Source organism: Lepus europaeus, chromosome 8 (assembly GCF_033115175.1).
Source record: "Lepus europaeus isolate LE1 chromosome 8, mLepTim1.pri, whole genome shotgun sequence".
In the NCBI taxonomy this organism is placed as follows: domain Eukaryota; kingdom Metazoa; phylum Chordata; class Mammalia; order Lagomorpha; family Leporidae; genus Lepus; species Lepus europaeus.
In genome coordinates, this window is record NC_084834.1 from 77,665,498 (window position 1) to 77,726,445 (window position 60,948).

A 60,948-nucleotide genomic window follows, 5' to 3' on the forward strand; every position below is an offset into this window, starting at 1 on the left:
AAGTCCTGTCTACTCCACTTTCCATCCAGCTCTCTGCTATGGCCTGGGAAAGCAGTGGAAGATGGCCGGAGTCCTTGGGCCCTTGCACCCACATGGGAGACCTAGAAGAGGCTCCTGGCTTCAGATTGGTACAGCTCCTGTTGTTGCAGCCATCTGGGGAGTGAACCAACAAATGGAAGACTTCTTTCTCTGCCTCTGCCTCTCTCTCTCTCTCTCTCTCTCTGTATCTCCTCTTTCAAATAAATGAATAAATAAATATTTTTAAAAATCAAGATATGAATGAAAATATCCCTGCTTTTTGACACTGAAATGTAAATTTCCATTCTGGGGACTCAGGTACGGGAAAAATTATAGTGTTTAAAAAGTGATATTAGGTACTGTGGTCTCAGGTTTGTTCCAGAAATGGCAGAGGATCCAGATTTAGCAGAATCACGGATTCTCTTTGTAACCTGCTCCTTGCCTTTGTGAATTACAGTGTGTACTCTGTGGTGTGGAGATGCAGAGATGGGCAATTTGGAACTGAAACCCACAGCCTTGGTTTCAACAGTGAATTAGACACATAGGCTTCCCTGTTCATAACCATATTTATATGAAGTGTTCAGGGAGAACTGCAGTGTGTGTGCCTCAAATATTAATATACAGCTCCTTCTATTCACACTTCATGCAACCGCTTCACAATCCTACGAGGTTGGTTTATCTGGTGCTATGAACCCTCATTTAATAAATGAAGAAACTGTAGCTCAGAGTTTCACTTACTTCAGGCCATGTAGCTAATGAGTGCCTGTCCAGACTTAATCCCAATTCTTGGCCTCTAGCTCAATTATTTTCTATCACATCACCCTAGAACTCAGTTATTCACAAGTCAGTGAGTTCGTAAAGAAACATCTTTTGGGGCCAGTGCTGTGGCATAGCAGGTAAAGCCACTGCCTGCAGTGCCGGCATCCTATATGGGTGCCATGGCGTTCAAGTCCCGACTGCTCCACTTCTGATCCAGCTCTCTGCTAAGGCCTGGGAAAGCAGTAGAAGATGGCACAAGTCCTTGGGCCCCTGCACCCTCGTGTGAGACACAGAAGAACCCCCTGGCTCCTGGCTTCAGATTGGTGCAGCTCTGGCCGTTGCAGCCAACTGGGGAGTGAACCATTGGATGGAAGACCTCTCTCTGTCTCTCTGCCTCTCCTTCTCTATGTGCTTTCAAATAAATAAATCTTTAAAAATATATTTTAATAAAAAAGACATAGCTTTCCCTAGGAAAAGAGAACCAGGATTCTAATGTAGATTACTTAATATTATTAATATTATTTAATCTGATTATCTGAATTCCACCATTCTCCATCTAGGCTAATATCCTTGGAAATAACTGGGAAATCTGTTCCTCTTTGCTTAAAAATAGAAAAGAAAAGCAAGATGAAGTTGGGAAATGTGAAATTCTTAAGGATGAGACTGTCTAAAATTCTCTACATCAAAAGTCAAGAACAACAACAGTTAATATACATAGTAGTATATTAACAATAGTACTCTATGAGAGGACATAGTAACTAACTGGTCATTGAAAATATTGCCATTAGGAAAAGAGTGTTGATGAAATAATAGTGAGGCCATCCATGTGATTCATATTAGTTCAGCTTAGCATTTTTTTATTGTTGTTGTTAAAAAGACAGAGAGACATAGAGTCAGACAGAGATCTCTCATCCACTGGCTCCCTCACAGTTGGGGCTGTGTCAGGAGGAAACCAGGAGCCTGGAACTCAATCTGGGTGCCCACTGTGGGTGGCAGGGGTCCTACTAGCTGCTGCCACACAGGATGCATGTTAGGAGGAAGCTGGGACCAGGAAAGTCAGGACTTAAACCCAGGCACTCTGATAAGGGATGTGTGGGAATGGCAACCACTCATCTCAACCACTAGGCCAAACACCTGCCCCATTAGTTCATGACAACAGACCACTTATTAAGCGGCTATTACGTATGTCATTGAGCAAAGAGAATCACACAGCTCTGGTGAGGTAAATTACATACGTGTACTACCATGAACACAAATACGGGAAAGAGAAGTCAAGAGTATAAACACATTTGCAGCATGCCTTTTCTAGGGTAGAAAAGCAAGCAGGAAACCATCACGCAACTGTTGTGCAAAGTGGAGAAACTGATATTGTCCTGTTCACTGCAGAAAAAGGAAAACTACTGAGTGGATGGAACCCATCTTGGATTGTAGTTCGGTTGGCTTGGTTGTGTATGCTTTGGGCGGGCTTCTGGTTTGCTGTTTCCACATCAAAGGAATCGAGTGTACAGAACAGGAAGAACAATTGAGTAATAAACATACTTTATTTCTTTGTTCTCCAGTGGCTAGTGCAGAAGATAACAGGAGTCACTGAGTGCTTACTGTGTGTCTACCACATGCTACCCTCTACGGTGTATACCTTCTCCTTTAATCTTGCAACCAGGTTGTGAAAATAGGTGGCATATACCCTTTCCACAGAAGAACCTGAAGCCCCCAAAGCTTGGCCGCCCAGATGACACAGTGAGGAGGCGGCAGAGCGGAATTCACGGCCGCCTGCCCGAATCCAGAATCCATTCGTTCTCCCAAACACGATCCAAAGAGGCAACAGCGATTTCTCTTCAGTTGGGCTTCACCCCAGAGAGAGTATTATCTAAATCGGAGAAGGCATTAATACTGGTTTCTGAGTGAAGCCTCACTGGCGACAAGGTTAACTATTACATTGAGTTTCACAGCTTTTTATCGCCATCCTATCAATTTAGTGGGAAATCTGATGAACTCTTGCTATTGATGACATCACAAGGACTCCTCAGTTCCAAGGAGAATAATGAAAAGATAGACAAGAATTTATATCCCAGAAACAGGAATGTCCTTTGATCCCCCCCCCCCAAAAAAAAGCCCTTTCAAATTGAAACCTGAAGTTAGAATGTATGTTTCAAATACTTCAAGTTGCAACTGTTTAGTTGTTGAACATGTAACATTATATTCCCAAACAGCTGGAGATGTGCACAGGTGTTATTAATCTATTAGTTGGAAGACTAAGTAGCTGGCATTATTATAGCACTGTGTGTACAGTACTATTTTTTAAGCCCACCATTTGCAATTGATTACATGGACCATCTGTAACTGCCTGTGAATCACGTTAGAGTTACCCCACTGACATTTACCGAACATTTGTCACGCAGCGAAATGTTTAGTGTAGAGAAGTTGACACATAATAGCTCTGAGATTTCCCTAAATCAACTCTAGACAGCGGCCTGTGGGTACAACCCACCGACCTGTAGACACCGGAAAAACACGGTTTGACTAAAGAAACACCAGCTCACGCCGAGCTCCCCATGCGTGAACAAAAAGGTCTTTTGTGCCCAGCGAGGGAACTCGGCTCGCCGACTGCTGTCCCAGAACCACCTCGTGTGTGTGTGCGGGGGTGTCTTCATCAAGTGGTGGGGGGAAGAGCAGAGGACTCCGCTGACATTCAAGTGGGATCCGCCGGCGGCGGGGACCCAGCTCAGAGGGAGGAAGCGGCCGAGTCCTGGCCGACCCGGTCGCGCCACCTGTAAGACGAGAGCAGCCGCCAGGGGCTGGGAGCGCGGCAGGCGAACGGGCTGCCCGGGGCCCCGGGAGAAGGCTGCAGGGGAGCCGATTCCGGGCGGCGAGAACCCGAGCGGTGCTGTTAGGGGTGGGGGCCGCGCTAGACCCCGAGGAGCCTTCACGTGGCCTCGGCAATCCCGCTACGGGACCAGCGGGGGGCGCTGTCCCACGCCCCTCCCCTGAGCCTCTCAGCTCCTCCTCCCAGGCACGTGACCGAGCCTGCTGGTTTCTTCGCTCGCGCTGCGCACCTCGTTCTGTTTCTTCCCTCCCGCTGCTGTGCCCTTCTTCTCCCCCGTTCCCATCCCTCCGCCCTCCCCCACCTCCTCCCCACGCGCCAATCGCGGCTCGAGCTCGGAAGCGCCCGCCTCTCCGCCCTGTTCTTCGTTTTCTCATTGGCTGAGGCCTCAAGGACGCGTCCCGAGGGCGGGCGGCAGCCATTGGTGGGATGAGCGATCCGAGTTCCCGGATGAGGGAACATTCTGCAGTATAAAGGCAGCGGGGAAGGCGGGAGACAGCGCAGTTTGAATCGCGGTGCGGCGGAGGAGTAGGTGGTGGGATCTCGCTGTGTGTCAGACTAGCCCTTTCTCTGCCTTGCTTGTTTGAGCTTCCGCAGAATTCGAAATGGTAAAGTTCGCAGGGGCGCTCGGTAACTCCGCGGGATTTTGCCGGCGGGAGAGAAACCCGCTACCCACGGGGATGAGGGTGAAGTGGCGACGGTTGGGGACGCGCGGAGACGGGATTTACACGAGCGGGGGGGAGGTGGCGAGTCGGCTGCGAGCGGAGCAGCCTCGGCTGTCGCGGCGGGCGGCGACGGTTGGGTGGCGCGCGCGGCGCCTCTGGGGGCCGGCGGGCGGAGGCGCGCGGCCGCGGCGGGCGCGCGGCGGGGCCGGCGGGCGGGGTCGCCCCTGCGGCGCGTGGCGGGCCGGAGACCCCGGCGGGGCGCGGGGACGCGCCGCGGTGGGGGAGGGGCGCGCCGCCCGGGTAATTCTATATTCTCCGATCCTCCTCCGCTCGCGGGCGTGTGCGCGCCGCAGGCTGGCGGTAAGGCTGGGAAGGACTCCGGAAAGGCCAAGACAAAGGCGGTTTCCCGCTCGCAGAGAGCCGGCTTGCAGGTCAGTAGTTGTTCGTGCAGTCTGGGGATCGTGGCGTTTTTCTTTGCACAGCCCCCCCCTCCCTTTCTTGTTTATCATCGCCCTGGATGGGCGTTTCGTCTTCGCGTTGGGGATGCGGTGTCGCGACTTGGGGGCTGCCCACACGATAAATAAGGGGGGGGGGGCGGCGGCGATCACGTGTGTGGATGCTAGGGTGCCTGGCTGCACCAGCGTCCGGGCCCCTTGCGTTGGCGCGCGTGCGATCCCGCCAGCCCTGGCTCCCTGTCTTTATGCGTTTCTTGTTTGTGTGTGCTTCAGTTCCCGGTGGGCCGCATTCACCGACACCTGAAATCTAGGACGACCAGCCACGGACGTGTGGGCGCGACTGCCGCCGTGTACAGCGCTGCCATCCTGGAGTACCTCACCGCAGAGGTAACTGAGCGGACGCCTATCACCGAGGCAGGGCCGGGGAGCGGGGGGCGGGGGAGGCGGCCGGAGGGAAGGAGGAAAGTGATGCAAGAAGACTCCAGGCCTGAGACTCGGCGAGAAGCCCGGGAGGACGCTAGAGGGAGCCGGTGTCCAGGAAGGGACCCTCCTGAGCCGGAGTTGGCTGCTCCTGGCAGTGATAATTACGTGTCCCCTGGATAGGGGGGGGAACACCTGGCGGATTCCTGTTCTTAAGCTTTGATTCTGCCCTTGCACCTTGGTCAAAGGCGACTGATGAGCGTCTGCCTTGTAGGTACTTGAACTGGCAGGAAATGCATCAAAAGACTTAAAGGTAAAGCGCATTACCCCTCGTCATTTGCAACTTGCTATTCGTGGAGATGAAGAATTGGACTCGCTCATCAAGGCTACAATTGCTGGTGGTGGTATGTAATAAAGTTGGTTTTCTTCCTGATTCTTCGGAGGACAGAAACCCTTGGCTTCTAACTCCCATTAGATTTTAGTCTAGCAGAGGGCATTTGAGAATGTTTTCATTGATGCAGTATGGCTGGGTCATGAAATTTGGTTTATGTAAACAACTCAATGGGTTTTTGGCATTTTGAGCTTCACGTTTTTTTTGAAAGATCTTGCACACTGAACCATAAAATGCCTTGGTTTCAAAGTACTGTGTGGTTTTGAAAGTACATACATTAAAAGTAGAATTTGTCTGTCACTCTCCTAGGTGTCATTCCACACATCCACAAGTCTCTGATTGGGAAGAAAGGACAACAGAAGACTGTCTAAAGGATGCCTGGATTCCTTGTTATCTCAGGACTCTAAATACTCTAACAACTGTCCAGTGTTGGTGATTCCAGTGGACTGTATCTCTGTGAAAAACACAATTTTGCCTTTTTGTAATTCTATTTGAGCAAGTTGGAAGTTTAATTAGCTTTCCAACCAACCAAATTTCTGCATTCAAGTCTTAACCATATTTAAGTGTTACTGTGGCTTCAAAGAAGCTATTGATTCTGAAGTAGTGGGTTTTGATTGAGTTGACTGTTTTTAAAAAACTGTTTGGATTTTAATTGTGATGCAGAAGTTATAGTAACAAACATTTGGTTTTGTACAGACATTATTTCCACTTAGGTGGATAAGCTCAATAAAGGTCATCTCCCAAACTAGTTGTGTTTTAAATTTGCTTGCTTGTAATGGAAACTTGTTTTGACTGTGGTCCAGCAGTAACTAAGCACATTTCTTCTGTTGAAATTAAACTGTTAATCTGTAGATCGACAAAGGTCAGATCCCGGGTACAAGGTAGTGTTACAACATAATGTGCTATTAATTTCTCGGAAGTTCTGCAGGAGCTGGAGATGGTTAGGGTTTCCTGGGACCAGGGACCAAGAGAGCTGAGTGTTCACCCTGGCTGTGCTGCAGTGACAGCAATGCTGTGGTACGCGGCCGCCTTGGTGGGCTTGCACCTGCACCGAACGAGCCTGCAGTTTGGATCTGGAAGGTGTCACTGTGCTTTGGGTGCCAGGCACTCTGACATGCGTGGGGATGAACTCTTCCCATTTCATAAAAGAGGATTTCTTTGACAGGTCCCGGTTAAGTAGCTAACATGGCAGAAGGTTGACTCAACGTCAAAATTTACCTTGCAGTGAGACATCCGTTTTTTCTGTCAAGTTCTCCCTTGTGAGGGATTGTGAATAATACCGAGCGTTAAGTGCCCCCCCCCCCCAAGAGGAGACCCACAGGCCACATACTACCCAGTAGTGATGAGAAGGACAAGAAGTCCGTACCTGAGCGAAAGGACTGGTTCCTGCGGGATTATGGCTGCTTTTCACTGACATAATTGGCAAACTTCGACTTCAGCTAGTCTGTGCCCCCGGTTAGGTCGCGAGCCATCTAGGTCAGGAGAATGCAGCAGTGAGGTCGGCCCCGGGGTTGGAGTCAGGGCTCCACGAGTGCCGGAAGCGCCGAGTTTGGGCAGACAGCGCGTCCTCACCTGACCACCGCGTCGCGGGGCCGCGGGGCCGGGGGCGGGGGCGGGGCCGCCGGGGCCTGGGAATTTTCCTGCCGACCCGCGGCCCCCTACCCCATCCCCCGGCCGAGGGCGGGCTGCGGTCGGCGCGAGCCGCGCCGGGAGGTCGGGGGCGCGGCGCTGCCGAGGCGGGCGGGCGGCCGGGTCCCCGCCCCGGCGGAGCCCCTCCCCGCGGCGGCGGCCGGGCTGGTCGGCCCGGGTCCCGCGGGCGCCGCGCACCGACCGCCGGGACGGCCCGCAGCTCGGTCCGGGGCCGGAAAGGATGCGGCTCGCGCCGTAGCGGCCCGCGGGGGGCGGGGAGGCCGCCGTGAGGAGGCGGAGCTCGAGGCCCGCGCGTCCGCCCGGGCCGCCGCCGCCGCCGCGGTCCCCTGCGCTCCTCCCGCCTGCCGCCGCACGCCCCGAGCCGGGCCGGCCTCACCTCCTCCGCGGCGGCGGCTCCCGCCCCTCGTCGCTGCGCTACCGGAGGAAACGGAAGCAGGCGCAAGCCATGGAGGGGAACCGGGATGAGGCAGAGAAATGTGTGGAGATCGCCCGGGAGGCGCTGAATGCCGGCAACCGCGAGAAGGCCCAGCGCTTCCTGCAGAAGGCCGAGAAGCTGTACCCTCTGCCCTCGGCCCGCGGTGAGACCCGGGTGGCCCTGCCCTCCCCAGCGCGGGGGCCGCCGCGCAGCCCGCGCCCGCCGCCCCCGCCGCCCCCGCCGCCGGGCCCCGGAGCCCAGCGTCCCGGCGCACCCGGGGCCCGCCCGCTCGGCCGCGCTGCCCCGGGCTCCCTCTGCACCAGCCTGCCCGCGGGACGCCGGGGCGCGAGCTGTCAGCCTCGGAGGCCCCTGCCGTCCGCGCCCGAGACCCGTCCTGCCTTTCCGGAGCGGGGCTTGACACCCGGACGCCGATGGTGGCCTGGCCCTGCCCCCGCCTCCCCAGCCCCCCGGGCCCCGCCATCCTCACCGCCGAATTAGGCCTAGGCCCCCAATGAAGTGAGAGGGACAGGGAACTCTCCGGCCCACCGCAGGCGCCGCTGTCTCTGGGTTCTCTAGAAAAACTGTTCCCAAAGCCAACCTCTCCGAGGACCTGAGATGACATTGCTTTTCCGTAGGAGGCAGACAGAGGGGTCTTTTACAGGTGGCACGGAGGAGCAGGAGTCAGAATGAGTTGCTAAACGGTGTCTGATTTGATAATTATTGATGCATTAGACGAATTCCCTTGGTGGGGTCCTGGACTTCGCTTAGTTCCGTTCACCTTGTTCATTGCCCTACTTTCTAGGCTTCAGGGTAATAATGGCCAACCTAAGAACACTTACTCAAGTGCCAAGAGTTGTTCCTGGCTTTTTATGTTGACTCCTCAGAACAATCCTATATAGAGGTACAGGATTCACTGGAACAGGTTGACTCTTGTGAGAACAGGGTTTTGGATGAATGAATGAGTGAGTGAATGAATGAATGAAAATATCTGACCTGACGTTACAAAACAGTCAGTGGCACACACAGAATAGAAGCTGAGCTTTCAGCTTCCAAAAGGCCTTGAGCCAGCACGCTCTGCTGCCTTGCCAATGGGATGGTTTCCCTTGAGAGTCAAAGTATTTGCAGGGGTTAATATTACTAATGAGAAGGTGAGACTGCCTGTTACATGTTATTGCAGCTTTCTTATTTTTAGTTGTACTTTGTTGTGGCCTTAGTACTTTTTGCTTGTCTCTCTGCCCTTTGCTTTACATTGTCATTGAGCACAGCTGGACCAGAGAGGACAGGAAAACGAAGTGAAAGTAAAGAGTTAACACATTTTTAAGTTGTGCTTTAAAAAAAAACTCACATTTGTCCTCTTAACCATTTTTAAGAGTACAATTCCGTAATTTTAAGAATATTCACATTGTGCAAGGGATCTTCTGAACTTTTTATCTTACAATATTAAACTCTACCAATGAAACCACTCCTTGTTTGGCTCTTTCCCCAGCCCTGGCAACCACGATTCTTCTTTCTGTTTCTATGAATTGGACTACTTTAGATACCTCGTATAAGTAGAATCATACAATATTTGTCTTTGTGATTTGCTTATTTCACTCAGCATTATATCCCCAAGTTTCATTCATATTAAAGCATGTGATAGCATTTCCTTTTTTAAAAAGCTAAATTATCCGTTGCATACACACCACGTTTTGTTTATTCATCCGCGAATGGGCATTTGGATTCCTTTCACATTTTGACCATTGTGAATTAATGTAGCTATGAACATGGGTGTGCAAAGAGCTTTGTATTTCTTTTGGGATTTTGTATTTTCTTTTGGGATTGTTGGATCATATGGTAATTCTAATTTTAATATTTGAGTAACCACTGTACTGTTTCCCATAGCAGCTACACCATCTTACGTGCCTAAGGGTTACGATTTCTCAACATCCTCATCAGTGATGTTCTTTTTGAGAGGTTTTGATTTGTAGTCGTCCTAGTGGGTGTGAGATGACATCCCTGTGGTTTTGATTCTGCCTCTCTGATGAGTAGTTATGTTTCATACACTTGTCTATTTGTCTGTCATCTTTGGGGAAAGGTTGATTGAAGTCTTTTGTCCATTTTAAACTCCTGTGTTTATCTTTTGTTGTTGAGTTGTAGTTCTTTATATATGCTGGGTATTAATCCCTTAGCAGATAAAATATTTGTAGATGTTTTATTCTGTAGGTTTTCTTCTTACTGTCTTTAATTGTGGCATTCAATGCACAGAACTTTTTAAGTGTGATGATTTGCTGTGTTCCATTTGCCTGTTTTTGTTCCCTTGCCTGTACTTTTAGTCATAGTCAAGAAGTCACTGCCAGGGGTTAATTATTTTTTAATTCCCATTACTGTATGAATCTCATGACTACATGATCCCATCTACTCATTATCCAGCCCTGGAAGGACAGTTTTAACATTAACTGAGTAGACACTGTAGACAGAGTAACTTGGCTTTTGAAGTCTGGCTCTCCACCTAATCTTAATGTAGCCTTCAGCTTTTTATTCCACAAAATGGGAGAAATGTATGGATCTCCTAGATCTCATAGTACTGTTGTGAGTATTAACTGGGTTAATGTATGGAAGTCATACAACAGTAAGCACCCAATTAATTTTGGTATCTGGAGTGTGAGGATCTGAGGATTCTTAAAACCTGCCCAAATTTACATTGTCCTGCAAACAACTTGAATCATTAGCATGACACAGTTGTTGCTGCTGAAAACATGAACACAGGAAAAATAAGATAGAAGAATGAAAGTGGTATCACAAGGCAGTCCGTGATTACCAAGTTACAGATAGGGTGTGACTGAGATATACCATAAAAACCTTAGTTGAGCTGCAGACTTGGTTTTTTACACTTTGTAACCAGGGACAAAGAGGCTTCAAGAAGTTAGTGGGAAATCTGTTTTATTTTTAAATTCGATTTTCCATGAATTTTTTGAAGACCCCTTGTATGTGAAATGAAGGTGTCATCACAGGGTTGATGGGAGCTGAAATAAACTTACATGCAAATACTTACCAAAGTATATTTTACATAGAAAATGCTCAGGAGATGTTTATTGGAATAAATTAAGAATTCCGGGCCGGTGCCGTGGCTTAACAGGCTACTCCTCCACCTTGCGGCGCCGGCATACCGGGTTCTAGTCCCAGTTGGGGCGCCGGATTCTATCCTGGTTGCTCCTCTTCCAGGCCAGCTCTCTGCTATGGCCCGGGAAGGCAGTGGAGGATGGCCCAAGTGCTTGGGCCCTGCACCCACATGGGAGACCAGGAGAAGCACCTGGCTCCTGGCTTCGGATCAGCGAGATGCGCAGCGGCCATTGGAGGGTGAACCAACAGCAAAAAGGAAGACCTTTCTCTCTGTCTCTCTCTCTCTCACTATCCACTCTGCCTGTCAAAAAAAAAAAAAAAAAATTCCGGGGCGGAAAAAATCTGGAACATTTGTATGAGATTCTGTAAAAGATTTAATGTAGAAGGAAATTGCAGCTATTGGTGACAATGAGATTTGAAATTTTTATCTCTGAATTTCACCTAGTCTCAACTATCCCCAATCCGGTGTATCTCAGAAATGTGAATGTTCTCTGGTTGTGCCTGATACTAACATAGGTAAAAGAAAATATTGCAGCTCAGTTTTCACTGTTCTTTTACGGATGGTCCGTGACCCATGATCGGTTGACTTAACCATTTTTCAGCTTTACGGTGACAAGAAACCACTTTTCCTTTCATAGAGATGATACTTTGAATTTTGATCTTTTCCTAAGCTCGCCTCATATACCCTCACCCTCACTCTCCCTGGGTAGCAGCAGCCACAGCTCCCTGTCGGCCATGGGATCATGAGGAGAAACAAGTGGCACTCTGCAACATACTGTATTGCGAGCATTTTCGGGTATATTTGTTTTATGTTTTCCCGTGTCATCATGTCTGCAGAATGCCAATCTGTATCTCCTGTACCCGTGCAGCCATTGTTTTTTTACTTCCGGTATAGTGTTTAGCAAATTACATGAAAGCTTCAATGCTTTATTATAAGACAGACTTTATGTTTGATGATTTTACTTAACGGTAGGCTAAATGTTCCAAGCATTCCAAGGCAGACTAATCTGTGATGTTTAGTCAGTTAAGTGTACTAAATGCATTTTCAACATATGTTGTTTTAATTTAACATGGGTTGTGGGGAATGTAGCCTCATCATAAGAAGCATTTGATGGACAGATGAGACTACATTCTAGCTAAATTCCAGGATTTTTATGTCCTCTTAAAAACTCTTGCCAGGTGAGACGTCTGATTGATAAAACACTTTAGTAAATTGGCAAGATTCTCCTTTAGGAAAACTGCATCTCTAAATGGATCTAAGACATTGTTGCTCTCCATGTTTTTAGTTGAGAATATGATTTTACGTGTTACTTATTGCAGTGGACTTCAAGGTGAATTGTATTTCATACTGTAAGTTTAGATAATATTGATATATAGGATAAAGAGTTACCACATAGGAACTACAAATACTCTGGCAAAACTATGTCAGTAGGTAAAAAGCAAATTACAGTTTAGTTTCTTAAACTTTATATTTATTGAATTACTGATATGTTTTGGACTTTCACAGAGGAATGCAACCTCATGGTTTTAATGCTTTACATCTTTATTTTAAATACAAGTTCTTTAGTGTTGGATAGTAATTGGGGAACAGTTTGAAGTATAGATTTTTATTTTAAGAAAAGCACTTTTATTCTTTTCAAGAACATCTTAACAGCCTGAATCAAAGGAGGGGGCTATAGCTTTAAAAAAAAGGCCATCCTGCATCTCCTTTAATGATTGCATAATATATAATTTGTAGCATCTGTCTGTGTAATAACAAGAGAGTCCTCTTTTAATTATTTCCCCTCATGTGAAAGTGTGTAAGTATTTCTTCCCTTTTTTGCTGTATTATTTTAAAACTTATATTTATTTAAAAATTCAGAGCTCTTTCCCCCTTTGTCTAACTTAAAATGATAAAATTTAAAATTATGATACATCTGGAGAATTATCCAACATATTCCTTTTAGGCTAATTTTGTTCTTTTTATGACTTAATTAAAATTTCGTAATGAGTACAAATTATACATTCAAAACAATTATTTTTATAGCACTGAGTTAAGTCTTATAAAATGATTTTTAAATTTCAGCTCATAGCCAGACTATTTCAGACATTACAGTTTGAAGAATACTGAATTTGGGTGTGAACCTTAATTTAATAGTGTTGTAGTAGTTGGGTACATACCTTAATCTTCTGAGCCTCACCTATAAAGTGGGGCTTTGTTTACTCAATAAATATTTACTTAATACACGTGTCCCTGTGCCAGCAGCATTCTAGGAATGAGAACAATGTCCTTGTCCTCATGTAGCTTCCATTCTAGTGGAATTTAAAGTTTTTGGTAGACACTAGTAATGGTTCAGTCTCTGGCATCTGCCCTCCTTTTCTTTTTTTTTTATTTATTTTTTCTTTTTTTTTTTTATTTTTGACAGGCAGAGTGGACAGTGAAAGAGAGAGAGACAGAGAGAAAGGTCTTCCTTTGCCATTGGTTCACCCTCCAATGGCCGCCACGCTGCGGCCGGCGCACCGCGCTGATCCGAAGCCAGGAGCCAGGTGCTTCTCCTGGTCTCCCATGGGGTGCAGGGCCCAAAGACTTGGGCCATCCTCCACTGCACTCCCTGGCCATAGCAGAGAGCTGGCCTGGAAGAGGGGCAACCGGAACAGAATCTGGCGCCCCGACCGGGACTAGAACCCGGTGTGCCGGTGCCGCTAGGCGGAGGATTAGCCTGTTGAGCCATGGCGCCGGCCTGCCCTCCTTTTCTAAGCCTCAGTTTCCTTGTCTATAATCACAAGATTATCATAAAGATTTTATTATTTTAAGTGCTATTAGAATGTTATGTATTAATATACAGAAAAACTCTCATGGTGCCTTAGAGTTGACACTGTAATATTTGTTTCTTTTCTATCATTTTAATTATATTGAACAGAAAATAATTGCCTTGTCTCATGATTAATTGCAATCTGGATTCACCTGCTCATTCCATTCTTAGTTACCATTTAGTTCTTCTGCCTTTCCATATTTCTTCCTAATAGTCTGTATGAAGTTACTTCAGAAAGTTCATGAGAAAATGGAATTTAAAGATAAATTTATTCCAGTACAAAAAAACTTCTGAATTCCATATATAATTTCTTTTAAAAAATTATTTATTTATTTATTTGAAAGGGTTACACAAAGCGAGAAGGAGAGGCAGAGAGAGAGAGAGAGGTCTTCCTTCTGCTGGTTCACTCACCAGTTGGCTACAATGGCTGGATCTGCACCAATCGGAAGCCAGGAGCGAGGAGCTTCTTCTAGGTCTCCCACGCGGGTACAGGGGCCCAAGGAGTTGGGCCGTATTCTACTGCTTTCCTAGGCCATAGCAGAGACCTGGATTGGAAGTGGAGCAGCCGGGACTTGAACCAGTGTCCATTTGGGATGGCGGCACTGCAGGTGGTGACTTTACCCACTACGCCACAATGCTGGCCTCCAATATGTAATTTTTAATCTTATGCTTTTTCCTTGAAATTTTTTAAAGATTTATTAATTTATTTATTTGAGAGAGAGAGAGTGAGTGAGTGAGTTAGACAGAGGGAGAGACAGAGAGAAAGATATTCCATCCACTGGTTCACTTCCCAAATGGCCGCAACAGCTGGAGCTGAGCCTATCCAAAGCCAGGAGCCAGGAGCTTCTTTCAGGTCTTCCACAGGGCTTCAGGGGCCCAACACTTGGGCCATCTTCACTGCTTTCCCAGGCTATAAGCAGAGAGCTGGATCGGAAGTGGAGCAGCCACAACAGGCACAAACAGGCGCTCATGTGGGATGCTGGTGCCACAGGCGGAGGCTTAGTCCACTACGTCACAGCGCTGGCCCTTCCGTGAACTTTTTGAAGACTCCTGATTTTCAAAAAGTTTTTTCACAAAGACAGACTTTTAATTCCATTTGCCATGAACTTTTTAGAAATATTTATTTATTTATATTCATTTCATTTGAAAGGCAGAGGGAGCAAGAGATCTTCCATTTGCTCGTTCACCTCTCAAATGTCTACAATAGGCAGGGCTGGGCCAGGCTGAAAACAGGAGCCTAGAAGTCAGTATGGATCTTCCACGAGGGTGGCAGAGACGCAAGTACTGACCCTTGCCTGCTGCTCTGAGAGTGGTTAGCAGAAAGCTCGATCAAAGTGGAGGAGCTGGGACTCGAACAAGGCACTTTGATATGGGGCACAGGTTTCTCAAGCTGGGAGACTTAACTGCTGTGCCAAACTCCCACCCTTTCCATGAACATTTTGAAATATCTTCATGTATGACTCTCTTCCCTGAATTAAAAATTCCTTTTAATCTTAATAATCCTTTTTATTCCATAATGCCTAACATTTTTTTGCATGTATTTGTGGAGTGTGTAGGTCTAGATTTGCTAGAATAATACTGGTTTATTTAAATTTATTCCCTTCACTGTGGAGGATATGTTAAATAATAAATGAAAATCTTTTATCTGTAAGGTTTTCTATGTTAACATTCACAAATGAAGCTTTTATATAACCAGACTAAGTGTTCAAAATGTATATATAAGGATTGTCGCTGTAGGAAAAATTGGGAAAGAATATATACCCATTAATGGGAATTGGTTAAATAAATCGCCTTGTGTTTATATGATATACGTCTATTAAAAATGTTGATATGGCCCTAATTTTTAAAGATTTATTCTGTTTATAAAGCAAATTGACAAAGAGAGAGAGACAATGGAGAAAATCTTCCATCTACTAGTTCACTCCTCAAATGGCTAACCAGCAGGAGCTGGGACATGGGGAAGGCAGGAGCGTGGAATTCCATCCGGGTCTCTAATGTGGGTGGCAGGGGCCCAAGTACCTTCTGTTGCTTTCTCAGTGCATTAGTAGGGAGTTGGATTGAAAGTGGAGCAGTTAGAACTTGAACTGGTGCTCCAGTATTGGATACCAGCATCTTAGGCAGCAGCTTAACCCACTGCAACACAGCACTGGTGTCTGGATCTCTATTACTGTTATAAAATGATATTTGTGGCTGGCTTACTAGGCTAATCCTCTGCCTGCGACACCGGCACCCCGGGTTCTAGTCCCAGTTGGAGCGCCAGATTCTGTCACAGTTGCTCCTCTTCCAGTCCAGCTCTCTGCTATGGCCCGGGAGTGCAGTGGAGGATGGCCCAAGTGCTTGGGCCCTGTACCCGCATGAGAGACCAGGAGGAAACACCTGGCTCCTGGCTTTGGATCGGCACAGTGCGCTGGCCGTGACAGCCAACGGGGGATGAACCAACGGAAGGAAGACCTTTCTCTCTGTCTTTCTCTCTCTCTCTCTCTCTCTCTCTCACTGTCTAACTCTGCCTGTCAAAAAAAATTATATTTGCAGCATATCAACAACCGAAGAAAATTAAGGTATAAACATGGAATTATTCTATTTTTTGTTTAAAAATATCCAAAAAGCTAGAAGGTTAGTTAATGAGTCACTGGAGTGAAATGTAGCAAAATGGTGTAGTGATTTTTTTCTTGTGTGAAAATTATAAGTTTTTTTTTTTCTGGTAATTGATTTTTTTTTTTTTTTTTTTTTTTTTGACAGGCAGAGTGGATAGTGAGAGAGAGAGAGACAGAGAGGAAGGTCTTCCTTTTTGCCGCTGGTTCACCCTCCAGTGGCCGCTGCGGCTGGTGCATCTCGCTAATCCGAAGCCAGGAGCCAGGTGCTTCTCCTGGTCTCCCATGGGGTGCAGGGCCCAAGCACTTGGGCCATCCTCCACTGCCTTCCCAGGCCATAGCAGAGAACTGGCCTGGAAGAGGGGCAACCAGGATAGAATCCAGCGCCCCAACCAGGACTAGAACCCAGTGTGCCGGCGCCGCAAAGCGGAGGATTAGCCTGTTAAGCCACGGCGCCGGCCAAGAATTATAAGTTTTTAAAAACTCATGTAAATTACTTTTCTAATCACAAATAAAAAGCTGTGTTCAGTTTGTAAGGAGATAAAAAATCCTCTTTTTCAAAGTTGTTCTAATAGTAGATTAACTGATGATGGATATTATTCTTAATAGCTGTGTGATAGAAACTTATGAAATAAAAACAGATCTGAGTCCTTCATTTTTGGATGATCCACAAACATTTTTAATGGTATATTAACTTTTTTTACTGGCCTTTAATATGGAGTATGCTTGTTATATGTGGATTATGTTCAAACTCCAAACAAAGTAGTATAACTGGAAGGTCAAAAGCACAAAATAAGATTGTGTAGTATTAAAACAAAAGTTTAGGGGCTGATGTTGTAGTATAGCAGGTAAAAGCACTTGTGACACCAGCATTCCATCTGGGCACCAGATAGTGTCTTGACTGCTCCACTTCCAAACTAGCTTCCTGCTAATGGCCTGGGAAAAGCAATGGAGGATGGCCCCAGTGTTTGGGCCCCTGCCACCCATGTGATAGACCTGGAGGAATTCCTAGATTCTGGCTTTGGCCTGGCCCGCCGCTGGCCATTACAATCATCTAGGGAGTGAACCAGTGGATGGAAGATCCCTCTGTCTCTGTCACTCTGACTTTCAAAGTAAGTAAATAAATCTTTAAAAAACCAAAAATCAAAAATTTATATATTCTGACTTATAAGTACTATTGCCCAACTAGTAATACTACACCTTGTTGTAAATGAAATCTTATGTGACAACTAAGACAGTAAATCAAAAATGTCCAGTGTGTCCTTAGTTCTGTCCTGTCAGTATTTGAACTGAATCCTGATATCTTCTCGGGCATTGAATCTTTTTTTTTTTTTTTTTTTTTTTTTGACAGGCAGAGTGAACAGTGAGAGAGAGAGACAGAGAGAAAGGTCTTCCCTTGCCGTTGGTTCACCCTCCAATGGCCGCCGCGGCTGGCGTGCTGCGACCGGCACACCGCGCTGAACCGATGGCAGGAGCCAGGTGCTTCTCCTGGTCTCCCATGGAGTGCAGGACCCAAGTACTTGGGCCATCCTCCACTGCACTCCCTGGCCACAGCAGAGAGCTGGCCTGGAAGAGGGGCAACCGGGACAGAATCCGGCGCCCCGACCGGGACTAGAACCTGGTGTGCCGGTGCCGCAAGGCGGAGAATTAGCCTAGTGAGCCACGGCGCCGGCCTAAATCTTTTGATTATTAATACAGACCCCCTCCCCTTATTCCACTAAAAAACTCTTTATTTGAAAGCGAAAACTCTCCCCCTCTGGTTCACTCCTCAAATGCCCTCAACAGCTGGGACTGAGCTGGGGCCAGAACCCAGTTGCTGCCTCCTAGGGACTGCTGTAGTAGGAAGTTGGAGTCAGGAGTTGTAGGTAGGAATTGAACCCAGGTACTCCAGTGTGGGAGGCTAGTGTCTTAACTGCTAGGCCAAATGCCTGCTGCCTTTCATTCTGTAATTAAGATGAAGAAACTGGGTTTTGAGTCTCAAAAGTAACAGAACTTGTCCAGGTTTTTCTCTATGGAATCAGAATGTTAAGTGAGTTCATGTACACATGCAGCTATTGTTAGGCAGAACCCCTGTGCATAAATTTGTAGAAATTGTAGAAAAGTTTTTAGTATCATACCTGCTGAATATATAAAACTATATGATCCTGTTTTAGGAGCGTCTAATACCCAGCAATTCACTCGAATATGTCCAGAAGAACAGCTGAGAACATGTTTGTGCTAAGAATGAAAGGAAAGTCATAGATAACTTCTAACATGCATAGGGTCTTTGTGGCCACCTGTAAATATTAAATGTATAACTATTTTCATATCTGACTCCATAGTTTTGTAAAAATTGATGTCTTCATTTATTACCTGAACTATTTCTATAAAGGCACACTTCCCACTCACCCATCTGACAGTTCTGCAGCAGTACTGTTCATATAGGAAAAGCATGATAAATGCTTAATTGCTTTTCTGTTATCAAGAAAAGGAGCTGGTTCCCATTCATTCTCTTAAAGCAGTTAATTATTGTTATTCTTTAGATCTTTAATCAGTGGGAGCCCCTTCATATTAATTTCTGAGTCCTAAAGACATCTCCAATAGTCTTTTAAAAAAAAAAGATTTATTTTATTTATTTGAAAGACAGAGTTACAGAGAGAGGTAGAGACAGAGAGAGAGGTCTTCCATCCGCTGGTTCACTCCCCAGTTGGCTGCAATGGCTGGAGCTGCGCCAATCCAAAACCAGTAGTTTCTTCCAGGTCTCCCATGCAAGTGCAGGGACCCACGCACTTGGGCCATCTTCTACTGCTTTCCCAGGCCACAGCAGAGAGCTGGATTGGAGAAGAAGCAGCCAGGACTTGAACCGGCGCCCACATGGGATGCTGGTGCTTCAGGCCGGGGCTTTAACCCACTGCGCCACAGTGCCGGGGGGTGGGGGTGGGGGCATAGTCTTTAATAGTTGCCATATTCTTTGGTGTAAGAGAATGTTTCTGGTTCCTCTTGTACATTTTCTGCACATTAGAATCAACCTTGTCTCTTGTAAATATGTTGTGGGTTTTAGTAAAAGTAGTGTTTTGGCATTGCAATTTGGGCCCTAGGGATGCTGTGGCTATTATACTATTCATTATCTCTAGTCCTTTTCAGTGCACAGAACTAAGGAATATATGTTGTGGTTTTTTTATTAAGGTAAAACAGCATATGGGTTAGTTCCAATTCAAGTTAAACACTAAGGTTTTTACTTAAACTTCCCTAGTTTACATGTCTGTCTCCTCTTTGCCTAAGTAGTAATTTTGGTTCTCAATCATGGGTTATAGATTATTTTTAAAATATTCATTTGAGAGACCAAGGCAGCGCAAAAGAGCTCTTCCTATTTGTTCACTCCCCAGATGCCTGCACCTACCAGGGCTCAGCTAAGGGCCAGAGGCAGAAGCCTAAAACTCAGTCTAGAGCAGGTCTCCCACGTGGGTGGTAGGAACACAACATTTGCACCTTGGCTGCTGCTGACTCTCAGGGTCTGCATTAGCAGGAAGCTGGAGTCAGGAACTGGAGTCAGACACTGAACCCAGGTAGTCTTACGTGGTCAAAGAAACAAGCATCTTTACCTACATCTTAACTGTTAGGCTAAATGCCTACCCCACCTACTTGCTTTAGCTTCATTGTGTACAGAATCATTTCAGTGTTAATATTAGTACTAACCCACCAATATAATTACTGAAGAGTTAGATTTTTCTTTACATACTCTCCCTATTCTCCCATTTTAATTTTCAAAAAAATAATTTTAAGAGGGCCAGTGCTGTGACATAGCAGGTAAAGCTGCCACCCGTTGTCCCGGCATCCCATATGGGCACTGGTTCAAGGCCCAGCTGCTCCACTTCTGATCAAGCTCCCTGCTAATGCATCTGGGAAAGCAGCTGAAAATGGTCCAAGTGCTTGGGCCCCTGTACCCACGTGGGAGACCGGGAAGAAGCTTCTGGCTCCTGGCTTTGGATAGGCCCAGCTCCAACCATTGCAGCCATTTGGGGGAGTAAATCAGCGGATGGAAGATCTCTCTGTCTGCCTCTCTCTCTCTCTCTTTCTCTAACTCTGCCTTTCAAATAAAATAAATCTTTTTTTTAAAGATTGGAAATAATTTACACTTAACAGAAAAATTTCAAGAATAGTATGTACTTATATAAATACAAAATAATACAAACTTGGGGCTGGTGCTGTGGTGCAGTGGGTTAACGCACTGGCCTGGGGCGCCGGCATCCCATGTGGGCGCCAGTTCTGGTACTGGCTGCTCCACTTGCAGTCAACTCTCTGCTGTGGCCTCGGAGAGTAGTGGAGGATGGCCCCGATCCTTGGGCCTCTACACCCATGTGGGCGACCTGGGGGAGGCTTCTGGCTCCTGGCTTCAGAGTGGTGCAACTCCTGCTGTTACGGCCGGTTGGGGAGTGAGCCAGCGAATGGAAGACCTCTCTCTCTCTCTCTTTCTCTCTCTCTCTCTCTCTGGCTCTCCTTCTCTCTCTGTAACTCTGACGTTCAAATAAATAAATAAATCTTAAAAAAAAATACAGACTTAATATAAAGAATAATATGAGTTCCCATATAAATTTCGATGAGGCCTCCTGTTTGTTAAAGTGTTACCTCGCTTGCTTCACCATAGCCTTCCTGTTTCCTTCTGTTATTCCTCTCTGTGTCTCCACACAGACACAGTTTTGTTTTATTGTATTTTATTCTGAACTTCGAATAGTTGTAGACATGATGTCCCACTACCTCTGTAGAGAATTCAGTGTCTGTTTTCTAAGACAAGGATGCTCTCATACGTGACCATAGTAAAACCATCAAATTTATGAAGTTAATGTCTGTACTTCATTAACATCCTGCCAACTTTCTCAGTTATTTCCTTTGTGTCAAAAAAGGCACATGTTGCATCTATTTGGTATAATGTTTTATTCTCTAGATTGATTCCTTCCTTTCTTCCCCTTTTTCTTCCTTCCTTCTTGACTGGCATTTAAAGAAAAATTTATTGAAGAGGCAAAGTAACAGAGCTCACATCTTCTGGTTTACTCCCCAGATGCCTACAATGGCTGGGGCTGAGTTGTGCTGAAGCCGAGAATCAGGTACTCAATCCAGGTCTTCCACGTGGGTAGCTGGGATCCAGACTACTCCAGTCATTAGCTGCTGCCTTTGCAGGGTCTGCCTCTGCAGGAAGTTAGAATTGGTATGCAGAGCTAAGAATCCAATCAAGCCACTCTCATGTGGGATGCCAAATGCCTTCTGATTTTGGCATTTCTGACCAGCTTAAACCAGTCCGTTCCCCTCCTTCCTTCCTAACTTCCTGACTTCCTTCCTTCCTTGCAAACAGGTAACAATGAAATCCCTGAGGCTGCTATGTACAGACAAGATAGGGGGAGCGTTGTTTCCTGATCTCCTCCTCCGTGAGCAGAGTCTGGATGATCTCCTCCTTCTTGCCTGATGGCGTTTTTTGTGGTGCTTGTGTGCTTCCCTGGTCTTAGAACAGTCGACCTCAGCCTGGTCAGCTGGGAGCTTCTTGCTGGCCTTGTCAGCTCTCAGCTTGTAGATGTGTTCCATGAGAATCCACTTGTTTTTGAACACGTTTCCCTTCACCTTCAGGTATGGGCTGTGATACATGTGGTGGTCATTCTTAGTTTAACAGTGTCTTCTGAGCAGTTGGTGCAAAATCTACATACTCCTCAGCCAGATTACCTTCTCTGGCAAGCGCTTACCTTTGCCCATATGCCTGCCCTGCCGGCGTGCCAAGATGTTTGTCCAGCATTGAGCCTGAGAATGGATAGTCACAGTACAACAATTATTTTACAGAATATTTCGCATTTTGAGTTTGGTTAATACTTCTTTGTGTCCATACAAAGCTTTGGCAAAAATACCATATAAATGTTCTTACTATGACATCAGACACATGAAGTTGATTTGGTTCTTACCTGTGACGATGATCACTTAATTAAGTTGGTGATTGCCAGGTTTTTCCACCATAATCTTACTCTTTCCTCTTTGAAATTGATAAATATTGTGTGAGGAAATGCTGTGAAACTGTGCAAATGCCCTTTTCCTTACAAAACCTTCCCTATCTCCTTGTATAGCATCCATTGATGACTTTGCTAATTAGATTATGGAAGGCAGACATTTGGCACAGTGGTTCAAACACTGGTTGGAATGCCTCCATCCTGTGTTGTGGTACATGGGTTTGTGTCCCAGCTCTGCCTCCAAGTACAACTTCATGCTAATGCACACACTGAGAGGCTGCAGATGATGGCTCCAGACACGTGGGAGGCCTGGATTGAGTTTCAGCCTCCTGACTTTGGCCTGGCCTATCCTCAGCTTTTGGCAGTCATTTGGGGAGTGAGCAGTAAATGGAAGACCTCTGTCTGCTCCTGTCTGTCTGCCATTCAAGTAAGCTTAAATAAATAAGGAAATAAAATTTTTTTAAAGACTTATGTATTTATCTGAAAGAGTTACAGAGAAAGGGGGAGAGAGACAGAGACAGAGAGAGATCGATTTTCCATCTGCTGGTTCACTCTCCAGATGGCTGCAATGGCCAGGTCTGGGCCAGGCCAAAGCCAGTAGCCAGAAGCTGCTTCTGGGTCTCCCCACATGGGTGGCAGGACCCAAGCACTTGGGCCATCTTCTGCTGCTTTTCTAGGCTATTACCAGGGAGCTGGATAGGAAACGGAGCAGCTGGGACTCGAACCAGCACCAGGATGCTCATGTTGGGTGGCAGCTTTACCTGCTGTGCCACGATGTCAGCCCCAATAAATTAAACAAATAAACTATTGATGCTTGCCAAATGATGATTTCCTAGTTTTATCATTCCTAATACATTTATTAGTTGCCATTCAACCTTGGTTATCTGTATGGATTCATGAGTTCTATTTAGTCTGTTGTTATGATTTAATTTGGGGCTCAGTTTTAGGCAGTGGGTGTGCTGTGAGCTGGCACAAAAATGTTTTCAGGTTCCCTTTTTTATTTTCCCTGCTTTGGGAATTAGCTGTTTTTCTGTGGACCCCTGATTCCTTTTAATGGGCAAGGGGTATTTACAAAATAATGTGTAGATACTAGATAAGCTCCTTGTTACAGAAGTGTCATTGTTTCTGGTTCTCAGTGGACATATATGTGTATGTGTGTGTGTGTATGTATGTATGTGTGTATATATATATATATATATATGCATGTGTGTATATGGTTTTTTTGTAGGTACACATACATCTGCCCTAATTTGTTAAAGATTATTTATTTGAAAGGCAGGCTGACAGAGATTTTCCCTTCCTTGGTTGATACCCCAAATGGCTACAAGAGCTATAAGTACTTGGGCCATCTATTGCTGCCTTCTCAGGCACATTAACAGGAAGCTGGAGCAGAAGCAGAGCAGCCAGTAGTCAAACTGGCACTTTGATATGGGATGCTGGGATTGTGAGCAGTGTCTTAATCTACTGTACCACAACACCAGCCCCATATACTAACTTAATCTGTATCAATTTTGATATCTGTGAGACACATACAAATATATTCATATATCTCTTTTAAGTACAGTGTCTCAAGGTTCATTCTACACTTCTCCATTTCCATATTTGTAATCCTATTCTCTGACAATGAGACACATGGTTCCCACTTACTTGTTCATTCTTTCCCAAATATAAAGAGTTGCTTTGGCTGGCGCTGCAGTTCACTAGGCTAATCCTCTGCCTTGCGGCGCCGGCACACCGGGTTCTAGTCCCGGTCGGGGCGCCGGATTTTGTCCCGGTTGCCCCTCTTCCAGGCCAGCTCTCTGCTGTGGCCAGAGAGTGCAGTGGAGGATGCCCAAGCGCTTGGGCCCTGCACCCCATGGGAGACCAGGAGAAGCACCTGGCTCCTGGCTTCGGGTCAGCGTGGTGCGCCGGCCGCAGCGCATCAGCCACGGCGGCATTGGAGGGTGAACCAACGGCAAAAGGAAAACCTTTCTCTCTGTCTCTCTCTCTCACTGTTCACTCTGCCTGTAAAGAAAAAAAAAAAAAAAAAGAGTTGCTTTGTTGCTGCAGGCCCTGTCAGGCTCCAATGCATTTGGCCATGACTGCTTTCTTGGTCCCAACAACCATCTTTTGCCTGGGCCTCAGAGTGTCTGCCAGCTCCAGTTGTCAAAAGGAAGAGAAGGGAAAGAAGTCCAGCAATGTTTTATTTTCCCATTAAAGAGAAAGCCAGGGGCTTGCATTGTAGCTTAGTGAGTAAACCACTGCCTGCAACACCAGCATCCCATATTTGTGCTGGTTTGAATCCCGGCTGCTTAACTTTATACCAGCTCCCTGCTGATGGCCTGGGAAAAGTAGTGGAAGATGGCCCAAGCGCTTGGGCCCCTCCCACCCACAAAGGAGACCCAGCTGAAGTTCTTGGCTCAGCCCTGGCCATCCTGGCCACTTGGGGAGTGGACCAGCAGATGAAAGATCCCTCTCTGTAATTCTGACCTTGAAATAAATAAATAAATCTTCAAAAAAGACAAATGAAGCATACGATTTTAAAAGTATTTGAACCATTTCTGCACCCTTAGAACATAACTGTTTAATATTGTATGCTGTCCCTCAGCCATCATTTAGTCTTGGTTCTATTAGTGATTATGCATTTAATGTTATGTATTTAATGTTTACCATTGGTCCTTTTTTAAAAAATTTATTTATTTATTTGAAAGTCAGAGTTACACACAGAGAGAAGGAGAGTAGAGTGACAGAGAGAGGTCTTCCATCCACTGGCTCACTCCCTAATTGGCCACTACGGCCGGAGCTGTGCCTATCTGAAGCCAGGAGCTTCCTCCGGATCTTCCCATGTGGGTGCAGGGGCCCAAGGACTTGGGCCATCTTCTACTGCTTTCCCAGGCCATAGCAGAGAGCTGGATCAAAAGTGGAGCAGCCAGGTCTTGAACCAGTACCCGTATGGAATGCTGGCACTGCAAGCGGCGGCCTTAACCTGCTATGCCACAGTGCCGGCCCCACCATTGGTCCTTAAGTCAGTGTTTGAATGCCTGTAATTATTTTGGATTCCCTTAAGCTTGTTTTCTAGTAGGTTCCCAGGAAGGACTAGTGGGCATTCCCTAAGTTCTAGACTGCTTGATGTTACTTTAGTAGGTACAAAGTTCTTGGCTCACATTTTCTGTTCTTGGGTATCTAAATATGTTAATCCATTGTTTTATGTACTGCTGATGAGCAAAGCCTAATGATTAGGGGCCCATGGCATTGTGCACAGCAGGTTAAGTCATTGCTCCTGATGCTGCATTCCATTTCTGAGCACTGATTCAAGTCCTGGCTGCTGCAAGTCCAACCCAGCTCCCTGCTAATGCACCTGGGAAAGTAGAGGGCCCAAGAACTTTGGCCCTCAGCGAAAGATGGCTCAAGTATTTGTCCTGCTGCTCACATACCTTGCTCTGTGGGAGAACTGCATGGAGTTTGGGCTTCTGGTTGTTGCAGCCATCTAGAGAGTGAATCAATGGATGGTATCTTGTCTCTCTTCTCTCTATCACTCTGCCTTTCAAAATAAATATTTTTTAAAATGTCTGATGACATCTTAATTATCTTTCCTTTGTAAGTTATTTGATCTTTTTAACTAGATGTATTGTAAATTTTACTAGAATGTTTTTGGCTTTGTCTATACTTTGTCAGTTTTCTTAGGTGTGTGATTTGCCTTTTCATTATATAGTTTCAGATATTTTTGTGTATCAGCAGTTTCCTCCAATTATTGTTTTGTTCTATTTGCTTGCTTTATTTTTCTTCTTTAGGATTCCTGTTTTTGGATCTTCTTTAGCTGTCTTTAATATTTACCAATTTTTGTTGAATTTTTTTGTTTTTTCATTTGAAAATTATTCTATTCTTTAGGCATTATGTGTTCTGTTGTGTTTATGTACCCCTTTGATTCTTCTAGGTTAGCTTTTTTAATTGATTTTTTTTCCTTAGACTTAAAATATTTATTTATTTATTTGAAAGTCTGAGAGAGAGAGAATCTTCTGTCCGCTGTTCACTTCCCAGATGGCTGCCATGGCCAGGGCTGGGCCAGGTGGAAGCCAGGAGTCAGGGGCTTTCCAGGTCTCTCATGAGGGTGGCAGGGGCCCAAACACTTGGACCATCTTACGCTGCTTTTCCCAGGCCATTAGCAGGGAGCTGGATCAGAATTCGAGCAGTGGAGACTGGTGCCTATTTGGGATGCCAGTGTTGCAGGCAGCAGCTTGACCCACTATACCACAATGCCAGCCCTTTCTTTTACTTCTTATTCTTTCCTGAATTTTATCACATAAATTGGGGATGGAAAATTCTGTGGTGGTTTTAGATCTGACTTAATGTTGTTCTTTCACTTTATGTGTCATTTCTTAAACTTTCTCAGATTATTGTGAAGGTAGTAGGCTATGGTGTTCATCGGTTTTGTCTTCAACTTTGTGGTGTGCATTCATTGTCTTCAGAGATATATTTTATACTTTCTTTTTTTTTTCTCATACTGACTTTGTGTCAGCTGTGACTGCTGTTGTTTTCTTTTACTCATTTTTACGTGATGTTCAGTTAGTTAGCCTTCCTAAATACACAAGGAGCCGTCTTTTTGTGTATAACATTTAAAAATGTCACCTTGCTGTATGAGAGAGCCTCACTCTTTTCCCACTTTTATATAAAGTTTCTCTTTCTTTCTTTTCTTTTCTTTTCTTTTTTTTTTTTTTTTTTTTTTTTTGGGTCATCCCTGTCTATTTTAGTTGGAGTTCTATTCCCAGTGGTTGCTCCTTTGTGTGGCTTTGTTTACTTTTGAGAGTTTGTTGTAACTGGAGTGTTCTATGCCCTTAGAGGCTTTATTGTGAATGCTTGCACTAATGCACTGTTGTAGTGAGCTAAACCCATTCCTTTTTACACACTGTTTTCAGTTTGGCTTCCTGTGCTGTAGAAAGCGTCTCTGTTGCCTATTTTGGGGTTCTTCTGGTCTGTGGACCAATAAATGCCGTGTCAGTTATCCTCTGTGTATTCCCACATAAATGGTAATACTGCATGGATCCTGCAGCTCTGGGTGGTTTGCCCCCACCTTCTTATAGTTTGGAAATTTGAGAATGAAGTATTCATTTTGCTCTTCTAACTTTATGAGGAAATTTGGAAAGATTTAAAATTTAAGCTGCTTAAACATTGTGAAATATTACCTGCTTAAACCATACTGACTTCCATTGTGATTGTATTAAATACAAACGAAACTGTCCTTAAAAACTTACTATATAATATATATTACTCTTGTTAAAAACTGAACTTCTATCTAATTGAGTGCCTTTTTGTGCTGTCTGCAACTAGATTGTTACAAAAACTAATTTTTTTTTTGTCTTTGATGACCTCCTAAATGCATTAGCCGGGCAACTGATATGGTAGAAAGTTCTATGTAAATAAAATACAAATAGTAAGTATCTTCATGATTGCACATTTACCAGTAGCGCTGCTGGGATTTAAAGGATATACAATGGCTTAATTGAGACCTAATTTACATATCATGCAGTATAAAAGTGTATCATTCATTGGGGTTTAGCATATTCACAGAATTGTGTAACCATCACAGTGATCAACTTTAGAACAATTTTTCACCATAAAGAAAAATAACTGTCCTCATTAACAGTCATTCTTTATTTTCCCCAGTGATACTCTTTCCCCCACCCCTGAGCTTGGCAATGACTAATATATTTTCTGTCTCTGTAGTTTTGCCCATTCTATACAGTTCATATTAATGGAATCATACAGTATGTAATCTATTGTCACTTGCTTTTGTCATTTAGCATATTTATGAGGTCCATTATTGTAGAATATATCAATACTTATTTATTTTTATTTTCAACTAATAGTCCATTGTCTGAATACATCACATTTCATTTACCCTTTCATTAGTTGATGGATGCTTCATTGTTTCTACCTTTTTTTTTTGACATTGTGAATAATTTTTTATGAACATTCACAACCCAGTTTTTGTATAGACGTGTGTTTTTATTTCTTATAGGTATTTCCCAGGAATGGCATTATTGAGTCAAATGATAACTCTATCTTTTTTAAATTATTCATTTAAAGATTTATTTTATTTATTTGAAAAACGGAGTTATAGAGAGAAGTAGAGCCAGCGAGAGAGGTCTTTCATCTACTGGTTCACTACCCAGATGACCGCAATAGCCAGAGCTGAGCTGATCCAAAGCCAGGAGCTTTTTCCAGGTCTCCCACGCGGGAGCAGGAGCCAAAGACTTGGGCCATCCCCTACTGCCTTCCTAGACCATAGCAGAGCTCTGGATCGGAAGTAGAGCAGCTAGGACTCGAACCTGCGCCCATATGGGGTGCAGGCACTGCAGGCCGGGGCTTTAATCTGCTGTGCTGCAGCACCGGCCCCAATAACTATATCTTTAATCTTTTAAAGAACTATCAGGTGATTTCTCAAAGTAGCCTGCACTCTTTTGTATTCTCTGTGTATTAAGGTTCCAATTTCTCTACATCCTTGCCAATACTTGCTGCTGTCCATTTTTATGATTATAGCTATCCTAGTTTGAATTAGTATCTCCTTGTGGTTTGGATTTTCATTTTTCTTTTCCATGTTGGCTAGTGATGTTGAGCAATGTTTTATTATGCTCATTGATCATTTGTTTATCTGTCTGGAGAACCATCTGATTGAATCCTTCATCTTTTTTTTTTTAATTGAGTTTATTATTTACTATTGTAAGAATTCTTTATACATCTTGGATATGTTTACTTTTTTTTTTTTTTTGACAGGCAGAGTGGACAGTGAGAGAGAGGCAGAGAGAAAGGTCTTCCTTTGCCGTTGGTTCACCCTCTGATGGCCGCCGCGGTAGGCGCGCTGCGGTAGGCGCGCTGCGGCCGGCGCACCAAGCCGATCCGATGGCAGGAGCCAGGTGCTTCTCCTGGTCTCCCATGGGGTGCAGGGCCCAAGGACTTGGGCCATCCTCCACTGCACTCTCTGGCCACAGCAGAGAGCTGGCCTGGAAGAGGGGCAACCGGGACAGAATCGGTGCCCCGACCGGGACTAGAACCCAGTGTGCCGGCGCCGCAAGGCGGAGGATTAGCCTAGTGAGCCGCGGTGCCAGCCGGATATGTTTACTTTTAAAAAATTAGTTGTTTATTTTTAAAGCAGAGGGACAGAGTAAGATAGAGATTTTCCATCTGCTGATTCATTCTTCAAATGCCCTCAATAGCCAGGGATGGGCCTGGCTGAAATCAGGGGCTAGGAACTCCACCTGAGTCTCCCTCAGGGCAGCAGAGACCCAGCTTCTCCCGCCATCACCTGCTACCTTACAGGGTGCACATTAGCTGGAAATTGGAATAGGGAGCAAAGCCAGGACTCAAACCCAGCCGCTCTGATACGGGGTGTAGGTATATGAAGTGATGTCTTAACTGCTGTGCCAAACACCTGCTCCTGGAGGTTATTTGTTTTATCAGATGTATGATTTGCAAATATTTTCTCCCATCCTGCGGATTATCTTTTCACTCTATTGAGGGTAGACTTTGAAATATATAAATTTTACATTTTGATAAAGCTTCTCTTTTTTTTTTTTTTTTTTTTTTGGTCACTTGTTTTTTTGTTGTCTTAGTTAGGAATGTTTTAGGGCAGGTGTTTGGTGTTACAGTTAAGACACTGCTCAGGATGCCTACATCCCATATTGGAGTGTTTGTGTTAGAGTCTGGCTCTGCTTCCAATTCCAGCTTCCTGCTAATGTGTACCCTGAAAGGTAGCAGATGATGGTTCAAGTACTAGGATACCTGCCACCCATGTGGGAAACCTAGTTGAGGTTTCAGGCCTCCTTTATCCTGATTCAGTTTCTTTTGTAGTCATCTGGGGACTGATTCAGTGGATTGGAGATCTCTCTCTCCCTCTCCCCCACTCTGCCTTTCAGATGAATAAATAAGTATTTTTTAAAGAGAAAATATTTTGCCTAAAACAAGGTCAGACGATTTACATTTCCCTCTGAGTTTTGTAGGGTTAGCTCTGACATTTAAGTATGAGTTCATTGTTGTGTATGACACAACAAAGGGACGAGATTCATCCTTTTGCATTTGGATATCTAGTGTTAACCCAGAAGTTCTGATAGGTAGTATTTTCATTTCTATTCAGTTCTAAGTAGCTTGTAATTTCTATTATGAATATTTATTTGATATATAAATTCTCTATAGATTTAACTTTTTTTCCCGCCTTTCCAGCTGACTTGTGATTTTCTTAAGTTGCATTTTTGTAGTTGATTTCCCAAATGTGTTTTGCTTACAGGTACCATATGATACTAAGTTTTTTAAATTTGAAGAGGATAACTTTATGGTCTTGTTATAATATGATCAATTGTTATTCTTGGTGGGTCTGTGAAAAATAAATATTAGTTGAGTATAATGTTTTATTTTTATATAAAATTGAGAAATCAGATATTTATACCATCAGTATTTTTTTAAAGAATATTTATTTATGGGCCAGCGCTATGGCACAGTGGGCTAACGCCCTGGCCTAAAGCGCCGGCATCCCATATGGGCGCTGGTTCTGGTCCCAGCTGCTCTACTTCCGATCCAGTTTTCTGCTATGGCCTGGGAAAGCAGTAGAAGATGGCTCAAGTTCAAGCAGTAGAAGATGGGCCCCAGCACCTGTGTGGGAGACCCAGAAGAAGCTCCTGGCTCCTGGCTTCGGATTGGCACAGCTCCGGCCGTTGAGGCCAATTGAGGAGTGAACCATCGGATGGAAGACCTCTCTCTCTCTGCCTCTTCTTTCTCTGTGTAACTCTTTGAAATAAATAAATAAATCTTTTTTAAAAATATTTATTTATTTATTTATTTGAAAGTCAGAGAGGGGAAAGGGGAGAGGAGGAGGGGGCAAGTGAAAGAGAGAATATGAGAGAGATTATCTTCTGTCCACTGGTTTACTCACCAAATGTCCCCAACAGCTGGGGCTGAGCCAGGAGCCAGGAACTCCATGCAAGTCTCCCACTTGGGTGGCAGGAATCTATGTACTTGAGCAGTCATTTTCCACCATCCAGGAGCATTAGAAGGAAGCTGAATCAGAAGTATAGAATAGCTGGGATTCAAACCAGTCAACTCCAGTGTGGGATGTGGGTTTCCCAAGTAGCTTAACCCACTGAGCCACAATGCCTGCCCTGTCATATATATTCCTATTTTTTTTTTGTAATCTACCTTTTATGTATTAGAAGCTCCTACCATGGTGATGAATTTCTCTGTTTATTCTTTTTAGTCCTGTTAATTTTTTTATGTTTAGTTTTAACTGTTATTATGGAAAAGTTTCCAGCATACATAAAAGGAAAGGAAGTGGTATAATTAACCCCTATCACTTACCCATCTGTAACCATTATGGATATATGTGGCCAGTCTTATTTCCTACTTTCTCTCTACCATTGCTCTTGGGCCTTTCCTTGGGAATCCTAGACATAACTATTATTATTTCTGGAGATGCAGTGCAGAACTCAAGTTGGCAATTTTGTTTCCTGATCATTTTGAAGATAATATTCCAATATACTTTGGCTTTTATTGCTGTTCAGAAAATAACAAGGAGTATAATTTTTGTTTCTATGTTGATGATCTCATTCTCTAAAGGCTCTGTTTTTCCTTGGAATCCTACAGTTCTACTATGATGATTTTTTTAAAGTATATCATAATTGTAAGTAATTGAATGATAGTAATTTCAAGTTACTAGATTTAAATTTCTTAACATTTTACTTCTAAATGGCAATTGGTGTTCTGTAAACAGTTAAGTACATACGGGAATTCTTACTATTTAAAAAGATCCTAAGGTAAATCTCTTTAAAGACCAGAAGTGGTAATCTGCTTGCTTTATAACTTTCTTTTCAAGATCTTGTGTGTATGTAAATAAGCAGAGTACACTTTTATCTTTCTGTAGCACTGTTGGAAATAATTATGAAAAATGGAAGCACAGCTGGAAATAGCCCTCATTGCCGAAAACCATCAGGTAGTGGTGATCAGAGCAAGCCTAACTGCACCAAGGACAGCACATCTGGTGGTGGTGAAGGTGGCAAAGGCTACACCAAAGACCAAGTAGATGGAGTTCTCAGGTAGGAATAAATACAGTGTATATCTCAATTATAATTGAGATGAATGTAATTTTTTGAACTAAGAAAGTTTAAATCATAATTTCATAGAAAAATAGATATCTAGGGATTGAACTCTGGGTATATCTAATACTTCGTAATTCTCTATCAATCTATGGAAGAATCCATCTTTTAAAGTCTAAGTCACAAAACTTCTTTCCAAAAATTTTTAAATAAAACATTATTTCGTTCTTTTGATACAATTTACCTTAAGTAGTGATAGTGCAAGAATTATCTTGTTTTCTTTATATATAATTAGGAGAATTTTATGGGAGAAAATTGAGTATAATAACTTTCACTGTTAGGTTTATATTAAGGAGAGGGTTTTTTTCTATTTATATCCTATTTTCAAGGCTATGTCTATATATGCAAACAACATAATTTCCTCTCCTTTGATGTTTTTCTTACTCTGGTTATTCTAATTCTTTTTTTTTTTTTTTAAGATTTCTTTGAAAGTCAGAGTTACACAGAGAGAGAAATAGAGATGGAGAGAGAGGGAGGGAGGGAAGGAGGGCGAGCAAGAGAGAGCGAGCTCCTCCATCCGCTGGTCCACTCCCCAACTGGCCACAGCAGCCAGAGCTGTGCTGATCCGAAGCCAGGAGCTAGGAGCCTCTTCTGGGTCTCCCACGCAGGTGCAGGGGCACAAGGACTTGGCCCATCTTCTTTTTTTTTTTTTTTTTTTTTTTAAGATTTATTTTTTATTTATTTGAAAGACAGAGTTACAGAAAGAGGCAGAGAGAGAGAGAGAAGTCTTCTATCCACTGGTTCACTCCCCAGATGGCCGCAACAGCTGGAGCTGCGCCAATCCAAAGCCAAGAGCCAGGAGCTTCTTCTGGGTCTCCCACATAGGTGCAGGGGCCCAAGGACTTGGGCCATCTTCTGTTGCTTTCCCAGGCCATAGCAGAGAGCTGGATTGGAAGAGGAGCAGCCTGGACTAGAACCGGCACCCAAATGGGATGCTGACACTGCAAGAGGCGGCTTAACCCACTATGCCACAGCACCGACCCTTATTCTATTTCTTGTTCTAGTTTTAATTCCTGATACACTTCTACATAAGGCAGAAGAATTAGGTAGAGTTGAAAAATCATGATCTAGATTTTAATAATCTATCTTACCTATAATTCTATAGGTAAGAAAAGATTTTCTGGAAATAAAATGATACTTTGATTATGAAACACTAGTGAAAAAGACTGTTTTTCTTCCTGATAAGGAAGCTGTAAATGATAGTGCCCTCCTTAGAGAAAGTAAAATTTAAAGATTAAGAACTCTGAAAGGTGATTAATGAAATAATTTTATAGCATGGATAATTAATGGATAATTTTATAGCATAGTCAAGTCACTCGAGAAGAATGAGGTGGGCCTTATGGTGTATCTGGTTAGTTTCTCTTTGGATACCTGCATCCCATATTGGAGTGCTGGGTCCAATCACTACTACTCCATGCTTCCTGCTGATGCACCTGGGAGACATCAGGTGATGGCCCAAGTACTTAGGTTCCTGCACCCACATTGGAAACTGGGATGAAACTCCTGGCTCCTGGCTTCAGCCTGGCTCAGTCCTGGCTATTGGGGCCATTTAGGGGGTAAACCAGTGGATGGAAGACTTCTTTCTCTCTGCCTCTGCATGTCCCTCTCTGTAACTCTGTCTTTCGTGTAAATAAATAAATTATATATATATTTGATATATATTTGAAAGTTTTAGAAAATAGGAATCTCCTATGTCTGATGTTATTATGTTTTTTTTTTTTTTTTAAATCCTTATTTCCCCATTTCCCCTATGCTAACTTTGAATGAAAAAGAGTAGTCCAAAGTGGTGTGGTAGATATAAGGAAGGAAGGAACAGCAATAATATCTCTTTGTTTTAGTATTTGTGTGTGTGTTTGTATGTGTGTGTATGTATTTCTCCAATGCCTGGAGGATCTAGCTTTAGGCAGGGAGACATCTTGAGAATGGAACAATGAAAGGTGGTAGTGAGCATGGATGGTACCTTATATGTAATCAGAGTTGGACAGATGGAGACCTAAAATATTGAGGGAATTTCTGTCTGCTGGCTTCTATTTTTTCTGTGAAATTGGAGATGGAATTGGTTTCTGAGAGAAGAAAAGAGATAATGTTGAAAGCTTAAGGAGAGTGTTGAAAGTATGTGATATTTGCACAGGGAAAAGCAAACAGAATGGGAAAATTACTGATTTAGCATTGAGAACTCAGCCACAGCTGAAATTCTGAATTCTTTATGGATAGAGCAATTACCAGAATATACTTGTAATAAAGGTTGATTCTGTGGTCAATAATTTTATTATATCCTTTTTATTAAGTAAATGTAATTTATTTTCCTTTGGGGACTAAATATGATTGGGGCATTCTTAAAGAATCCCTTAGTTATTCAAAATACATAGGCCATTACCTTACATAAAGAGTTGCTTAGCTGAATCATGTAGCATAACTTGTTAGTTATGTTAGCCTTTACAACTCTTGGTTTAGAAAAGGCAGAAATCATCAGCAAACACTTATGTGCTGCATGTTTTTGTATTTTGTTTTACCTATACACAGGGGACTTTGCTGAAAAAAGCCATATTATTTTGTTGGTTAGCACGATTATGCAAACAAGTTGCTCAGTGACAATTTGGCTCAATGGGGAGAAGTCATGCAATAGTATTGCATCCATTGCATAAGTAAGAGCCAGCTTACAGTAAGACTAAGGAAGAGTGTGTATTTTGCTAACTAATATTCTGTGAAACTAAGTACTATTGTCTTGAGTTGAAACACATAAAAAATAATTGACAAGAGGTTGTCAGTGATATATTTAAATCTTTTAATCTACTATTGAAAAAAGCACCATCTTATAGTTAAAAATGTAAGTGATCAGTGTGAAATCCTTGTCTGAGCTATCGTATTTATCCATTAGGAACACTTCTGTGTAATTGTTAAGTTGTTTGTATTATAGGAATTTTAATTTAAGATATGATTTATGTTCCAGGTCTTTAAATGAAAAAAAAAAAATTGTTACACTTGTGTAAGATAATCCTATGTCTCAATAATAAATATTCCATTAAATACCAATTAAATTTGAACTATTTAAATAATCAGGTATAGCACATGAAAAGAGAATTGAAAGAGGACCTTCCTCTCCTACCCACTATGTTTTCATGCAAATAAAAGAAGATATAGAGGTTAGAGCAGACAAACTTTTCCATTGCTGAGCACCTGGGAAAAGCATAGGAAGATGGCTTCAGTGCTTGGGCCCCTGCATTCACATGTGAGACCCAGAAGAAGCTTCTGGCTCCTGGCTTCCATGTGGCCCAGCCCTGGCCATTGTGGCCATTTGGGTGGTGAAACAGCAGATGGAAGATCTTTTTCTTTGTCTCTCCTTCTCTCTCTGTAAGTCTGCCTTTCAAATAAATAAGATAAGTCTTTAAAAAAGATGCTTTATCTGGATCAACAAAGATGCTATTTTTAGAAAAGAAGATTTATTTACTTATTTGAAAGGTAGAATTACAGAAGGAGAGGGAGGGGGAGATATAACGCATGTAAGAGAAATATTTTCCATCAGCTGCTGGTTCACTCTCTAAATGGCTGCAATGGCTGTTGAGGCTGGGCCAGGCCAGAGCCAGGAGCCAGAAACTTCTTCTGGGTCTCCTACGTGGATAGCAGGGGCACAAGTACTTGGGCCAGTTTTTTTAACCACTCAAAGGCTTGGTTAAGTAACAATAATATCTAAATAATATCTACCTAATGAAGTGTAAACAAGATACTTCGTTTAAAATGATCAGCATAGTACAGTTCTATACTTCTGTATGTAGAATCACTAGGACCAGATGTAGTTTAGAATTCAGAATGCTTCATATTTTATTTATTTTCATTTTATTTGAAATTCAGAGAAACTGAGAAAGATCTTCATCTACTGGTTTACTCCCTTCATGCCCAAAACAACCAAGGGCTTTGCCGTGCCAAAGCCAGAAACCCAGAACCGCATTCAGGTCTCCCACAAGGATGGCAGGGCCTCAGGTACTTGAGCCGTCATCCCCTGTCTCCCAGCATGCACATTCTCAGGAGGCTGCGTCAGAAGCAGAATAGCCAGGTCTCACACCAGGCACTGTGATATGGGATGCAGGCATCCCAAGTAGTGACTGCGACACCAAACTCTTGCCCCTTAGTTTTTCGTTTCTTTATTTATATATTTAAAATGCCTCATACTTTAGGTATTAGAATATATTATACATTTTATAACCTCTTAGCAGGGTTTGGTGCAGCAGCCCATAACTATAATAGTGGAATTTCTACAGCAAAACGTACAAAAAAACTGATATGGGAGAAATGAAGACTGTGGTAGCTTCACATTTGTTCAGGTCAAATTTTGCCTCTAAAAGAGTTCAAGACAGATTTCTTTCAGATGCGTTAGTTATAGAATAGCTTATGATCTATGGATATTAAATCACGGACACAGGGTGTGGCCCTGTGCCTAGCACACTGTAGTTCTATAAATGTGCCTTCCCCTTTTTTTTCTTATCATGTAGTTTCTAAACGTACCTAGGAGAGTGAGTCTTATAAAGGCAGGTATTGTTCTCTGTTTTACTGATGTATCTCAGGTGCCTAGAACACTGGGCATAGTTAAGGTTCAGTGAACATTACTGACTAAGTAAAGGAAATGTCTTATTTTTTAAATAAAATTGTCTTTGTGTCGATATTTTTAAATATCTAAAATAAAAATAAATCTAGAAATAATTATTACTACAAAGGCTCATTTAATAGGTCTTTGTTGATGTAATCGTAAGAACATTTCTGTAAGCTTACATGATGCCTCTCTTTTTTTCCCTACAACTCATACGAGTGATGAATGCTTTCATCATAAAAGGAGTGCTAAGATTCTTTCACTCCAAAAACAGTACTAGAAACCTATTATAGACCAAGCACTGTGACAGCTAATAGTAAAAACAAAATCAGTAGTAAAAACAAAATCAGTCTTTCTCTCTCTCTAAGACTTTTGTCAGTCTTCGCATTTCCTTTCTGCCAGTGACCATTTATACCTTCAGTCATTTTATCTGTTACCCACCTGTGTCATCAAGTCACCTGTTCCCAGAAAACATCTAAAATCAGAAATACTCTGGAAAATGTTGACAGTGTACCACCGCTTTTGTGAAGCCAGATTAATAGGTGATACAAGAATGGTGACACTGAAAACTACTGAATGTTCTCTGCTGCATTCAGAGTATTCTTTTCCATCCCTAGTACTTTAAAGAGTCCAGGCTTCACTCTCTATTAACTTTACAGTATAAACCATGTAAATAACCTTTAAGAGTGTGTTCATACAAAATTAGGTACAGCAGACATTTTTCAGTGTCATGTTATATTTTATTATGAGATTTTTACCTTTTTAGAGAGTGATACCTGTAAATTCTCTTTAGCATAAATGGGCTGAAGTAACTTAGATTGACATTTAAGTCACAGGCTGTTGCAGTTGTGTTATATGTTCTAAACAGTTATTTCGGTACTTGCTTAGATCCACAGTATTCCAGAGTTTTTGGTATATCATGCATATTCATTCTTAAATGTGAGAAACTTTTGAGGAGTTTTAGCATTTCTTAATGCACATAAGAGTAGGGTAAAGTTGTTCTTTCCCTTTCATTGGAGTTGTACTCCGTCCTTCATCTGCTGTGGACTTTGCATCACTTCTCTGTGGTTGTGGTAAGTTGTACCAAGGACAGTCTCATGGGCTCCTCTCCTTAGACTGGGAAAAGATTGGAGGAATGATCCATGGCCCAAAAAGAAAATGGACAGACTTACCCTTAAAGGGATAAGCTGTTACTAGATTTGAGAAAATAGTCCAGATAAGTTTTATACTATTCTAGTAAATTAATAATTAGAAATATTACGTGATGATTTTCCTTGAAATTTACATTATAACACATTCTCTTATTCACAGTATAAACAAATGTAAAAATTACTATGAAGTACTTGGAGTTACGAAAGATGCTGGTGATGAAGATTTGAAAAAAGCTTATAGAAAACTTGCCTTGAAATTTCATCCAGACAAAAACCATGCACCTGGAGCAACGGATGCCTTTAAAAGTAAAGTAAAATCTTCTAAAGCAATGTTTCTAAACTCTTTTAGAATTTACTGTGTTTCAGCTTATTCTTTTTTTTTTGCAAGATTTATTTATTTGGAACTCATAGTAACAGAGAGAGAGGGAGAGACAAAGAGAGAGAGCGAGAGATATCTTCCATTTGCTGGTTCACTCCCCAGATAGTTAAAATGGCTGGGTTTGGGCCAGGCCGAAACCGGGAGCTAGGAGCTTCTTCCAGGTCTCCCACAGGTGGCAGGGACCCAGACACTTGGGCCATCTTCTGCTGCCTTTCCCAGGCCACTAGCAGGCCTGATGGGAAGTGGATTAGCTGGTGGCTTTACCATATGGGATGCCAGTATCATGGGTGGCAGCTTTACTCACTATGCCTCAATGCCTGCCCCTGAATTCTGCCTTTGGACTGGAACATTTAGAAACCATCATTAACAGCAAAACTCCTTAAGTCTTCATTATTAACTTGTTATACTCAGAGCCAGACAGTTGCAGCAAAGGTGACATGCCAGCTTTGACCCAATCCTAAGTAACTTTTCTAGGTACCCACACATGCATTGTAGTTTATGATAAGTAGGGTGATGATTTTACATGCACAGCTAGTGTATTTTGCCATCTGGTTTTAAAGGAACTAAAAGCCAAGTAGAGTTTTTGTGACTTTTTAAGACACTAGAGACCTTCTAGAATTGGGATTTTAGAATAGCTGTCTCCACAGTGTTTTTATGTTTTTATCAAACCTAGTCAGTTTTTTAGTTCTTTATGTGTAGTCATAACTAATGTGATTTTTTTTGAAAAAAATTACTATCTTTCCTTTTGTCTGCTATTCATTTTTATTTTTTCTCAACATTCTTCTACTTTTTTGCCAATTTAATAAATAAATGTCAGAGAACTGATTTTCTTTGTTCATGTTTTGTTGTATGCCACTTATTTGTAATAGTTAACTTTTCTATTTGTAGTAAAATGCTTAAACTGGTAGTTTGTTCTTGTGGATTTGGTATTCATAGGACCAGTATTAAATGTTTATAGTAAAATGCTGAGATTAAGATGTGGGAGTATTGATTTTTTAAATATTTTGGAAAGATACATGACTTTCATAAAAATAGTGTTAAAATTGTTTTTAAGGCCGGCGCCATGGCTCAATAGGCTAATCCTCCGCCTAGCGGCGCCGGCACACTGGGTTCTAGTCCCAGTCGAGGTGCCGGATTCTGTCCTGGTTGCCCCTCTTCCAGGCCAGCTCTCTGCTGTGGCCCGGGAGTGCAGTGGAGGATGGCCCAGGTGCTTGGCCCTGCACCCCATGGGAGACCAGGAGAAGCACCTGGCTCCTGCGTTCGGATCAGCGCGGTGCGCCGGCCGTGGTGGCCATTGGAAGGTGAACCAACAGCAAAGGAAGACCTTTCTCTCTGTCTCTCTCTCACTGTCCACTCTGCCTGTAAAAAGAAAAAAAAATTGTTTTTAAAACAATTTTATTTCTAGAAGAAAGTCACCAAAGAAAATACATTTGGAATTTATTAATATATTGCAATAAAAGCAGCTGTCAAAGGGGTGCTGGTAAAAGTAAAATATCACTGCGTCAGTAACAGTGTTTTTAATTGTTTCTTAAATTAAAAATGGCATCTTGAAAATAAAAAAAAAGTTACTTCATTCAAAAACACTAACTTATAAAACACATTTCTGTAAGTTCATTACCTGAAGAATGTATCCAGAAAACAGTGCAATTATTTTCTGTCTTCCAAATGATACATTCCATTATGAAACAAAAATAACACAGATAATAGCACTTAGCTTAATTTCTAATTCAGTGTACAAAAGTTGGACATTTCTGATAGGTTTTCAAGTAGAATTAATATCTGTTTAATTTGTTTTTGTTTGTTTTTTTGCTTTTGTTTTTCTTTTTTCTTTTTTGACAGGCAGAGTGGACAGTGAGAGAGAGAGACAGAGAGAAAGGTCTTCCTTTTCCCGTTGGTTCACCCTCCAATGGCTGCCGTGGCCAGCGCACCACGCTGACCTGAAGGCAGGAGCCAGGTGCTTCTCCTGGTCTCCTATGGGGTGCAGGGCCCAAGCACCTGGGCCATCCTCCACTGCACTCCCTGGCCACAGCAGAGAGCTGGCCTGGAAGAGGGGCAACGGGGACAGAATCCAGCACCCCGACCGGGACTAGAACCTGGTGTGCCAGTGCTGCAAGGCAGAGGATTAGCCTATTGAGCCGCAGCGCCGGCCTTAATTTGTTTTGTTGCTGGAGCCTAATTTCTTTGTGTCTATGTGTGTGTGCACCAACTTTTTCTTTGTTCATTTCTTGAAATATTTTAAATATTCTTCTATGACATCCTTGGCTAGCGATTCTTTGCCATAGTCCTTAACTTCTACACAGCTACAATGAGTCACTGTAGAGGATTTCTCCTCTCAGTTATACAGAGGACTGCCCATTCCCCAAGTCTTTTGTTGTCATCAACCTTAATAGGTTGATTCGGTGTTCAGTACAGAGGGCCTCCACCAACTTGACATACATAGGCTCATCACAGATGCAAGCACACAAACATGGACTTGGTGCTTGCCTAAAGCTCTGGTAGCTTCATGAATTCCACGTGCTGGGGCATGTGGACAGGTCGGTCTTCAGTACCTCTTGTAAAGCAGTATTAATGTCCATTACACTTCCAGCAGCAGTGCCTTCCGCAGCCATGGCAGTGGGTTATGGGTGAAGCCAAATCTTGTGTGCACCCGGGCCTCCGCCTTCCAATGACTTGGTGGTGGCAGGGAAAGAGTGGGGCCTAATTTCTACAAGGAATTTTAAATGCCCATAAATACAAAATGCTTTTCACATATGCAGTCACAGATTACCAGGAAAAGTTAATTGAAATCTTTTATTAGGCCTGTTTCACTAAAAGTTAAAAGTTCCTACTATGAGTTAAAAGCTCCCTCGCCCCCTCTCCCACCGTGAGGAAGCTTGCTGTAGAGAAGGAGAACCCCATGGGCCAATGCCCAGATTTTCTGGGGAAGACAAAATGTGAGGTTCAGTTTGTTGGTGAAGTGAAAAATAGCTCCTCATCTTTGCACTCTGCTCTGGGAACAGGCCAGGGGAAAATGGGTTTACATCCGCATTCAGTGTATATAGTTCTTCTATAGAATCTCTACCTTGAAATCTTAATATCTTTGCCATAGTCCTTAACTTCTACACAACTGCAACCAACCATTTTATGGGGTTTCTCCTCTTGGTCAGTTTTACAGAGGCCTGTAAATATCTTGTATCTTAAAATTCTTGGTATTATAAAAATGTTTTTAAAATTTTTGGACGTGGGTTGTATGCGTGTTTGTGATCTGCTTAGATGATTTCATTATTCTTCATTATTGTGAAGAATGTTAAACTACTTTTCTTCCGCTTCTCTATTGTTGTCATGTTAGTATTATTGCCTTGGAATAGCACTAGGTGTATATACCTGTATTTCTACACCACTTTGAAGACATGAGCTACATAATTGTCACACTGGGAAGCCAGCCAGACCCTTAAAGGTGGTTGCATTTTGCTATGGTATATTGCTGTGCTTCGCAAAACTAGAATCTTAGTGTTTACCAACATGCTGGGAGGTGATTTATCTCTAGGGGTGAAGCTCAGATTATTCCATATCTAAGAGTTTATCTGTAAATCAGAATGCCAATTCATTAGTCCCTAAGAGGATCAGAATATGGGAAATTGGTTGATGAATCAGTTTTAAACTGGATAGAAACTGCATGGAAAACCCAACTTGTAATCCATAGATACTTTGTTAATTCAAAAATATTGTAGCTAATGTCATCATATAGAAATGGCAAGTTTCATTCCTTTAGCACTCAGAATCTTTTTATTACCTTCTGAATCATCTTATTTTTAACCAGTAGATCTTAATTTCTCTTTTTGGAATACTAAGCTATTTATCTACAAGCCAAGACAGTATTTTTTATAGAAAAAGTTGAAGTATAGATAAATTAATTGTTCTATACTTACTGAACATTTTTAACAGAAAATGGAAACCACTTTATTTTCTCCAGGAATAGAAAAAGTAGAGATAATTGATTTAGGGAATTAAATTAGAGATGTTTTCATTTGTATGTTTTGTAAAGGTTTAAAAATAAATGATTGCTCTTAAGGAGAGTGGCTGTTTTGTCTTTCCAGCTAGGATTGTAAGTTTCCCAAAGCAGGGAATATTTTATTTATATTTAGAGTGACTTGTACAACCTGTGTAAACACAATTTTAAGAAAAATAATCTGATGAAATAGATCCCCTTCCTTCTCTATGACATTGATGTCTACATAATCTTTAAGGACTCCCATGGATTTCAGAGACTGTTTGAGTAATAACAGTGTGTATTTAAATGTACATGAATATAATAACAGGAAGGTATAGCTGTGTATTTGTTTGCTTGCTAAATAATAATCGATCAGGTGCTACTGCTTGTGTTAGGCCTGGTGATTCAATATTAGCAACTGGAATTTATCCCTGAGAACAAAGAAGTTAAACCTACCCTTTGGGCTAGTTTTTGTAGAGAAATATATAGTGAGAAAATATGAGATACCCTTTTCCTCAAAGAATTTATGATTCATAAAGGGAATACAAGTCTCACACAGGACATTTGCAGTATGTTATTCCTAACATTTGATGGGCATTTTATACTTTTCCATTATTGTTTGCTTGTTTAATTCTTTTAAAAGTCTTGTGAAGTAGTCAGGGGACAAGTATCATCCTAATTTTACAATACAAAAATTGAGACTCAGAGAGATTGATTTACCCAGGATTTCCCAGAGGACTGACGATAATTAAATACCAAAACAGAATACAGAAAAAATCAGAAAGATGAAGTAACATTACGATGAGTAATTGGGGATGCCTTCATATAATAGGTGCAAATTAAGAGTTTTCTCAAGAGATGAATATGATATAAGAAGAGGGAGGATGGCAAAAACTTGAAAGTGAGAGTGAGGCAGGTGATTTAAAAGTCAGTGAAGACTTTCACTTTCAGGCAGCTCAAATAAAGACACTTTTCTCTGTTTCTCCTACCAAGTAAATCTGAAAATGCTGAACATTATATATAAAGCAAATAAACATGGGAAGGCTCTGAAAGATGGAAAAAATTAGAAAAGGCCGTGAGTTGCTTGGTTTTTGTATTTTTGTTTTTTGACTCATACATGTCAGATTGGGTGCTGCAGGAAAAGGCAACCACAAAGCACCAGTGGGCATAGACAGAAAAGCCACAAGAAAACCCTGGTGCCTCTAGCCACATGACTGGCAAAGGAACAGCCTAAAAATAATGGGAAAATGATAGCCACTCTGCTAAAGCCAAGTGACTGTAGAGAAAACTTGCCCCACCCCAGCCCATGTCAACAAAGGCTGAGTTGGAGGGCTAGACTACCACGTTCTCCATGCTATAATGAGATGTTCTAACCTCTCTTCTATGAGTTAAGGAGCTTGGATTTTCATTCATGCCTGGTGGTAAGAAAGGGTCTCTCCTGTCTTCTCCTCCTACTCTTCCTCATGGTGTCAGTGGGGCTCACAGGGGAGCCTGGGCTTCCGTCTTCACCTGGTAGTAAGAAGGCAGCCATTCTCTGATCCTCTGAAGTGATGTCAAAGAGGGCCCAGAAGAGAGTTAGGACTTTCACTACCATTCATAGGTAACACACTCCGGTCTTCTCAGTATCAGTGAGTCACATGGTGATTGGTTCCGAGGCATCCCTTGTCCTCCTAGCCAGAAACACTGAAGTGGTGACCTGATAAGGAGTGGGAACTCTAGCTCCGCCCAGCAGTAGTGGGAACCCTCCCTCCATTGGTGTCATCAGAGGCCCAAGGAGGAGCTCTGGACAACTGCTCCTGCCTGGGAATGATGAGGTGCTGTACCCCCAACTCTGCTGGAGTGGTGCTAGAAGAAGACGATTAAAAGCCGGAGCTCATAGATAGTGAACAAAATGACCAGGCTTTGTTTGAGAGTCAATTGACCTTCCCAGAACTAGGAAAACCTCAAGCTGAGTAAAAAAGTTGATCATAGATGCTCAATGAATATGGCAGAGAAGTTAGAATTGCCTATCATATTTTATTTAAAGATATATTTTATTTATTTGAAAGGCAAAGTTAGAGAGAGAGAGGGAGAAATCTAATATCTGCTGGTTCACTACCCAAATGGCTACAATGTCCTAAAGCCAGGAGCCGGGAACTCCATCCACATCTTCTACCTGGGTAGAAACTTATGGGCCATCATCCACTGCTTTCCCAGATGGATTAGCAGGGAACTGGGACAGAAGTGACAGCCAGGATTTGAACCAGCTCATTTGGGATGCCAGCATCAGAGGTGGAGCTTCACCTGCCATACCACAACACTAGCCCCTGTTTATTTATTTTAAAGGCAAAATGACAGAGAGAGATGGAGGGATTGAGATCTTTCATCTGCTGTTACTTCTCATGCTCAGGCCAAAGCCAGGACCCAGGAACTTCATCTGGGCCTCCCATGTGGGTAATGAGAACCCAAGTCCTTGGCCTATCATCCGTTGGCTCCCAGGCTCTGTTTCAGGATGCTGGATCACAAGCACCATGTGGCTGGGACTCAAACTGAATGGACACTCTGATAAGGGATGCAGGCATCCCAGGCAGTGGCTTAATCCTCTGTGCCACCGTTGTTCCCTGGCAAGATTTTTTTTTTTTTTAAATTTATTTATTTGAGAGGTAGAGTTACGGGCAAAGAGAGAGAAGGAGAGACATAGAGAAAGGTCTTCCATCCGCTGATTCACTCCCCCAAATGGCAGCAACAGCCGTTGCTAGGCTGATCCAAAGCCAGGAGCCAGGAGCTTCTTCCAAGTCTCCCAAGTGGGTTCAGGGCCCAATCACTTGGGCCGTTGCTGCCCCAGCCATAACAGAGAACTGGATCGTAAGAGGAGCAGCCAGGACACAAACTGGCACCCATATGGGTTGCCAGCACCACAGTGGAGGCTTAACCTGCTGTGTGTGCCACAGTGCTGGCCCTCCTGGCAAGATTTTAAAGTGACCATCATATAAGTGTTTCAAGGAGCAGATACAAACATTCTTGAAACAAAGAATCTCAGCAAAGAAATAGAAATCAAAAAAATAAAATTTATAAAGAACAAAATGGAAATTTTACAACTCAAAAATATAAAGCTGAAATAAAACTATCAATGAATGGAATAAACTAGATGTAAGACAGAGGAAAGACTTGGTGAGCTAGAAAATAGAAAAATAGGGTCCGGCACTGTGATGTAGCAGGTAAAGCCGGCACCAGCAGTGCCGGCATCCCATATGGGTGCCAGTTCTAGTCCCAGCTGCTCCACTTCCGATCCAGCTCTCTGCTATGGCCTGGGAAAGCAGCAGAAGATGGCCCAAGACCTTGGGTCCCTGCAACCACGTGGGAGACCAGGAAGAAGCTCCTGGCTCCTGGCTCCAGATCAGCGCAATTCCAGCCGGTGTGGCCAATTGGGGAGTGAACCAACAGATGGAAGACCTCTCTCTCTGCCTCTCCTTTTGTCTGTGTAACTCTGACTTTCAAATAAAATAAATAAATCTTTTTTTTTTTTTTTAAAGAAAGAAAATAGAAAAATAACTTCAGAGACACGGGATTATAACAGAAGATCTAACATTTAGGTTAGTGGAGTTTTGGAAGGAGGGGAGATATAGGGCAGAGCTGAAAAAGTACTCAAAAACTAAAGATAGAAAATTCCCCGAATTTGACAAAAGATAAAAGCCCATAGATTTGAGAAGCTGAATGAGCCCCAAGCAGATAAACCCACAGAAACCTATATCAACATACATCACAGTCAAACTTCGAAAAACAAAATACAAAGACTAAGTCCTGAAAGCAGCAAAAAGAAAAATGACACTGTGCCTGTAAGGAAGAAACAGTTCTAATGGCAGAATTTTTCACTTCAGAAGCCACGGAAGCCAGAAGAAAGTGGCTTATTGTTCAAGTACAGAAATCAAATGAGCTGTCAGGGGCCAGCGTTGTGGTACAGCAGTGGATGTGCTGCTGGCATCCTGTATCTAGTGCCCGTTAGAGTTCCAGCTGCTCCACTCGCCATGTATCTCCCTGCCAATGTACCTGGGAAGGCCACAGATGATGGTCCAAGTGCTTGGTCCCCCGCCATCCACATGAGTTACCGGATGGAGCTCTTGACTTCAGCCTGGCCCCCAACCCTGGCTGTTGTGGCCATTTGGGGATTGAACCAGCAGCTGGACAATTCTCTTTTTCTCTGTCTCTCCTCTCTGTTTCTCTGCCTTTCAAATAAATAAATGAATTAATTAGAGAAAAACAATAAAGGATATCTCAAGTGACAATACTCTATTAAGCAAAAATACCCTCCTGGAGTGAAGACATTTTGAGCTGAAAAAAAAATAAGAAAAAGCAGACATACACTAAAAGCACAGCTAAAGGAAGTTCTGTAAACAAAATGTAGTGATAAAAGAAGGACTTTTGAAATACCAAGAGGCAAGAAAGTATGTGGTGCTGTGGTCTAGTTTGAATACCTCCACAATTTGGATGTTGAAACCTAATCACCAACACAATGGTATTAAATGAGGTAGAATCTTTGGAAGGTGATTCCACACTGTAAAGACCCAGCAGCTACAAGGCATCATCTGTGAAGCAGAAAGCAGGCCTTCACCAGCCATTGAATCTCTGATACCTTGATGCCAGCCTCTAGAACGATCAGAAGTAAATTCCTGTTTATAGGCTACTCAGTTTATGTTTTAATCTGAATGGACTAAGATCTGTGTTAAATAAGAGCATGGATAAATATTTATTTACAAATAAATAAATATGCTTTGCCTCTTGACTTTCTAAGTTATATTTCATATTTGAAGCCAATAATTTATGACATTGTCTGAGAGAGCTCTAAATGTACATAGAGAAAATATGTAAGGATATGGAGGATAATGGGAAGTAAAAGGAGATATAAATTCTGCACTTAACTTGAGCTAGTAAAATAACACCAGCAGGCTGGGATAGTATCTGGAACAATCACTAAACATATATTCAAAGAATATACTCAGAAAGCACTATAGATGAGTCAAAATTGAATTCTAAAAAAATCATCCAAATAAGTCACAGGAAGTTGAGAAAAAAAAATCAGTAAACAGAGAAAACATTGACATATTCCTTAATTTACCAATGATTACCTTAAATATAAATGATCAAAATACTTAAAAGGCAGATTGGCAGAGTGAACTGAAAAAAGCATGATTTCCTTATGTTGTCTTTAAGAATATAACTTCATTGATAACATAGCTAAAAGTAAAAGGGTTACCAAAAGATATATTCAACAAATATTAACCAAAAGAAAGCAAGAGTTGCTTTATTAATATTAAAGTAGACTTTAGAGTAAACCATTTTCAGAGTGGTGTGTATATGGGTCAATCTGCCAAGAAGACATAATGATATAAATGTGTATAGCAAAATCTGATAAAACTGGAAAGAGAAATAGATAAATTCACTGTTAGAGACTTCATCTCTCTGTCAGAAGTTGGTAGAATAGACAAATAGAAGATCAGCAAGAATATAGAAGAACTAAATACCTCCATCACCCAACAAAGTATAATCAATATTTATAAAATACTCCAACCATAGAAGACAACAAATTCTTTTCAAGTGTTCATAGAACATACAAGGTAGAGTACATTCTCTGCCATAAAGTAAACCACCTCCACTCATTTAAAATGCCTAAATCATATGAATGTATTTTCTCAGCACAGTGAAACAAAGTAGAAGTAATAGAAAGGTAATAAGGAAAATGTCTGATTACTTGGAAACTGAAAAACACATTTCTAAATAATCCATGTGTCAAAGAGGAAGTCTGAAAAGAAATTTTAAATGCATATAAATGATAATATAACATGCCAAAATTTTTAAAGAACAGAGAAAACAATTCTGAGGGGACACCTAACCCTGAATGACATATGAGAAAAAAGGAATAGTTTCAGATCAAATGTCGGTTTCCACCTCACAAACTTAGGTAAAGAAAAGTAAAGAAACCAAAGCAAGCTAGAGAAAGGAGAAATCAATAAAGTTGAAAACAAAATAACAGTAGTAGAAATCAGTAAAACAAAGTTGTTTCCATAAATAAAACTGACAAAATGACTATTATCAGAAATAGTATCAGAAGTAAGAATATCACTATATGGGGTTGGCACTGTGGTAGAGCAGGTTAAGTCACCACCTGCATGCCAACATCCCATATAGATGCCAGTTAAGTCCCGGCTGCTCCATTTCTAATCCAGATCCCTACTAATGGTCCTGGGAAAGCAGTGGAAGATGACCCAAGTTCTTGGGCCCCTCCCACCCACATGGGAAACCCAGAAGCAGCTCCTGGCTACTGGCCCATGTGACCGTTTGGGGAGTGAACCAGCAGATGGAAGATCTTTTTCTATATCTCTCTCTCTGTAACTCTGCATTTCAAATAAATAAATAAATCTTTAAAAAATACATCAGTATAGAAATAATTACAGAAAACTTCCCTAATTTGGAAAAAGAAAGGGACGTCCAAGTACAGGAAACACATAGAATTCCTAATAGACGTGACCAGAAAAGATCTTCACCATGACACATTGTAGTCAAACTCTCCACAGTAAAACAAACAAAAAAAGATTCTAAAATGTACACGAGGGAAATGCCAGATTATTTTCAGAGGATCCCCAATTAGACTCACAGCTGTCTTCTCATCAGAAACCCTACAGGCTAGGAGAGAATGGAGAGAGGTATATTCCAAGTCTTAAGGGAAAAAAACTGTCAACTCAGAATCCTGTACCCTGCAAAGCTCTCATTTATGAATGAAGGTGAAAAAGGACCTTCCATAACAAACAGAAATTGAAAGAATTTGTCACCACCTGAGCAGCCCTGCAAAAGATGCTTAAGGATGTGTATACACAGAAACCCAGAAACATGATCACCACTATGAAAGAAGGTAAAGGAAGGAAATCTCCCAGTAAAAGACAAAGGAAATCCAAAGTAAACAATAGGAATATTTATTTTAAAATGGCAAGGCCAAGTCGTTAGTTATCAATAGTCACTTTGAATGTAAATGGCCTTAACTCTCCAGTTAAAAGATACAGACTGGCTCAATGGCACAGTGGATAAAGCCAGGGCTGTGGCATAATGGATAAAGCCACTGTGTGCAGTTCCAGCATCCCATATGAACACCGGTTCAAGTCCTGGCTGCTCTACTTTTGGTCTAGCTGTCTGCTAATGTGCCTGGGAAAGCAGTGGAAGATGGCCCAAGTACTTGGGCCCCTGCACCCACATGGGAGACTGGAATGAAGCTCATCGCACTTGGCCTAGGCCTGGCTGTTGAGGTCATTTGGGGAGTGAACCAGTGGATGGAAGATATCTCTTTCCTCTGCTCCTTCTTCTATAACTTTGCCTTTCAAATAAATAAATAAATCTTTAAAAAATAATAAAAATAAGGTATTGGATGCAGAGCCTGCCAATTAAGAGACAATATAGGTGGTACATACTGGGGCCGGCATTGTGGTGCAGCAGGTTAAGCTGCCACCTGTGATCCTGGCATGTCGTATGAGTGCTGGTTTGAGTCCCAGTTGCTCCATTTACCACCCAGCTCCCTGCCAATGCTCCTGGGAAAGCAGCAGCAGATGTCTCAAGTGCTTGGGTCCCTGCCATCCATGCGTGAAGTTCCAGGCTTCTGGCTTTGGCCTGGCCCAGCCTTACACTGGAGCCATTTAGGGAGTGAACCAGCAGATGGAAGATTTCTTACTCTTTCTCTGTCTTTTGCTCTCTGTAACTCTGCCTTTCAAACTTAATCTTTTTAAAAAATGGTAGATACTTTTTCTCTTTCTCACTGTCTAACTCTGCCTGTCAAAAAAGAAAAAAAAGGAAAAAAAATGATAGATACTGCTGCTGTTACTTATTTGAATGGCCTTGACAAATGACTAGATTGGGGTACTCAAAACGAAAGAGGTAAGATTTTAGGGAATGCAACACAATATTAAGAAAAGTTAGGGGACAGCGCTGTGGCTGTGGCTCAGGGGGTTAACGCCCTGACCTGAAGCATCGGCATCCCATATGGGAGCCAGTTTAAGACCTGGCTGCTCCACTTCCAATCCAGCTCTCTGCTTTGGCCTGGGAGGGCAGCAGAGGATGGCCCAAGTCCTTGGGCCCCTGCACCTGCATGGGAGACCCGGAAGATGCTCCTGGCTCCTGGCTCCTGGCTCCTGGCTTTGGATTGGCACAGCTCCGGCTGTTGCGGCCAATTGGGAAGTGAACCATCGGATGGAAGACTTCTCTCTCTCTCTCTGCCTCTCCTCTCTCTGTGTAACTCTGACTTTTAAATAAGTAAATCTTAAAAAAAAAAAAAGTTAGTCATTTATTTCCAGGGAAATAAGGAGATTTGCCTGTCTAATATTAAACATTGAGAAATAATATGTGTAATTGCAGACTATGTATATATTTAAAAGAATTATTGTTATAATTTCAATTTTTTAACATTACGGTGTCTTTTATATGGTTCAATGCTTTATAATATAAAAACTTTTGTTTACCAACTTTTACTTATTACTTTTTCAGAGATTGGAAATGCTTACGCTGTTTTAAGCAATCCAGAAAAGCGAAAACAGTATGACCTCACAGGCAATGAAGAACAAGCTTGTAATCATCAAAACAATGGCAGATTTAATTTTCACAGAGGCTGTGAAGCAGACATAACTCCAGAGGACTTGTTTAATATATTTTTTGGTGGTGGATTTCCTTCAGGTACTTCAGTGTTAATTATCAGTATTATATTTTATGAAGCTAGAGGTTCTTTCCTCCTGTTGGGCTGTTTAGACATTAATCTACCTTCCCTGCATTTCTTGTGGAGTTAATGATTCTGTGATTTTTTTTTTATGACCATAGAAAATGTTAGGGCTATTACTTTGACCATAGCTTGCCTTTTTCCTGAAACATATTTTAATAAAAAATAAAAATACAGATATTCTTTGTATAAAGAAAGATCACATAAGCAGGGAATCCAGTGACAATTTCTTAAGTAAGTGCTGTTATAAATACTGGAGTGTCCTCTTCCTTGGATGACTATTTCTCTTTGGTTCTATGGGGATCTTTGTAGATATTTTACTTGTAGCATTATAGATGATTGATTTGAATTTATGTGGAGGTCTTCCTCTATATTTCCACTGAAATAGTAAAAGGCTGATTGATAGGTTATCTATAAAGTGTTTTTATTTATCTATGTTAAGGTAGAAGGAATTAACTGAACTAGGCTATGGTCTTCCTCTGTATTTCCACTGAAATAGTAAAAAGGCTGATTGATAGGTTATCTATAAAGTGTTTTTATTTATCTATGTTAAGGTAGAAGGAATTAACTGAACTAGGCTATCAAAGTAAAATAAAAATTGAATTGGTACTGGTAAATGAATAGACCTTATAGTACCAACATAAGTAGTATTGAACTCTATTTAAATTTTCTGTTAGGTTTTTTGTGTAGAAATTAGTTTTCTTTGAGTTTTTCTTTGAGCTGGCGCCGCGGCTCACTAGGCTAATCCTCTGCCTGCGGCACCGGCACCCCGGGTTCTAGTCCCGGTCGGGGCCGGCACCCCGGGTTCTAGTCCCGGTCAGGGCGCTGGATTCTGTCCCTGTTGCTCCTCTTCCAGTCCAGCTCTCTGCTGTGGCCCAGGAAGGCAGTGGAGGATGGCCCAAGTGCTTGGGCCCTGCACCTGCCTGGGAGACCAGGAAGAAGCACCTGGTTCCTGGCTTCGGATCGGCGCAGCACGCTGGCCGTGGCGGCCATTGGGGGATGCACCAATGGAAGGAAGACCTTTCTCTCTGTCTCTCTCTCTCTCACTGTCTAACTCTGCCTGTCAAAAAAAAAAGAGAGAGTAGGTACTGTAAGGTAGTTACAATTATAGGTCCAGCCTTATTTATAGCATTTATTTGTTATATGGAATTAAACATGTCATTCAAAAATTAAAGAGAATTGTTATGAACATGGTAATGCAATTTGACATTGGAACCCCTTTCTGATTGTTAGTGAGAAAGATTGTTTTCATTAATAAGATATTTATGCAAAGTACCCTTAAAGAAGGGAGGATGTATAAATATGAATTAGTTAAATAATAACCTGTGTTCTGGTCTATTGGCATACATAATTATCTCTCACAGAAAAATTATTAAAGCTAGTAATTTTTATGAAAATGTAGTAGTTATAGTTAGAAAACTTTCAGGCAATAGTGAGTTTTCTGCTAATAGGTGATTTACATTTATTTTTTCTAGTTATAATATAGTTTATCAGTGGTAGCCATTCTGATTGGTCATATTATTTGAAAACAACTGGAATGTCCACCAGCAAGAAAATATTTGAATACACTGTGATCTACCTATCCTATATTATGTACTAGTTTCTAAAAAGTGAACTGGAGTACTATCTTTTGATTTATAGAGATGTTTGTGATTCACTGATAAATGTCAAAGGCAAAGTTTCAGAATAAGGATCCAAGGTTTGTAACAACAAGGACAACAGAAGTCCTCTACATGTGCTGTGTCAGTGAGGAACTTTAACTCAAGTTTTCATAAAGAAGAAACCTCTATCTTACTTTACAAAAGGCAAAGTCTGGGAAGAAACCCTTCAGTTAGAAGACAAGAGGGCAGTGAACAATCAGTACTCAAACATGCATTACTTAAGTAATTTTTTTAAAAAAATGTAAAATAAAGTGTAATTTTTCTGAATATAATTGTTATCCCTACTTTAACCTTGCTTTTAATCTTCTAGGTAGTGTACATTCATTTTCAAATGGACGAGCTGGTTATAGCCATCAACATCAGCATCGACACAGTAGACGTGAAAGAGAAGAGCGAGGAGATGTATGTTTATGACATGATTAGAAGTCACAAAATGGCAAATTTCAGCTCAGGAAAAGCTATTAGAACTGTCTAAAAATAGAGCAAGTTATTTTAAGAAATAATGAGTTTTCTTTTACCAGAGGCATTCAATAGAGACCAGAAAATCCCGTAGGGGTGTGATAAGGATGGGCACAGAGGTCAGGGTTGGGAGGTGATTGGGCAGTATGACCGCTACAGATTTGGTATTCTGTGTTTCTAATGAAGATACACCTGTGCTGTGCATGTTTTGACAGTAAATTTTTTACTGTTGGCCCTATAGAAATTAGAATTAATACTCTGGAAAACTTAAATTGGAAATAACTTTCCTTGTTCTACTACAGTTATACCTAATTGCCTATAGCAGTTAAATTACATGAAGTAGAAAGGTAAATGGAAAGAACACTAGACTAGAAATTAAAAGGCCTGGGCTCCTGCTCTGCCACTCATCAGCTCCCATCTTCTACCCTCAGAGCCAAGGTAAAAATAGTTTTGCAACCTGCAGCATATTGATAAGTCACTATGTGTGTATGAGAAAGAGAGACGAGACTGCATCTATAAAACAAGATCACAGTACACCAGTGATTTCAAACCAGAAACTGGTGATGCCTGGAAGGTTGTATTTTTAAGAATAACCCCAGGAGATTAGTATAATCAGGCAGATTTGAAAGCAGTGAAATTGGTGATTTTAAATGTCATTTCTTCCTCCAAAAATGCATGACAACTGTTGGATTATTGACAACAACAGTTAGTTTACAATTTGTTATTCTTTGATGATTTTTTATAGGGAGGTTTTTCTGTGTTTATCCAGCTGATGCCCATAATTGTATTGATCCTCGTGTCATTATTAAGCCAATTGATGATCTCTAATCCTCCTTATTCCTTATATCCCAGAACGTAAGTAGTTAAAGTGAAATTTTATGAAAATAAATTGTTGCTGTTTGTTATCTAACTTCATTAAGGGCTTTATGTTCTTTTCAGCTTTTAGATGCCAAATTTATTACTACAAGTATACCAAATTAAAAAAATTGCTTTCTAATTTTTAAAATAGCTATTTAGGTGATAAATTTGTATTATGCTGGTTTAAATTTCTGTTCTATGGATAAAGACAGGAGTTAAATATTAATTAAATTGATAAAAATTTTATGTGGTAGATAATGTTGACATTAAAGATAAAAAGTACTTTAAAGACAAAAATTCTTTAAAGACGAAAGAAGTACTGATTGATCTTGCAAAGATTTGTGTTGTAAAGGGGGAAATGAATTTGCTCTTTTATTTTTTAAGATATCTATTAAATGAAAGTAAATAATACTTTTTTGTTATATGAAGTATTTTCCCAATATATACTTTATATAAAAGCTCAAGACATATGGGAAATTCAAAACAACATCCATTCTAAATTTTATTGCAATACAATGAACATAAAGGAAACTTTACAAAATCATTTTGTCGGTGATTTTACAGTATTAACAGATGAATCTAAAATAGAAATTACCATTTCTTCTAGATAACCAAAATTTTAGTAACTAAAAATTGAGAAAACTTTTAAGAACATAGTATATTAAAAGTGTGGGATTTTTCAATGACATGAAATTATGATTTTAGGCAATTTAAGAGAGTATAAATAGATTATTACCAATATTAACTTAATAGTTTGGTTTGTAGTAGAATATTAGAATGTCCAATTTTAATTAAAATAATAATTATTCTTTGTTTCAGTGGGTCAGGTCAAACTATTAAAATGCGGACAGAAAACTTGGGTGTTGTTTATTATGTCAACAAGGACTTTAAAAATGAATATAAAGGAATGTTATTACAAAAAGTAGAAAAAAATGTGGAAGAAGATTATGTGACTAATATTCGAAATAATTGCTGGAAAGAAAGACAGCAAAGTAAGTTTATCAAATGTTTAACTTTTTAAAACCTTTTTGTAGTCTTTGGTTACTGTAGATTTTCCTACTTAAGGAAAAGGATTACTCTGGTACATAATTGAAAGCATATATTAAATGAGACATACATAGTTGGCCCTCTGTGTCTGCGAGTGCCCCATCTGTGATTTATCCAATCTTTGACTGAAAGTATTTGAAGATTATTGAACTCTTTACTGAGTATAGAGTTGGTCATCTGTGTATAAAGTTAATTGAAAATGGATCTTAGTGGAGAATGGGACTGGGAATGGGAGGAGGAGGAGGAGGAGGGGTGGGAGTGTGGATAGGAGAGCGGGTATGGTGGGAAGAATCACTATATTCCTAAAGTTGTACTTATGAAATGCATAAAATTTATATTCCTTAAATAAAAACTTTCTTTGGGAAAAAAATAAAAAATTTTAAAAACACTTAAAAAAGTATTTGAATAAAAAAAGCCAGATTGTATTTGTACTGAACATGTATGCTTTCATTGGCATTATTCCCTAAATAATACAACATAACAACTATTTACTATTCGTATTATATTTATATTTCATTATATAAGTAATGGAGAGATGATTTAAAGTATATAAGGTGATTTGTGTAGGTTACATATACCAATTTGTTTAAAGTACCTGAGCATTCATGGGTTTTGATATCCAAAGAGGGTCCTGAAACCAGTCTGCCGTGGGTACCAAAGAACAGCTGTAATATGTTTTATATACATATTGCTTAAATTGGTAGTTGGCACATCATAAGAACTTAATAAATACGTGTGTTACTGTTGCTGTCTCCCAACTGCTGGTTCACTCCCCAAATGACCACAACAGCTGAAGCTGTGCCAGGATGGAGCCAGGAGCTGGGAACAAAGTCCAGGCTCCCCCATGGATGATACTGACCCAACTACTTGAGCTATCAGCTGCTACCTCCCAGAGTGTGCATTGCAGGAAGCTGGAATTGGGAGCAGAGCCAGGACCTGAATGCAGGCACTGCAGTATGGGATGCAGGCATCCCAAGTGTTTTCTTAACTGCTACAACACACACCCTCAAGTAGATTTTGTGGCTGCATTATTTATAAATAAAAGGTATAGAGTAATATTACTTGAAGTATTCATCCAAGCCCAGTTTTTTTTTTTAAATAAAAATTGTTTCTGGAGACCATTGCAGATACAATCCTACATTCTTCTTGCACATTTTGAATGTGGTCCAGTCTAATGCAGATGTTCTTTTCTTTGATTGCTGTTTCCTAGAAAGTAACTGATTTTTTTTTCCTTTTTATTTTGCATCTTCTCTGAGTGCTCCCACCCTTGAGAAATGTTAATAATTAGCTGCATGGCTGAGAGTAACAGGAAAAAGCAAGGGGTTCTTCCTGAGGAATTTTGATTTGTAGCCATGTATTTATCATTGTGTTATCTGCACACTGAAGGAAACCTAAGAAGTGCTTATTCAACAATACAAAAGTTGCACTTTGTAAATTCACATTTATTAAATAAAAAAATAAATAAAAAAGAAGTGCTTATTGGCTGAATACTGCTATTATGATTATATGAAGCATTTGCTAGTTTCTTCAGTAATACAATTATATATTTTTAATTTACATAAACTGAGGACAAGATTTTAAATTTTTATACTTGTATCTTTAGATAATCTGGAACCTTAACAAAAAGAAATAATCCACAGCAAATATAACCACTAGTAGTATTTAATAGTGTATGATATTTTCAGGTAAAAGAAGTCAATCGATGCTTTAAAACAGTGGTTTTTAGATCACTGAGGACTAGTGGAGGGAAACTTTCTGACAGGAGTTCACAGGATCCTATTCTTACTTCTTTTCTGTGTTTATTTGACAAGCTAGGCTTTAGGGAAAGTTTTCATTGAAAGAAAAGGTTTTCTACTAAAATGGCTTTTAGGAGTAGTACATTGATTTTTTTTTTAAAGGTAGTAGAAATATATTGAAGTTCTTCTTTGAAACATTTAAGTGTAAGCAAGTGGTGACATAAATTTTTATGTAAGAGCAAAATATTTTTCTTTAACAGAAACAGATATGCAATATGCAGCAAAAGTATACCGTGATGATCGACTTCGAAAGAAAGCAGATGCCTTGAGCATGGACAACTGCAAAGAATTGGAGCGACTCACCAGTCTTTATAAAGGCGGATGAACTGGAGTTTCTGTTTATACCTTTTCGTGTACTCTTTCTTTTTTTCTGTAAGCAAGTTTAGTTTCATCATGAAAACTGAAGAAAAACATTGGATATTAAAAAAAACTCAATAGTTGGTTCCTGAAATCTTGGACAGTATATGACCTAATGGCGCCTTTAAATAGTAAGAACTGAAAACTAAAATTAACATTTTAGTTATGCTTCTGCAATTATTTTCATGTTAAAAGCCTATATGATTCCTAACTAAAAATGTCTCAAGAAAGGATTACCACACCTGTAGTAATTTCCAGTTTTAGTGATTCTTTATTTTCTCCCATGTCATAATAAATATTTATAGAATGATCATTTTGTGTACATACAAGTTACTGCTTTTGTATTTAAATTCTTTTATTGTTTGGCTCCATGAGACACTTCAGTTTAAGTTCATGGAACAGAGTTATATGACAAATTACATTTTTCTTGTTGTGTGTTGAATATGTGGAGTTTGAACAATGACACTTTTCCAAAAAGAAAAAGAAACCGTTTAACTTTGTGTAAAATCTTATAGCATTATCAGCTTAGAGGGAATGATATTTTTAATAATGCCATTATATTCCAAAATATATATTGAGATAAATGAACTGGTGTAGAGTATCAGTTTGCTGTTTAGTTTTATGAATTGCTGAGCCATGCATAGAAAAGAAATGCTTTACTGATAGATTTTAAAGAAAATATGAGGAAATGGCTATAAATAATAAACTAAAAGGGTCTTCATTGTACATTGCAGTTATGCCATTTGCAAATCTAGTAACTAAAAAGCCCCTGAATGTTCATTTATATGTCTTTAAAGGCTGCTAAAATTTATGAAAAAGAGGACCCACCTAATTTTTCTCCCTTGGAAATTTGCAACTTCATAATAATCATTTAAGCAGAATCCAAAAGTAAATGGGTTCTTCTGCAAATAAATAATAAGAGAAATTACTACTGAAATACAGCTTTGTGCCTTTTAACCCTATCGCCAACTCCTAAACTTATTAAGTAGATTATAGTACACCTACTTGGTCAGAGCATGATCTGTTTGGCCACATGCGCCAATGAGCAGAAATACAGCAGCAGGTAAGGTAGAATAGTGACTTATAGCAAGTCATCCATAAAAACTTCTGAGCTAAAAATCTATTCACCATTGAGTCATTCAATTAATCCTATAGGAATAAGCTCTTTGTAATTAAATCCATAATATAAATTAGAAAAAAACAAACAGCTGGAAATTGAAGTTTTGATGCTTGTTTACTGGGTATGAAACTACGTGATTTCTATTCTCTTGTGTTTAGCATTTGTAATACTTTAATGATTATGCTTCAGTTAATGGAACATGATCCTATCTTTGGTTGTTTTTTGGTGAGTGAGAGAATGGTAGATAGACTGTCTTTCTGTTCCTTTGTTTAAAGATCTTTTTCTGAGTATAATTGATTTATGTCAAGTGTTGAATCAAGTTGCTAAAATTACCTTCTCTTAAAAATATTCTATTATATCCCCTTTTCCGGGTCAGTCATTAGGAATGCCTTATTGAGTTAGCAGGTTAAACTAAATAACACGTTGTCCTAGGAAAAGTGGACATCTTAACCAATTTGCTATTAGACAATGTGACCTTTTGTTGGGAGGAAAAAAAGCAGTGCTTAAAATACAATTTAAAATATTTTCTTGAGCCTGTAGAATAGTTTTTTTTAAATAAGTTCATAGCATTCTAATTAACTTTTTGCAAATTCATGTGTATCAGAAATTTTATAAAGGTTTAAATGAAAAAATTTCACCTTTATTTTTCCAGTTTAATGGGAAATTTACACTATTGTGGTTGATAACTTATGTGAGCTAAACCCTCCTATTGACTGATTCTTTTCCTTTAAATCCTGGATTTCAAGGGATAGATGAAGTTATCAAATTAAGTAAAATTGTTTATCATGAAGTCATCCGTGGCTTTTTCACAGTATTTCAGTTGCATTGCCGCATTCCATTACATTTCATAAAATGTTAGGGGAAATGTGCTTGATATAGTAAAATTTCCAACAATTTTGGGAAATGATGATTGCCTGATATTTTAAGTCACATAAGTAAAAAATTTGCAAATAAAGATAGGATCCTTAATGTTGTCTGTAACATGGCAGAAAGGCCCACTAAATAGCTTAGAATTTTGGGTTAATTTTACAAAGTAACAAGACCTTAGATATTTTGAGACATCAGATTTTCTTGTTTGCTCCTCTTATATATATATTTATAATAAAAATCTCAATGTTTTGCCATCTTATTTTTAGTTACAATTGCTTTGCAATTTCATTTGATCATTTTACTCACCATCCAAAAGCCCTCAGTCATTGACTTTAGTTTACTAGTGTCTAATTGGTATTTTAGGAGTTTGGCAGCAGTTATTCATTAATGTTTTCCATGTTTATTTCTTGTGCATGCGTACACATGCACACACACACGCACACACACATACACAATGGGTAGGTAGAAATAAGTACCTTTTTTTCTGGTTCTTTTGATTCTTTAGTTCCCGGATTGGTGCTAGTCATAGGTAAGTTTCAGAATTTATTTTGATGAAATAAAAAGTTGGGTTTTCAACCATATGAAATTTCAGGTTATAATCTTATTTAAAAATTAAAGAGAAAGTAATATATTTTGGAAACAGATTGCATTGAATGCCTAGATAAATTTGTTCATTTGTGATTTACAAAACTGCAGTAGAAAAGAGGAAAGTCCTTAAGGCCTGCATTGGCCGTTGAATTAAACTAGCATCCTTTTTGTGTCAGCTCAGGTGTTTACAGGAACAAGAATGTGGAATGCCAGCCCTTTATGTTAATTGCAGTGTTTATGCTTAGTTTTCCTTTCTGTTAAATCTTCTGCTACACTAGTGTAGCATTGCTAGTGTAATGTAGTTAGAGACACTATTATTTGCTTTTGCTTAGTTGATCTGTAATATTTTAAAGTACAGTTGTTATTAACCTATGACACACTCTTGTTACCTAATGCATTCCCATATATTTCATTAAAACAGTACATCTCCCACCTGTGATAAGGCAGTGAACTCTTCCTTGATGTTGGCCTGAGGACCAAATGAGCCATCTTTCCAGTTAGCAAGTATTATGACAAAGGATCAAATGGCAGAAGAATTACGCATTTATGTAGCTTCCCTGTGAAGGTTGAATTCTGTGCTACCTGTATTGCTGTCTTTCCTTATACTGAATGAAGCAAACTGAAAGGGAATTCATAATCTTTGTTTCTTATCTGAGCAGAAAAAAACTGTTGAAAATGAAGAATAAATCTGAATTTCAGTCTTCACTAAATAGCTGAAAAATCTTGTCTGTTAGCTGTGTTGGAGTACTGCCTAGTTATAATCCATAAAGGTCTGTATACAACAGTGAAAAAGAGAGTAGTCTGTCAATAATTTCCAGATTTTCTTAAATTCTAATTTTCACTTACAAGGAGAAAATGGATAGAATGAGGCTTTCCAAAGAATTCTTGCACACTGTTTCATAATTTGGCAGGCAAGGTTTCTTTCTGGTTTCTTTACTATTAAATAGATACTTTCATATAAATGGAAATATTTTTCCTCAAAACATTCAATTCAAAACATACTCCTTATATTAAGGATTATGTAACCACAGTTTTTGTAAATTCCCTATGTATAACTTTTTTCCTGTGGTATGTGATTCCTTTTCCTTTAATTTGATTATTTGCTGGTGTTGGGGCCAATAGATTTGTGAATATCTTGTCGATGTGTCTGTGTATAAGTGTATATATTTATATTTTTCCAGCTAATACCTCAAATGTGTGATTGTTTAATATATACCACACTAAGTTTGCA

General features: G+C 41.0%; 2 protein-coding genes and 1 pseudogene across 3 annotated transcripts; 2 read left to right on the forward strand and 1 right to left on the reverse strand.

The window, feature by feature from the left end:
• Positions 1-4,068: 4,068 nt before the first annotated feature.
• On the forward strand, positions 4,069-6,277 carry LOC133765592 (histone H2A.Z). Its single transcript, XM_062199139.1, has 5 exons — positions 4,069-4,206; positions 4,617-4,694; positions 4,992-5,105; positions 5,413-5,542; positions 5,839-6,277. Exons 1-5 carry the CDS (start codon positions 4,204-4,206, stop codon positions 5,898-5,900), a joined length of 387 nt encoding a protein of 128 aa, XP_062055123.1. The 5' UTR covers positions 4,069-4,203; the 3' UTR covers positions 5,901-6,277.
• A 1,237-nt stretch (positions 6,278-7,514) lies between these two features.
• On the forward strand, positions 7,515-60,120 carry DNAJB14 (DnaJ heat shock protein family (Hsp40) member B14). Of its 2 annotated transcripts, XM_062199821.1 has the most exons (8): positions 7,515-7,757; positions 31,923-32,094; positions 38,048-38,193; positions 50,736-50,921; positions 52,933-53,024; positions 53,827-53,936; positions 54,759-54,931; positions 56,983-60,120. In XM_062199821.1, the coding sequence occupies exons 1-8, from the start codon at positions 7,625-7,627 to the stop codon at positions 57,105-57,107; spliced, it is 1,137 nt and encodes a 378-aa protein (XP_062055805.1). In that variant the 5' UTR covers positions 7,515-7,624; the 3' UTR covers positions 57,108-60,120. The 2 variants fall into 2 exon arrangements, with proteins under 2 accessions (XP_062055805.1, XP_062055806.1); XM_062199822.1 differs by lacking the exon at positions 31,923-32,094 and having other exon boundaries at positions 7,654-7,757.
• On the reverse strand, positions 40,497-40,875 carry LOC133765593 (small ribosomal subunit protein eS12-like; annotated as a pseudogene).
• Positions 60,121-60,948: the final 828 nt, after the last annotated feature.

Excerpts from the sequence above, each read along its gene's own strand:
- LOC133765592 (XM_062199139.1), top strand. Across the intron at positions 5,106-5,412 it reads TGGAGTACCTCACCGCAGAG|GTACTTGAACTGGCAGGAAA; the intron begins GTAACTGAGCGG and ends TCTGCCTTGTAG. Across the intron at positions 5,543-5,838 it reads GGCTACAATTGCTGGTGGTG|GTGTCATTCCACACATCCAC; the intron begins GTATGTAATAAA and ends TCACTCTCCTAG.
- DNAJB14 (XM_062199821.1), top strand. The coding sequence starts at position 7,625 with ATGGAGGGGAACCGGGATGAGGCAGAGAAATGTGTGGAGATCGCCCGG. Across the intron at positions 50,922-52,932 it reads TGGTGGTGGATTTCCTTCAG|GTAGTGTACATTCATTTTCA; the intron begins GTACTTCAGTGT and ends TTAATCTTCTAG. Across the intron at positions 54,932-56,982 it reads CTGGAAAGAAAGACAGCAAA|AAACAGATATGCAATATGCA; the intron begins GTAAGTTTATCA and ends TTTCTTTAACAG.